The following is a 72,089-nucleotide window of genomic DNA, read 5'->3' as shown; positions in this document are numbered from 1 at the left end:
GTTCGATATAGGAACAAATACGAAACCATGACATGAAAAATTTTAAAATTACATGGTACAAGTAGAATAAGATTATAATAAATATAAATAAATTTTAAAATTTATAATTACTACAAAACCACGTATTAGACTTATATTCAATTTTATGTTTATAATGTCTTCACCAAAATAGACATATTTTGAGTTTTTAACGTCTAATTGAAGTCTTTTAAGATGAGTTAAAAAGATAACTGAAAACGATTTATAAAAAAAACCATCTCAACTCATAAATATCGAATCTCATCCAAAAATTCGTTGAAGTGAGTTGACATTTCAGATTCCAAAATCATCTTTAAATTTTTATTCTTTAGGTTAAATCAAGAAAATAATTTTGGGTACCGTGTAAATATCATCTTTAATACGTCTCAAAAATTTCTGTGACGTATCCAATTAAATTTAATTGTACTAGTGGGAATTCCCAATACATGCCAAAACGAAACTATATCCGTACTCATGTTAGGATACATTAGATACTTAAAACGATAATGGTTGCCGTTCCTGTGCAACATAGCTATTTTGAATATTATAAATATTTCACACATTTAACATATTTTGTTTTATTAAACTAATCTATTGTTGGAAGGAAAAAATAGCAGTTCTTAACCATTACTTGACTTGGCTACTAATGCATTAGAAACATCAGAAGTTTTCATTGCCGTGAACAAATATAAAATTATAACTTAACAAAAGGAACGACAGTTTCCAAGCATTTTGTAGACACCCGTTTTGTCTGGGTCTACAAAATTATTATTATTATTATTATTATTATTAATATTACATTTTACATTTTACAGGTCTAATCCTGAAGCTCATTACAACAAGTCAACCCAGCATCCCACTACAAGCCCAATCAGTGACCCAGCAGCCCAACACTAATACAAGACCCGACCCAGCATCAGACTCGAATCCGACCCAGTTGGCCACCAAATGCCTGACATGCCCACGTGAAACTGCCATCAGCACCATGCTCCTACGCCAGGCAGCCATACTATCTACCATGCCACATCACTCCCTGCCACCAAGCACATCAATAGAAATCAACAAAAGATTTTTTTGGTTTTTAATTTCCTCTGTAAGGGTATATAACCTATATTAAGCAACAATGTAAAAAAAATTACCAACAATAAAAAATCAAGAAAAAAAACAGTTTGGAAATTTTTTTCCTTTACTTTCTTACGCAACAAAGAACCAAATCAAAAATAAAAACAAACGAAAGAGGAAAAAGAGTTACTTTTGTTCGGTCGGAGCTTCGTCAGCGGCTGGTACCTCTGTTCGAAGATTCGAATGGTCAAAGTGGAGTCGTAGAACAACATACTCAAATTTGGTATCGATCAGACGGCAGATGACAGAGATATGAGCTCGGGAAGTCTGAGTGGTTTTTAGCCCTTTTGTGGCGAACAGAGTCGAGTATCGTGAAATGGAGGTCAGATCGGCGACGAGGAGGTCAAGGCAAACCTAGTGCTGAAATTTGATTATCAGCGACCACCAGCGGCGCGACGGTGAGGTAACGGACGACGGTGACCGGCACGACGGTCGGCTGAGGTAACCACCGGTGATTGGATGATTTTCTAGAGAGAGGGGAGACCCTCTCTCTAAAAATAATTTGAAAAAAATGAATGAAACGAAAATAAAAGAAAAATGTTGGTATTTATAGAAAACTAAAGGGGAAAATTACACTTAAGTCCCCCTAAGTTAAGTGTATTTTGCAAAAGGGTCACCTGAAGGGATTGTTTTTGTAGTTTACCCATTTTTTATGCATGTTATATATCTTTGGTTTAATTTTTGTTTAGTCCCTTTACTTTTAGGCTTTTTGCATTTTGGTCAATGTATCTCCCTTTTCTAATTTATTGCATTTTTATCATTCTACTTTATTTTATTCTAATTTAACTATTGTTTTATTTTTCTATTTATTCGAAATTGATCACTAATTCTTGTTTTGTTTTATTTTAGTCACTTTATGTATTCTGTTTTATTATTTATTCATGAATTTTGCGTTGTATTTTTAATTTAAGCATTTCAATCACTGCTTATTTCTGATTTAGCTATTGTTCTTTTATTTTATGCATTTAGTCATTATGTATTTCTGATTTGGGCTAATGTCCTTTCAATTTACACGTTTTGGTCATTAATTATTTCTGATTTGGGGTACTATTTTTTATTACATTTTAGTCTCTTATTTTTCAGCAATTTAATTCCAATCCTTCAATTATTTCACTCTAGTTTCTGTTTATTTTATTTTAGTCTCATATATATATATATATATATATATATATATGCATATTTCATAATTTTACTATATTGAATGCCTTATTTTGCTATCTTGCATTGTGGTTTTTATGCTATTTATAATTTCATTTATGATTGTGTTTCATATAAGCACCTATGTTTGTGTGATGTTTATCCTTGGCCTTTGCTTTTATCGTGTTTATATTTTTGCCAGTAAAGTTTAAAATTTTTATCATTGAACATGATTAATTAATTTGTTAAATATTTCTTCACCTTGCTTAGCATATTTAGATTTTAAAATTGTTAAATGTATTTCTATGCCTATTTTGATTAATTTCACAGTAAATGGATTACAACATTTCCCTCAATTTATTAATATTTATTTTTCCTCCTTTTCCATGTCAATTTGTTTGTGCATATAGATCTAAACATTTCGAATATGTATGAAAGCCTCATGAGCATAACTCAACTGATTTCATAATTGGATTAAGGGTAGTATTTATTTATTTTAAATATTAAGAAGGAACTGGCTTAAAGTAACTAGATGTCATATTTCGATGTTTTATAATAAATAAACACCTTACTAGAAAGAACCTAAAAATTAAGTATACTAAAATTAATCAAGTTTGAAGGGAAAAGGAAATATTCACTTATTTAAACTTATCGAGACAATTCGCCTAATTTTATTACGGATTAGGTCTCGATATTTTTAAATAATTGAACATCCCTTATCTTTTCTAATCATATATAATTTGGATTAATTGACTTAATTTTTATTTGGTCAAATTACATTATTTTAATCTTGAATTCTTTGGAAAAATTATTATATTCCTTTTATTTCAGTTGGAAAGAGAAATATTCATCTTAAAGTATTTTAGGGATTATTTTCTCTTCAATTGAAAATATTGGAATATTTTCTATTCCTCCATAAAATTTTTCGTTCAATAAACATTGCATGGTTGAATCTGGAATAATATTATTGCAACTTAAATTTATATTTGAATTCCTAAATTTCCACTATTAGAGACAATTTATAATCGATGGGGTACCAATTTTGGGCATTGTGAGGGTGCTTATCATTCCTACGCGTAATCGATCCCCGAACCCCTTTTTTATTTCAAAAAAAGAATGAATATCTGGTTACATGCAGACTGATTTATCTTTTAAAATGATGTTTTCTTAACAACTCTTTTAAAAGAAAATTTTTAGGTATTCGACCTACCTAACCCAAAACGTCGATGACGACTCTAAAACATTTCAAAACATTTTCAAAACCTTTCCCCCAAGTCGTACCAAGTTTCCCCCCACTCGTGCAAAAAATGGTGTCGACAGCTTGGGGACTCTTTTGGGGACTTATATGTTTAAGCCTTAAATCGATTATATATTGTCTCTATAGTTAGAAATTGAGAATTCAGTTTTATTTAATTTATGATTCCTTTGATTCCTTTCAATTGTTGTTTAATTGTATATCTTTGTATACTAATGTGTGTATTTGATTGATTTTCAGATATTAAAGTCTTGGATTCGCTTTAGTTCGTTTTTGTGTGGTTGTTTGTCAAATGTTTGAGAATTTCTCCTTAAACACGACACTTGCATTGCATAACATAAGTTCTATATTCGAGCTCTTTCCCCTTTAAGTGGGAGTGAAAGCGATGTCTTCGTTAGAATTTATTCTCCGTGTCAGACCTAGCAAGTAGCTTCCAGGGTTCATATGCCCTATGTCTTCTTGAGGATTTATTCTCCATTTTAGGCATAGGGAAATGTGCCCTCTCGAATTAAAATCGATCCGCTTAAGCCTATAATGGGTGAAGATTGAGGGTCTGGCTCACCCAAGGGGGCACCGACAAGGACAATTCAAGTACCTTTACTCCTAGAACCAAAACTCTGCATATAGTAAATTGTAAAAACCCACCCGATTTAAGACCATGCTTAACCTCTGTCCAAGGTACCCAAATAAGTGTACACAAAGAAGAAATGAACTCTAACCTTTTTTTTTAAATTTATTCGATAGATTCTTTTTGAATAATTGTATGTGAACTAGAAATTATACGGTTAGGGTTTTAATTTCCTATGTTTTTTATTCATTGTATTTTATGGTTCGTTTACCAGTTGAATTTAATCTTTTCATATCTCACTAACATACATTTTATCTCTTTGATTATTATTTTTGCTAACATATTTTCATTGTCATGTTGCTTTATTTGTGCATAAACACGCTGTTAATACCTGAGGTAATTATCAAATTAGAAGGCTTTTAAAATGGCAATGCCATACGAAGGGGTAGATATTTTTATCTGCTTTGACATATTGGGGCGTTGTGAGTTCTTTGAAAGTTGTTCTAAGATAATTGCCTTGGAATTAACACATGTTTCATACATATCATGTCACAGAAGGTATTGATTCCCTAGTTAATAGTCATATTAGAAGGCTTTCAATATGACAATGTCACTAGAAGAGTTAGAATAGAAATGAAAAAATGCGTCGATGGTCCAAAAGGGTGCTCCAGGAAACAACTGAAGACCTATGTTAAGTTGGAATACATGAAGCTCAAATGATACAGTAAAACAAGTTTTTCAAGGGTGCTATGACGATGTTGATACAACTAGCCGAAAAGAAATAATATGTTTAAAGTCATCAAGAAACAACGATAGCCAACACGAGATAGTGGATGATTTCAGTCGTATATGGCCGCTCAACAAATGTATTTCTGGAAAAGAAGTCAAAGCATTGGAATTTTTCATCAAGCCAGGAAATAGAAAGAGGGTGTTTCCTTGCACATTCGATGAAAATGTATAAAATCGAGCAGTATGACATGATTTGTAGTTTCTATCTACCTCGGTGTATTGAGACATTGTGTGTTCTTTGGAAGTTGTTTTATGACAATTACTTTGGGGATCAATTCCTTTGTTGCATTTACATTTTGCATTTTGCATTCCCATTTCGCATATTTGTGTTTTCATGAACTTATTTTCATCTTTGCATTAGCATTTATACAGCGTACATTGCATGATATACATTGCATCTCAACATGCATTAATAATGGGTCCTGGGAGTAACTTGCGGAGGATCTTATGATAAGGGTTTTGAGGTGAGATGAAGTCACCCTATTCGTTCCTAGAAAAAATTGACTGAAAGCTATGGATGTGATGCTATCACCATCTGAAAATCAAGGCACCTCATTGAGAATTATGGGGCACTAAAGCACAAGATCCATAATTTAATCAATTAAAGGGCATGGACATTCGATGAATGAAGGGGCATTCTGATGCAAACCGAGAAAAATCATTGTAGCCACTAGAAACTTTTAATACACTCGCATATTGTCTTGTTTGAATTTCTTTTCTTTCTCTTTTCGTTAAAAAGTTTGTAAGTCACTTGACAATCGAACATTTTAAATAAGATGCTTCCTTCTTAGGAAATGAACAATGAGCAAATGTTAATCTTGAAATTCCTTGAATATTATCTTAATTAAAAGCTCTTTAATAATTGAGGTTGTAAATCTTTGACAAATGACAAGATTGAACCCATCAAAACAAGGACCCCTTGATCCTACTCCAAAAATACACCACAATATATACCCTTGTCTTGAAGGGACCGATCTAGTTTTCTTCTTGTATGCAGAGTCAATCAAGGTTTGACATTAAGGTATGTGTTAGGAGCTGACAAAATGGGGCAACTTGCACATGAGATTGCTAAGCTAATTGGTTCCTACTTCTGTTAATGACGTTCAATGACGATCATGATCTTCACAAATGGAATGGTCGAGTAGGTGAATCTAGTTTAGGTCAGTTTCTTGGAAATTGAACTCTAACGATGAGATTTTCTGACCTACAATAAACATCGTGACTATAACAGATTCTTCTTGACAAGCTTAAGAAATAAAATCCGTATACCCAGAATATATATATATATATATATATATATATATACACATACATATACAATAAAACTGAACTATTCAACTAAAGCAATTGGTTATAGAGGAAACTCGAAAGCCCTGGCTTTATGAATAGATTACATTTAAACCATTACATTGATCGGGTACTTGGTAATTCGGTGTTTTCTCCACTGTGATTTTCATGTCAAAGACTTTTTGACGACATGAATCCTTCAGCTAGCCAAACAAATGCAATTATAATATAAATACAATAAAGCTGAATTCAGCTAACCCAACCATGGCAAATTAAATCAAATTTACTAAATAAGTAGTGTCAGTGAATATGGACTAAGGGAGTTGAGGAACACTTGTTATAGTCGAACTCACACGAGCACTCAGAAATCTCATTTTAGACCGATATTTCTGCACTACCTTTGCTAGAGGAGTCTACGAAGCTTGAACAAATGGAAGATTTCAGATAACTAAAATAAAAGTGTTCTAAAAAGTTAGGCAATTGACTATGCTAGTTGTGACATTTTGTCCGCCTCCGATTAAAATGTCAAGCCAAGAAAGAGGGGCATGCCATAATCTTCACAAAGGATAAATCAATGAAACAAACCTTAAATATAGGTAGCCAACCTCAAAACCTACCTTTTGATCTTGAAATTTGTCAAAGATTTGTAGCTATCAAAGATTAAAACTGTAATTGATTCTTTTGATATCCAATGAACTCATGTTTTATGATTTGTTTCAATTGTGAAACATAGAAGGAGATACTATTTTCTTTCAAAATTCTTTTCTATATTTTTCAAAATTCTGAAAATAAAAAAGAAGAAGAAAAACATTTTCAAACAATATAATCTCTCTGGAAGCATATCTTTGAATTCAACGAATATCCCTCCGAAGCTCAAGATCGAAGCTGGGGCAAGGGAAGTCAAATTTTTAGGGCAAAATTTGATGGGGTAAGGAAAATAAATTGTCTCGGGTTGAAGTTTGCAAGAGTACACCATGGTGGAAATAAAGATAAACTGAGCCAGGGATAGAATGAAGACTGCTCTCGCAACAATTCTCCGTCCCACCGAGAAATCATACATACATGACACATGAAATTTGCACTTTTGCATCAAATATTCATCATCATGTGCATTAAAGGCATTTATTTTCTCTCTCGAAGATAAATTCAATAATTCATCAAATAAAACACAAACTTCATCATGATGCCCATAAACATACAAGATAGATAGTCATAAATACATCATTTCGATCTTTCAGGAAATAAAAGCTCATAAATGACCAGATGTCTTCAACCTGAAAGAAAAATGTCATCCACAGATTTGACTTCCTGAAGTCAACAATTAGATCTTCTGAAGACATTTCCTCAACGTGAAGGAACAAATAGACTCTCTGTCTCCTTGGGTATTGTTTCTCTCAAAATAAAATATCGTCTCGCTAGAGATATTGTTTTCTTAAAAACAAAATTTGTCTCACTTGAGACATTTTTCTCTTAAAACAAATTTCATCTCACTTGAGACATTTTCCTTCGGAACACAAATTTCAAAGTTTTTTCTTAAAAACAAATTTTGTTTCATTTGAGACATTTTTCTCTTAAATCAAATTTCGTCTCACTTGAGACATTTTCCTTCAGAACACAAATTTCAAAGTTATTTTTCTTAGAAACAAATTTTGTTTCATTTGAGACATTTTTCTCTTAAAACAAATTTTGTCTCACTTGATATATTTTCCTTCGGAACACAAATTTCAAAGTTGTTTTTCTTAAAAAAAAAATTCTCACTTGAGATATTTTTCTTTCAAAACGAATTTCGTCTCACTGGAGATATTTTCCTTCGGAACACAAATTTCAAAGTTGTTTTACTTGAACCAAATTTTGTCTCGCTTGAGATAATTTCTCTCAAAACAAACATCGTATCACTTGAGACATTCTCCAAAAATTTTGAAATATGTAAAAGGAACAAATAAATCTTCTGAAGCTAACAATTAGATCTTCTGAAAACATTTCCTCAACGTTAAGGAACAAATAGACTCTTTGTCTCCTTGTGTGTTGTTTCTCTCAAAATAAAATATCGTCTCGCTAGAGATATTGTTTTCTTAAAAACAAATTTTGTCTCACTTGAGACATTTTTCTCTTAAAATAAATTTCGTCTCACTTGAGACATTTTCCTTCGGAACACAAATTTTAAAGTTTTTTCTTAAAAACAAATTTTGTCTCATTTGAGACATTTTTCTCTTAGAACATATTTCGTCTCACTTGAGACATTTTCCTTCGGAACAAAAATTTCAAAGTTGTTTTTCTTAGAAACAAATTTTGTCTCATTTGAGACATTTTTCTCTTAAACAATTTCATCTCACTTGAGATATTTTTCTCTCAAAACGAATTTCGTCTCACTGGAGATATTTTCCTTCAGACCAAAAATTTCAAAGTTGTTTTACTTGAACCAAATTTTGTCTCGATTGAGACAATTTCTCTCAAAACAAAAATTGTCTCGCTTGAGACATTTTTCCAAAATTTTGAAATATGTAAAACAAAATTGATCTCACATGAGATAGTTTTCCAAAAAAACAAATTTTGTCTCTCTTGAGACAGTTCCTCTTGAAACAAAATCTTTGAATATGTTTCCCTTGAAACAAATTTTGTCTCCCTTGAGAGAGTTTCTCTTGAAACACAAAATCTTTAAATATGTTTCCCTTAAAACAAGATTTGTCTCATTTGAGACAATTTTTACTCGAAAGAATACATTTCATTTCACTCAATATTGTTTTTCTTAAAATAAGATTTGTCTCACTTGAGACAGTTTTTGCTCAAAAAAATACATTTCATTTCACTTAAGATTGTTTTTTTTAAAACATACTTTGTCTCGCTTGAAACATTTTTTTTCTCAAAACAAGACATTTCGTTTCACTACAGATTATTTTTCTTAAAACAAACTTTGTCTCGCTTGAGACATTTTTTTACTCAAAACAAGAATATTCATTTCACTCCATATTGTTTTTCTTAAAACCAAAATTTATCTCGCTTGAGCTAATTTCCCTCAAAACAGAAGATTTTATCTCGTTGGAGATAGTTTCGCTCGAAAAAAAAATATTTTTAGAAACTATGCCTGCTTTTCAGGGGTTTCTCAATGTTTTCAAATGAATTTGAAAGAAGCTAAGCCTAATTTTAGGGATTTCTTAATGTTTTCAAATGAATTTTAAATAAATTAAGCCTAATTTTTAGGGATTTCGTGATATTTTCAAATGAGTTTTTAGAAACTAAGCCTGATTTCCAGGGGTTTCTTGATGATGATTTTCAATGAGTTTTTAAAATGAAACTAAGCCTAATTTTTAAGGGTTCCTTGAAAACTAAGAAACTAAGCTTGATTTTCAAGGGTTTCTTGATGAGTAAGTCCTTCAGGCCATCAATAAGTCTTTCGAACGTGATGCTGAAATCCTTTGGGTCATCTATAAGTCTTTCGAACAAGATGATAAGTCCTTCGGGCCATCCATAAGACCTTTGGGTAGGATGTTTTCAACATTTCATTTACTCGATTCACAACACTTCGAATCAGCAACGCCCCACCAGAGGGGTTAACATTTCCTTTGCTCGATTCACAACACTTCGAATCAGCAACGCCCTACCAGAGGGGTTAACATTTCATATTGCTCAATTCATAACACTTCGAATTAGCTTAAGTACTTCGGGCCATCAATAAGTCTTTCGAGCATGATGAGTATGTCCTTCGGGCATTCAGTAAGTCTTTCGAGCATGATGTGTAAGTCCTTCAGGCCATCTATAAGGCTTTCGAACAAGATGATAAGTCCTTCGAACCATCCATAAGACCTTCGGGCAGGATGTTTTCAACATTTCCTTTGCTTGATTCACGTCATTTCGAATCAGCGATGCCTCACTTGAGGGATCTTCGTCTCGCTTGAGATAGTTTTAATCGAAACAAAATTTTATATCACTCGAGATTGTTTTTCTTAAAATGAATCTTAAAATGAATTTTGTATCACTTGAAACAATTTCTACTCAAAACAAAGTTTTGTCTCTCGTGAGACAGTTTCCCTTGAAACACCAACTTTTGAGATTATTTCCCTTAAAACATGTTTTGTCTCTCTTGAGATGGTTTCTCTTGAAACCATCATACCCTTAGACGACCATAACTCTTCATCACGAATGAGCAGTGTCGTCCCCAACAACAAACACTATCAAATTTCAAAATCAAAAAGAGAATCAGACAAAAATTCTTTGTCTTTTTTGTCTTTGCCCTATTCTTGTTAACACAAGAATGTGCAAAGTGGGGCAGCTGTAGACACTCATTTTTGTCCGGGTCTACAAAAATATTATTATTATTATTATTATTATTATTACATTTTGCAGGCCTAATCCCGAAGCCAATTACAACAAGTCAACCCATCAGCCCACTACAAGCCCTATCAGTGACCCAACAGCCCAACACCAATACAAGACCCGACCCAGCATCAGACCCAGATCCGACCCAGTTAACTGACTGACCCGGTTGGCCACCAAATGCCTGACATGCCCACGTGAAGCTACCAGCAACACCATGCCCCTATGCCAGGCAGACATACCATCTACCATGCCATACCACTTCTTGCCACCAAACACATCAATGGAAATCAACAAAAGATTTTTTCTGGTTTTTTGATTTCCTCTATAAGGGTATATAACCCACATCAAACAAAAATGTAAAAAAACAATTATCAGCAATAAAAAACCAGAAAAAAATAGTTTGGAAATTCTTTTTTTTCCTTTATGCAACAAAGAACCAAATAAAAAATAAAAATAAACGAAAGAGGAAAAAGAGTTTCTTACGTTCGTTCGGAGCTTCGTCAGCGGCCAGGACATCCGTTCGAAGATTCGAACAGTCAAAGTGGAGTCGTAGAACAAAATACTCAAATTTGGGGTCGATTGAACGGCGGAAAGCGATGATCAGAAATCGGGAAGGCCGAGTCGTTTTCGGCCTTTTTGCAAGGAACGAAATCGAGTCTTGTGAAACAGAGGTCAGATCGACGACGAGGAGGTCAATGTGAACCTCCTAGTGAAATTTGATGACCATCGACGACAGCGGCACAACGACGAGGCGACGAACGACGAACGACGGGGGCCGATACGACGGCCGGCGGAGGTAATCATCGGCAATCGGATAATTTTCTAGAGAGGGGAGACCCTCTCTCTCTCTAAAAATAATTTTAAAAATGAATGAAATGAAAATAAAAAAAGAAAAGAAAAATGTTGGTATTTATAGAAAACTAAATGGGGAAATTGCACTTAGGTCCCCCTAATTTAAGTGTGTGTTTTGCAAAAGGGTCACCTGAATGGATTATTTTTGTAGTTTACCCATTTCGGATGCCTGTTATATATCTTTGGTTTAATTTCTGTTTAGTCCCTTTACTCTTAGGCATTTTTTGCATTTTGGTCATTGTACCTCCCTTTTCTAATTTATTGCATTTTTATCATTCTGCTTTATTTTATTTTAATTTAGTTATTGTTTTATTTTTCTATTTATTTGAAATTGATCACTAATTCTTGTTTTATTTTATTTTAGTCACTTTATGTATTATGTTTTATTATTTATTCATGAATTTTTTGTTGCATTTTTAATTTATGCATTTCAATCACTCCTTATTTCTGATTTAGCTACTGTTCTTTTATTTTATGCATTTTAGTCATTATGTATTTCTGATTTGGGCTATTGTCCTTTCAATTTACACATTTTGGTCACTAATTATTTCTGATTTGGGCTACTATTTTTTGTTTTATTACATTTTGGTCTCTTATTTTTTTTTCAGCAATTTAATTCCAGTCCTTTAATTATTGCACACTAGTTTATGTTTATTTTATTTTAGTCCCATATATATATATATATATATATATGAATATTTCATATTTTTACTATATTGAATGCCTTATTTTGCTATCTTGCATTGTGATCCTTATGTTATTTATGATTTCATTTATAATTGTGTTTCATATAAGCACCTATGTTTGTTTGATGTTTATCCTTGGCCTTTGCTTTTATCGTGTTTATATTTTTGCCAGTAAAGTTTAAATTTTTTATCATTGAACATGATTAATTAATTCGTTAAATATATCTTCACCTTGCTTAGCATATTTAGATTTTAAAATTGTTAAATGTATTTCTATGCCTATTTTGATTAATTTCATAGTAAATGGATTACAACATTTCCCTCAATTTATTAAGATTCATTTTTCCTCCTTTTCCATGTCAATTTGTTTGTGCATATAGATCTAAACATTTCGAATATGTATGAAAGCCTCATGATAATAACTCAACTGATTTCATAATTGAATTAAGGGTAGTATTTATTTATTTTAAAATATTAAGAAGTGATTGTCTTAAAGTAACTAGATTTCATATTCCGATGTTTTAAAATAAATAAATACCCAACTAGAAAGAACCTAAAAATTGAGTATACTAAAATTAATCAAGTTTGAAGTGAAAATGAAATATTCGCTTATTTAAACTTATCGAGGCAATTCGCCTAATTTTATTAGGGATTAGGTCTCGATATTTTTAAAGAATTGAACATCTATTATCTTTTCTAATCATATATAATTTGGATTAATTGACTTAATTTTTATTTAGCCTAATCAAATTATTTTAATCTTATGTACCAAAAAAATTTATTTTAATCTTGAATTCTTTTGAGAAATTATTATATTCCTTTTATTTCTCCCTTTTATTTCAGTTAGAAAGAGAAATATTTGTTCTAAAGTATTTTAGGATTATTTTCCCTTCAATTGGAAATATTGAAATATTTTCTATTCCTCCATAGAATTTTTCGTTCAATAAACGTTACATGGTTGAATTTGGAATAATAGGATCGTAACTTAAATTTATATTCGAATTCTTAGATTTCCACTATTAGAGACAATTTATAATCGATGGGGTACCAATTTTGGGCGTTGTGGGTGTGCTTATACTTCTCTACACGTAATCGATCTCCGAACCCCTTTTTTATTTCAAAAATAAATCAATATCTAGTTACATGCATATTGATTTATCTTTTAAAATGATGTTTTCTTAACAACTCTTTTAAAAGTAAATTTTTAGGTATTCGACCTACCTAACTCAAAAGTTCGATAACGACTCTAAAACATTTCAAAACATTTTCAAAGAAAAACTCTCCCAAGTCGTACTAAGTTTTCCCTGCCCGGGCGAAAAACCGTGTATACACCTTTATATATGAAACTTCTTCCCCAAATGCATCAATGCATTTCGATTGACAAATCTACAACAAAAGCAGAAGATCAATCTTAAAAAACTTTTTTTTCTTGCTAGTTGTTCCACTGAAAGCAACCTGTTAATCTGCTCCAACATCCAGTTTCCTCCTTCGGAAGTGGTTGGTGGCGGGGATCCTTGAAATTTGCTTTCTCGTTTTCTCGCTAAGCTCTTCGAATGCATTGACAAGATTTTGGAGCCTCGCAACAAACTCGATCAAGAGCGATGCGAATGTTGCTAGCGATAACGAGGTAGCGCTTTCGTATATTTTGGATCCCTGAGCTGGATGCATCAATGCTTCTGAGGTGACCTAGAGATGGGGTCATGACGGTTTCTGCACCATATTCTTCGAGGTAACTAAATTCGGAGGCTCCATCGACATATCGCTCAGGGATTTAATGACCACCTTATGCTCATCCTCTTTAGCTTCTTCTTCGAGGTCCTTGTGATGTGACGGAGTGCCCAGCTTTCTGAATTGACTAGAAGATACGATTTCTCATCTACCTTCATCTGCAAATCCTCTCCGACCTCATGAACTTCCCGCAGTATGTCTCCGGGGCTTAACTTCTCCATCTTTTCGACTTTCTTTCCGAGCTCACACAGAACTTTAGCCCCCACGGTACAAGCCCTCTGTATCTCCAGAGCAAAAACTTTTCTCTTCTCCGGTGGTGCCTGAATTTCCGAAAGCATACACCCATGCATTGCCATCACCATGAATGCACAATGCCTCAATGCACCACTCACTTTGACAAAGTTCCTCCATGGATAGTTCAATGATCTAGAAGGACCATGCGGAGGCTCCCATGATGCAAAATCTAGCAAAGTATCCTCTTGGCTTGAAGATTGCACAACTGATCTGTAGGCACCATACAATGAATCATCATACGCTTGGTATGTTAAGGATTTTGGAAGGGATCCTCCCATATTCAACACATTGCAGATATCCTTTAACACACCCTAAAGAATAATTCAATTCATCAATTTAGCTCGGTAAATTGATCTCTTGATGTGTGGCTCTGCCTAGAGTCTTGGCGGGCTCTGCCAGAAGAAGTCTGTCTCCAGAGAGCTGTTGTATGAGTTCACATAGTCGGAACATCAACATCACTAGGTATCAAGCCATGAATTCTTCCAATAGAGCCAGCTAGAGCTCTCGGACGAACCCACACATCAACAAGTACAACTTGAAAATCCCATAGGGAAAAGCAAGTAGTAGTTGAAACACAAAACAAACCTTCTAAGGAAGAAGCCACGTTCTTGAAATTTTTCACCACGGATTTATGAAAATCCTCCCCTGCCCAGATGGGGAATATATATATAATCACAGACATACCAGCACCAAAGAAGATATGCAATAATCGCCAAATAGCGGTATGGATAAAATTTCTCGAGTTGTTCCCAGACACCAGCAAGATACAGAATGTCAACAAGAACACCCGAAAAGCATATTCATATGTTTTCACTTGAGGATAAAATTTGCAGTAGCTCAGAACAAACCCTAACCACAATAAAAGATTTCACAAGTCATATAAATCATCATAAAACTCCAAACCTGCTACGAGAATGCTTATCAGAATAACATATTCTTCATACACCCCGGACATTACCGATAGCTCTACAATGCCTAAATCCACCACTCCAGCAGAAAATGTCCCTATGGATCGGTTGATACCTTTACTAAGTGTTGCTCCTACCAATATATGAATTATTAGAGAAAATCTCAATCATTTGACAATTTTACGCTCAAATATCATTGAGATTGCTTGGCTCGTACTCCAATATTAAATCGTATATATATTTACCTACGCTGAATTCGAAAATCAAAACGACAGTGAGAATTGCCTGTTAAAGTCAAGGATGCACGCACCGAATATGCATAATTTCAATGGGTTGGCACCGAATGTGCATAATTTCAATGGGCTGGCAATTTTTTATTAAAATAGAAATAGGGTTAATTACAAGATTAGTCCATAAGCTTCAACTATAAATACCCTAGCTCATTTAGCTTCAAAATCATCCCAAAACATTTCTTTCTTCCTATACTAGAGAGCTTTCTTGTGAGTAGTAAGTGTTTTGTAAACACCTGTAAATTTTCTCTCTTAGTAAAAGATCTGCAGCAGCCCGGAGACGTAAGCACAATTGGCTGAACTCCGTTATCAATTTTCGGGTATTATTTTTCCGCTTTTATTTCGCATTCTCACTAATCTGGTTATAAGGAAATTACTTGTACTCGGTTTATTTCCTTACAACTGGTATCAGAGCTTTTGGTTGTGACATCTGTCAATTTTTTGCGAGGTTACTATTTGGGTTACTATTCACGTGAATAGTGAAATTTGGTCGGCGATACGAGTTTGTCGACGGAGGTGTTCTAATACACGGCGGTTCGCAGAAATTGTCAGAAACGATCCAAACGAAGCCATATTCGAGTAGGAGCAATGGCTGCAGACGAACAGAAGGTGAAAATTAAAAAGTTCGATGGTGCGGACTTTGGATTTTGGAAGATGCAAATTGAAGATTTTCTATACCAGAAAAATCTATATCAACCCCTCTCAGGAAAACAACCAGAGGGGATGAAGAATGAAGACTGGGCTCTTCTCGACAGACAAGCCCTCGGAGTTATCCGACTGACGTTATCCCGCAATGTTGCTTTCAATATAGCAAAGGAAAAGACCACGGCGGGTCTTATGGTGGCTCTCTCCAGTATGTATGAGAAGCCATCAGCCTCAAACAAAGTTCACTTGATGAGGCGATTATTTAATTTGCGGATGGCGGAAGGGGCATCAATGGCTCAACACCTAAATGAACTCAACACTATCACAACCCAGTTGAGTTCCGTGGAAATTGAATTCGATGATGAAGTTCGAGCTTTAATTCTCTTATCATCTCTACCAGACAGTTGGAATGCTACTGTTACAACAGTCAGCAGCTCGTCGGGAAACAGCAAATTAAAATTCGACGATGTTCGAGATCTGGTATTGAGTGAAGAAATTCGACGAAGAGAATCGGGTGAAGCATCAACCTCCTCAGCCTTGCACACGGAGTCTAGAGGGAGAACTTCAGAAAGAAATTCAAATCGTGGCAGATCAAAATCCAGAAGGGGAAAATCAATAACGGGAAAAAAAGATTTTACCTGTTATAACTACGGCAAGAATGGTCACTTTAAAAGAGATTGTCGAGCACTGAAGAAAAATACCGGCGCACAGGATTCTGCCAACGTGACAGAGGAGACAGGTGATGCCATGATTCTAAGCGTCAACAGTCTGATTGAATCCTGGATCTTGGATTCAGGGGCATCTTTCCACTCCACCCCATGCCGAGAAATCATGGACAACTATGTCAGTGGTATTTTGGGAAGGTTCATCTAGCCGATGATGAAACCTTGAAGATCGTCGGAAAAGGAGACATCCGATTAAAGTTGCCAAACCAGACCACCTGGACGCTGAAAGGAGTGAGATATATTCCTGGCCTCAAAAGAAATTTGATTTCTGTAGGACAGCTTGATGGTGAAGGATTTAGCACAACCTTTTCAGGCTGTGAATGGAAGATTACTAAAGGATCACTCGTCATTGCTCGTGGTAAGAAAATTGGTACTCTCTATATAACCTCAAATTTAGAGAATATCATTGCAGTAGCAGATGCTGATGGAAAATCAAACCTATGGCACCAAAGGCTTGGCCATATGAGCGAGAAAGGGATGGAGACACTTTTTTCAAAGGGGAAGTTGTCGGATCTAAAGAATGTAGATGTCGGACTATGCGAGGATTGCATCTTTGGAAAACAAAAGAAAGTCAGCTTTGCAAAGATTGGTAAGACACCCAAGGCTGAAAAGTTAGAGTTGGTTCATACTGATGTATGGGGACCATCTCCAGTTCCATCTCTTGTAGGTTCACTATATTATGTCACCTTCATCGATGATTCTACAAGGAAGGTGTGGGTTTATTTTCTGAAGAAGAAATCAGAAGTCTTTGATACCTTCAAAAAATGGAAGGCCATGGTGGAAAATGAGACTGGTCTGAAAGTCAAGCGGTTGAGGTCTGACAATAGAGGAGAGTACAGAAATAGGAGATTCAAAGACTTCTGCGCAAACAATGGGATCAAGATGGAGACAACAGTTCCCATGACACCGCAGCAGAATGACATAGCAGAGCGCATGAACAGAACTCTGAATGAACGTGCCAGAAGCATGAGGATACATGTCGGATTGCCCAAATATCTATGGGCTGAACCTATCAACACTGCAGCTTACCTGATCAACCGTGGGCCCTCAGTTCCTTTGGATGGCAGAATACCAGAGGAAGTTTGGAGCAAGAAAGAAATAAACCTTTCACACTTAAGAGTGTTTGGTTGTATTTCTTATGTACACATAGACTCTGCTGAAAGAAGTAAACCTGATGCTAAGTCCAACAAATGTGCCTTTGTTGGTTACGGCGGTGATGAGTTCGGTTACCGGTTTTGGGACTATGAAAATCGGAAGATCATCAGAAGCAGAGATGTCATTTTCAATGAGAATGTGATGTACAAAGACAGGTCAATTGTAGAATCAAGCAGCTCCAATACCAAAGCTGAAACAAAGGAATTTGCTGAGTTCGAGGAGATTTCTGGAAATGATGTTCAGATTAGTCCTGAAGCAGTTCAAGAAGAACCAGGCACACCAGAACTAAGACGCTCCTCCAGAATTCCTAAACCAACTCAACGGTATTCTCCTTCTTTGCACTACTTGTTGCTGACTGATAATGGTGAACCAGAGTGCTATGATGAAGCAATGCAAGTGGAGGATTCAGTCAAGTGGGAGTCTTCCATGAAAGATGACATGGACTCGCTTATGTCAAATCAGACGTGGGAATTAGTTGAATTACCACCAGGCAAGAAAGCGCTTCACAACAAGTGGATTTACAGGATCAAAGAAGAACACGATGGGAGCAAACGTTACAAAGCGAGATTGGTTGCCAAAGGTTTTCAGCAAAAAGAAGGTATTGACTACAATGAAATTTTCTCTCCAATCGTGAAACTGTCTACTATCAGACTTGTGTTGAAAATTGTAGCTGCAGAAAATCTACATCTTGAGAAGTTAGATGTAAAGACAGCTTTCCTTCATGGTGATTTGGAGGAAGAAATCTATATGAGGCATCCAGAAGGCTTCATAGTGGCAGGTAAGAAAAACCTGGTATGCAGGTTGAAGAAGAGCTTGTATGGTCTAAAACAAGCTCCTAGACAGTGGTACAAAAAGTTCGATAGTTTCATGGGTAGCAGTGGTTTTACCAGATGCCAAGCAGATCATTGTTGCTACATCAAGAGGTTCGATAATAGCTTCATTATTTTATTGTTGTACGTTGATGACATGCTCGTTGCAGGCTCAAACATGCAAGAGATCATAAACTTGAAGCAAAAATTATCGAAGCAATTTGCAATGAAAGATATGGGCGCTGCAAAGCAGATTCTTGGGATGAGGATCAAGAGAGACACAAAGTCGGGGACTTTGATGTTATCACAGGCTGAGTACATCAACAAAGTACTCTCCAGGTTCAACATGCAAGATGTTAAACCAGTAAGTACACCTTTAGATGTTCATTTCAGACTCTCCAAAGACCAATCACCAAAGACGGAGAAAGAACGTGCACACATGGTGAAGGTACCGTATGCCTCAGCAATTGGAAGTCTGATGTATGCCTTGGTTTGTACCAGACCAGATATTGCTCATGCAGTGGGAGTTGTTAGCAGGTACATGAATAATCCGGGCAAGGTACACTGGGAAGCAGTCAAATGGATCCTCAGATATCTACGGGGTACCACAAACAAAGCACTTTGTTTCAAAGGTGGAGATACGACACTGACAGGCTATGTAGATGCTGACTTAGCCAGAAATGTCGACATCAGAAGAAGCACTACAGGGTATGTCTATACTCTAGGAGTAACTGCAGTGAGTTGGGTTTCTCAACTACAGAAGATAGTTGCTCTCTCCACAACTGAAGCAGAATATGTCGCTGTTACGGAAGCCAGCAAAGAGATGGTTTGGCTCCAAAGTTTCTTGGAAGAGTTAGGCAAGAAACAAGAAAACAATATCTTGTATTGCGACAGTCAAAGTGCTATCCATCTAGCGAAGAATCTGTCTTTTCATTCCAGGACAAAGCATATACAATTGAGATATCATTTTATACGGTCTCTTATGGAATATGGGATTTTGAAACTTGAACAGATTAGTGGAGCTCAAAATCCGGCAGACATGTTAACAAAGACGGTGACTATAGACAAACTGAAGTTGTGTTCAGCTTCAGTTGGCATGCTAGAGTAACAAGACTAGAAAAACTGCTGCATTGATTGAGGAGTGAAGACATATTAAAATCAGTCTTCAAGTGGGAAATTGTTAAAGTCAAGGATGCACGCACCAAATATGCATAATTTCAATGGGTTGGCACCGAATGTGCATAATTTCAATGGGCTGGCAATTGTTTATTAAAATAAAATAGGGTTAATTACAAGATTAGTCCCTAAGCTTCAACTATAAATACCCTACCTCATTTAGCTTCAAAATCATCCCAAAACATTTCTTTCTTCCTATACTAGAGAGCTTTCTTGTGAGTAGTAAGTGTTTTGTAAACACCTGTAATTTTTCTCTCTTAGTAAAAGATCTGCAGCAGCCCGGAGACGTAAGCACAATTGGCTGAACTCCGTTATCAATTTTCAGGTATTATTTTTTCGCTTTTATTTCGCATTCTCACTAATCTAGTTATAAGGAAATTACTTGTACTCGATTTATTTCCTAACATTGCCCAGATAGAATATTTACTGGCATCCCTTAGGGGCCCTTTGACAAGCATAATCAAGGAGACAGACGTTAGCGTGAGGCTTGTTTTTATGGCGAAAAATACTTCACGAGGATCCGATCGACCCATTCAATATAAATTGACAGCGAGTTCTTGAAGGCCATTCCAGCAGTACTCGATGGAATCACAGCATGATCGGAAACAGCGGCCTTTAACACCATCGTCGGCGGTCGAGTCATATGAGCCTAATCCCGAATATCCTTTCCTCGAAAGCAACCTTTCTTTACTATCGGCAGCATTCAGAAAAGACCTCCCTGCCATTGTTTTCTGCACCAAACAGATCAAGAAGAGAAACTGTGATTTATAATATAACCAAGAACAAACATCTGGGTTCAATCGGTACGCAAAAAGTAAAAGAAAAGTGGGTATGTGTTTGATTTGATCTACACGTAATGATTGAAGATGTAAAAACAACTAATCCAAAATAGAAAATTATGAAAGTCGAAAGAGACAAATAGCAATGTCACCTGGTTCCACGCGTCACCAGCTACTTGATCGTTTCTTAAATTAAATAACAATTTTGCTTGGATGATTCAGTTGACTTTAAGTGGAAAGTGAAAACCATCCATCAAAATCCTCAGATATCCTTTGTCCCCTGGTTTATGTTGATCATTTGGTATCTTGGAACTGGGTTTCTTTCTGAAAGCTCTGTAAATCAAGAATGGATATATTTTGGCTTTGAATCTTTCTTAACTTGAGAATCATTACCATATCAACTTGATTTTTTTGTGCTTTGCGAGTTATGTTTGGTGATTAGGCATGTGAGATTTGGCAATCTTTGTTAATTTTATATTCCATAATTCGATCTAAATCAGATTAGGGATGGCAACGAGCGGTTAAATATATAAATATTATATATTTTTTTAATTTAAATTAAATTTATTAATATTATATATATATATATATAAAATAATTATTTTTAATATTTATCGGGTCGGATATTTTGGTAATTGGGGTGGGGATTACCAAATTCGTCCCCGTCCGTTTAAAACATTCGGTTTTTCTATCGTCCTTTTTCCGTTTATCATCCTTGAACCCGATCCGTTTAATTCGATTTTTTCCGACGAGTTCGATTTTTTTTTGACATCCCTAAATCAGATGCTTCATATATTTTTCATGTTTATAATTATAATCATTTGTAGGGATCATGCATCGTCTGTAAGTGGAGTTTCAATTATTACTATTATTATTGAATGGAAAAGAAAGGTAGATGCCAATTACAATTAAAGAGCATCGTAAATAACCACTTGGTTCTTGGACTTCGGCCGCCTGAAATATGATTGAAGCACACTTGCCGTCCACAATTGCATAGAGCAGCCATCAATCAGGGTAGGACAGTAGCCTACTGTCGGAGCTTCATGTACTTCCTTTGCATATTATCTGCGTCTCCAAATCTCCATTCAAATCTTTTTTCAGTTAAGATTTCAGGACAGCCCTTCTAACAAAGAATTTCAAATACTCCACTCCCAATTAAAAATTATAGACACAAATTTATGTGATACATCAAAATCAAATTTATCATCAACAGGTTATATCGACTTAATTGTAACGACCATACAAATAATGCTAATTAAAAAGTATCAATAACCAGTTGATCTAGTAAAACAAGACTTTAAATTACTTTAGTAATGTCATGAGTTTAAATATTGACACTTCAATTACTTTGGAAATGTCAAATAAACATTAGAGATAGTTTGCGTATTTTTCGAATTGTGTAATAAGAGATTTTGATTGGTTAATTTTAAAATTAATAAATATTATTATTTTATTTGAGAAAAATACGGTGTCCTTACATTAGACATATTTTAAGGAGAGTGTCGGAAATGATATCATTTAGGATTGTTAAAGGTGATTTTGAGTTTGAAACCCCAATAAGGCAACAACCCTTGAAGCTAGCAACCATCGATTTAGCCATCAGTTTATTGGAACGGTAATTCAAGAAAACCAAATCGTCAGACCAACAAAGTGCAGTTCACTCAATCGACGACTCCAAGTAGAACTCATAGCTACTACAGCCAGCAGCCAAGCTCCATTTCGATCATGAGAGCCCCCAACAACAACCCCGGCGACAACAATAACATCTTCGATCCACCACGATAACGATCGTAATCAGGGCCGGCCCTGGGCCAGGGTAGGAGGGGCTCCCGCCCAGGGCCCACAAAATAAAAAAAATTAATATAATATTTTTTTATTTTTTTATAATAAATTAAAAAATTGTAAAACACAATACAGTAATCTATGTATTTAGTACTTAAACTATCAGTTTTGATTCGTTTTAGTACCTAAACTTTTAATTTTTTTCAAAATCATATCAAGTGTTTAGTTTTTATTTCATTTTAGTATCTGTCGTTAAAAACTTAATGCATTTAGTACTTAACTATCAGTTTTTGTTTGTTTTAGTACATAAAATTTTTAAAAATAAAAAATATAAAACTTAACGTTAAATTTTGAATTGGTACTAAAATGAAATATAAAAAAAACTAAAGTTTTTAACGGCGGGTACTGAAATGAAACAAAAATTAAACTTTACTTATGGTTTTGAAAAAAATTAAAAGTTTAGGTAGACCAAAATTGATAATTTAGGTACTAAACACGTAATGTACACAATAAAATAATGGGGCCCATGAATTTATTAATGTGTCAATTATCTTTATTAAATTTTATACTAAAGTTAATAAATTGTTCTTCCATAAGATTATAATTTAATATTTCTTTCTCAAAATTAAAAAAAATCAATTGAACTCTTTAATTTTAGTTTTTCCAAATTCCCACTATCAATTCACCAAATCTCTTTCTCGATTCTTCATATCAATGAAAAAAATTATTAACATTATTTTTTTTCAAAACTTAATGAGAGGAAAAAAATTAAGTATAATTAATATGTTTCTTTTCTCTTTCATATTTCACAATTCATCTGAAAATTATTTTTCTCATTTTTTAATTTATCATATTTCTCTCACACGTAAAGTCACAATACCAATATGGTGCTTGAATCATATTGAAGATTGTTCTTAAAATTCTAGTTAGATCACGTTTTCAAATTCTTTCTTTTAATTTTATATATTTTCAAATTCTAGATAGGATCGTTCTTTCATTTTCAAATGTTATGTTATGTGTTGAGAAAAATATGTTGGAAAGCATTGATGTTGACACTATCATCAATGGTTTTGCATAAAAAATGACCGAATGTAATATTTTTTTATAAGTATCTGTATTCTTAAATATATTGTTGTTTTGCTGAGGGAGTTTATGACTCAGCCTATATCGTACGATCAAATTTAACATATTACAATAAAATATTTATAAAATATTTTCAACACTTTAAAAATCAATCTCTTTTAAAATATATTACATCAGAAAAACCCAAAACAAGTAATATAAAACATGAAATATCACCACCGAAACAAAGTACCCATAACCAAGAACAAAATTAATCCATACATCAGAGGTGATAGGAAGTATGCCATAAAACTAGTGTATCAAAACAACAAGCATATGTCACTAAAACAAAGACAATTTGAAAGATTAAAACATTACAAGAAAATGTATTATTCATAATATGTTGATCCTCCAAGTACCGATCTGGGTGCCTATTCAAAATATCTAAAAATGGGAAAGATGGGGAGTGAACTAGAGAGTTCAGTGTGTTCCAATAGTGCAAAGTAAAACATAATGATAATTGCAAAAAATAATTTAGCAAAGTGTCATAAAAATATCAGTGGGGTTTTTTCTTCAAAAATAAAGAATTACCCTCCAACCGAACACTAAATGCAGTTCCCCATAACTGCACTCATAAGGACTTACCCTAGTCCCATAGGATCTAGGAGTCAACTTAAGAGAGTACCTTGGATTCATAATGAATTACTAGCTTGATCAGAGCTAAACTAACAGAGATTCCAGAGTACATCCCAGAACCCTAGAGAAAATAGTTTCATACTGTAGACACTCATTTTCGTCTGGGGCTTATTTAGCAAATATATTAATATTATATTTTATCTTTGTATTTTAGTTTAAATATATGTTAGTATTTCAATTAGGATTTATGATATTATTTTAAATATTATTTTATTTTATCTTTGTTTTAGGTATTTTAGTTTAAATAGTTTTAAGTGTTTTAATTAGGATAAAATATATTATTTTAGGAATTATCTTTAGCTTGTTTTAGGAATTTGAAGGCTATAAATATCCTCTCAGGGTAAGCTAGAAACACAAATCACATCTGAGAATAAAATCTCATTTTTCTTTCTAGCTTTCCTCTCTATTTTTCACACACTTCTTTATTTTCTTTTGAATTTCGTTTTCAACAATTATGCTAAGTATGATTGTGGTCATGCTTAGCTAATTTTCTTTTAAGTCGAAGGCTAAAGAGAATGCTCAATCCCAAACGTGAAAATTGTAAGACACCTAAATCGCTTCAGAATTTTTCTCTCTGTTTTCTGAGCTTATTTTTCAAATCAAAACGATTTCGACATTTGTCTGGATGCTGTTATGGTTAACGTTTGAAGAAAGATTTGTTTATTGAAGCAAATTCGACTTTCCGAGAACACACTTAGCAAAATTGTTTGCTAAGAGGAAACTGAAATCGGAACCAGTTATTGTTGAAACAACAAAATCCAAGTCGGCAACGAATAATTGTCCTTGTAAGCCGACGTGAATTTTGAAGTAAAGATCTGTTTCAATGATCCGAGGAATTTGAGACAAAGCTGAAGTCTAAGGATGCTTTCACTATAAGTTTCTCTTTATCTCAATCTCATTAGATTATTTATTTAATTATATTCTTTTATTTAATTTTTATCTTTTATGTTAAAAACAACTTTTAAAAACCATCTTTTTATCTTTACTACTATTATTTATTATTTTATTATATTTCTCTTTTATTTATTATTTATTATTATTTTGTTTTATTTTTATTTTCCCATTTCTTTTTTTTTGTTTTGTTTTACTTTTATTTTCTCTTTTAACATTTTTTATATTTTATTTTTTTTCCTTTTCTGAAATTTAATATTTTCTTCATTTATTTTATTTTTCTTTTAACATTTTTTATATAACATTTTTTTTAAAATTTAATATTTCAGTCTTTGATTTTTTAAAATTTAATTTTTATTTGATATTTATTTTATTTTATAATCTAACATTTTCAACTTTTTAGAGATGATTTCAATCGATCAAAGGTAAGTAATTCGAATCGAATCTTTAAATTTTAATTTTCACAATTAAGACAACCGACAAATTAAAATGGTACTAAAAGGGCAGTTCAAGGGTGTTAATCCTTCATTGACTGTAACGGACTCCTGAATCTGACATATTTCTGGTAAAACGCATATCAGGTAAGATGTAGTCTGATCAACCTAAATATTTTTTGAATGATCGGTGGCGACTCTAATCCATTTATTCAAGTCAAAGCCAAATTTCGGACCCACCCGAAAGATGGCCGCGGCAGCTTGGCGACTCCACTGAGAATAGGTAAATGAGTCAGATCATAATTAATTTTCAGTTGTCTTTTTAAGCGAGAATAACAAATTTTTATTTTTATTTATTTATTTGATTCTAATTATTTACCTTTGATTATTTTACAAATAAATATTTGTACTGACGTTTTTTCAATGATTTCAGATTTTTTGAATTTATTCTCCGCATAGGCCTAGCAAGTAACTTTCGGGATTCATATACCTTATGTCTTCGTGTGAATTTATTCTCCGTATAAACATAAGGAAATGTACCCTCTCGAGTTTAACTTGGTTCATATAAGCTTGTAATGGGCTTAGGACTGAGGGACTAGCAAGCCCAAAAGGGCACCAGCGAGGAGAACTCGGGTACCCTTCTTTAGAACTTAAACCGGGAGACTGCAGGGAATTAGAACCCACCCCGAAACTCCATTTCAAAACCTAGACTATCTTGAATTATTTCTTGTTTTACTTTCTGTTTAAAGCATACAAACTAAAAAATATGTGGTTAGGACTTGTCCAAAATTAACATGCGGGATAGAGATCATGTCCTGGTAGGAATAATAAGCATGTGGGGTAGATATCATGTGGAGTATGACTTTTATTTTCATTATTATTTTGTTTATTATCTTTATCTCACAAAAATTTTTTTCTTCTCCTTTCATTTTTGTTTTCTTTTACTTTGTTTTTTACATCATTCAAAAGATGTGTTGATCCACAAAAAGTGTGTTCGTTAAATTAAATAGTTTGCATTAATAGACAAAGGGGTTGTAATACAAGAGATGAAAAATGCCGAGGTACGACTATAGTCCGAAAAGACTCAGAAAAAAAGGGAGTCAGTCTACAAGGAAACTATGTGTCAGATCTAGTTGACTATGCTTCTGTTAGCCTAAAGCAGAATAATTCAAGAATTACGGAGTATTTGGGACAGCTGGAAAAGCAACTAGAAAAGGAAGTTCTGCCAGCGGTATGGTGATATTGCACTTCTACTCTATGTCAAAACAGATGAGCCCCTAATCAGAGCCCTAGTACAATTCTGGAATCTGAGTTACAGTTCTTCACATTTAACCAAGAAAACATGGTACCCACAATCGAAGAATACACTGCTTTGCTTTTTTGCGAAGGAATTGCTTGGACCCATATCAAGTTACTAATGAAGAATCACCTCGATGAATGGAAGGCAATAGACCTTTTTGCACTGGGCATTCATGGTTTGGTTATTTTTCCAAAGACTTTGGGGTACATTGAGGCAAATGTGGTGGAACTGTTCAAACAGCTCCTGAAGCGAGTAAATCTAGTACCGTCAATTTTAGCTGAAACTTTTCGCTCCCTCAACCATTGTAGAAAGACTGGTGGAAGAAGATTTATAGAGTGTGCACAACTTCTTCAAGTTTGGATCCATAGTCACTTCTGGAAGACTAATGGGATTTCTTACTATCGATTCAGCACCACTTATTCTCCTTTAGGGGAATTCCTCACCTTGAAATGGCAAGAAGGTGTCCCAAAAGAAAAATGGATGAATGTGTTCACTCATATTCAGGATAGGGATATTGTCTGGAGAGCCCCCTGGTTAACTTATAGTGACATTTTTTTTCCGATGTGGAGACTCAGAAACTATGACATTACTCAAATTATGAGGAGGAGTCGGATACTCTCCACTTTTTCAGTATAGGGCACGTCAGTTTGTCCCAACAACACATGGAATATCTAGATCAGAATTTGCATATCATATGGACAACTACAAGAAAAAGGTCAAAGAAGTAACTGAGTCATGGAAGAAAATGTTCCGTATGGATGTCATGGCCGCTAAGGACATGCTCACTCCAGACTATTTAGAATTTGAAGTAAAGACCTGTTTCGATGATCCGAAGAATTTGAGGTAAAGTTGAAGTCTAAGACTGCTTTCACTATAAGTTTCTATTTATCTCAAACTCTTTAGATTATTTATTTAATTATTTTCTTTTATTTAATTCTTATCTTTTATTTTAAAAACAACTTTTAAAAACTCTTTTTTATCTTTACTACTATTATTTATTATTTTATTATATTTCTTTTTTATTTATTATTCTTATTTTATTTTTATTTTCCCACTTTTTTATTTTATTTTGTTTTATTTTTATTTTCTCTTTTAACATTATTTTATATTTTATTATTTTCCTTTTCTGAAATTTAATATTTTCTTCATTTATTTAATTTTTTCTTTTAACATTTTTTATATAACATTTTTTTAAAAATTTAATATTTCCTTCTTTGATTTATTTTTTAAAATTTAATTTTTATTTGACATTTTTTAAATTTTATAATCTAACGTTTTTCAACTTTTTAGAGATAATTTCTATCGATCAAAAGTAATTTGAATCGAGTCTTTAAATTTTAATTTTTGCAATTAAGACAACCGACAAATTAAAATGGTACCGAAAGGGCAATTCAAGGGTGCTAATCCTTCATTGACTGTAACCGACTCCCGAATCCGACATATTTCTGGTAAAACGCAGATCAGGTAAGATGGTGTCCGATCAACCTAAATATTTTTTAAATGATCGGTGGCGACTCTAACCAACTTATTGAAGTCGAAGCCTAATTCTGAACCCACCTGAAAGACGGTCGCGACATAGGAAATACTAGTAAATCAGGAAAATTAGAGACCATACATTTTTCAGTAACAATAACCAGAGAACATGTATCAGTCAAACAAGAATTTAAACTCAGTAAAACAAATATCAGGGATCCAGGAAAACAATAAACTAGAATTAGGCTTTTCAATAATTTAAATCGGTCATGTTTCAACTCAGATAAAACATTTATGTGCACATGGTAATTCAGACATATATGTAAAAAAAATATATATGTAGGCACATAAGGAACACACCTCGTAAAATAGGTTGGTTTGAGAGATCTACTGAACATTGGTCTCGCTACGATCAAAAGCAGTACACAACCCTAAATCAGACCAGGTCAGTGTTGCTATCAGAATAATATACTAAACAAAGTATTTAACAGAGTTACGGAATTACACGAGTAATCACGGCTCATGCTGTAAGATGGAATGAGAGGAGATGGGTCGAGTAGTCGACGGATCGGGAGAAAGGCAGGTACTTACCATAACCAAAGTCGTAATCAGTTCTTGTACTTTCCTTATTTTTCCTTAAACAATTTAACTAAAATAATTATGCAAGTTCGGGTTTGGAGGTCAATTTGAAGGATTTCATGTTAGAATTTGATGAAACGGACCTTGGATTCGGAATCAGGATGTCAAAAACCATCAAATAGGGTTTTTTGTTGAAAATTTTAACTTTTTTGTCAACGGTTAACGGTCAACAGGTCAAAGTCAACGACTCAGGTCAACGGTTCAGGTCAACGATCAACGATCGGGTCAACGAGTTGACTCGGTTTCTAGAAAATTCGACAGAGACGAAGGCCACCCGCGACGACGGCGTGTGGTGGTGCGTACGGCGGGCGACGAGGACAAGGACGATGGTTGAACACTCGAAAAACAGCTAAACACAAAAATATGTTTACATTAACACCAAAAACCAACCAAAAGTTGACGAAAATTACAAATAAAACAACTGAAGCTTACCCTAACGGCGGTCAGAGGAAATGATGACAGGAGGGGGCAAAATTGACTGGGTTTTGGTCAAAATTGAGTGGGGAACATGATGGCAGTGGCGGTGAGACGAACAGAGCTCAAAATCGACACAAAAATTATGAAAACCACGGTGGGTTTAGGGTTTTTTTATGAAACTTTGACAGTTGATTCACGGCGAATGATGGCCCTAAACGAGGTAAGGTTGGTCGGGTTTTGATGATTGGTATCGGAGACACGACCTACGGTGGCCAAAATCGCAAAGAGAAATAGTAGTGGGTTTTAGGTTTTTCGATGAAACTTTACCGAGTTCTTCACGTCGATCGACAATGATGTTCTGAAAATAACCAGAGGGATTTTGAACGAGGGACGACGAAGAACGAGGTGGTAATGAAACACACACCACTGCTGGCCGGAGATTAGTGAACGACGACGAGTTAGAGTGTTGGGTTAAAGAAATCGGGAAAATGGGCTAAGGGTTATAAATTTTAATCGGTTTAACATATATTTTTACCCAATCTTATTGGCTGCAGCAGCCTAGCCTAAATGGCTAAGGCTTAGGTTGGGTCATTAGCAGGACACGAATTCAACCCAAAAACCATACATTTTATTTTATTTTTCAGAATTAAGGAAAAAAGGCTAACTCATGGGTCAAGCCACTGAGCAAAAAGGAATTTTGCAGAACAGATCTCAAGTTTCTAAAATCGTTCAAAATGATCCCTTCATTAATATTTAATAATTAATGAAGTTAAAAAATTTTCGGGTGTGACACTAGTATTCTTGTTTCGTGTGAGGGGGATTACTGAGCTTAGCTATGGTATCAGAAGGGACGTTATCCTGTCGAGGAATCCAGTGGAGAGTCGTTGCCCAAGCTTGCTATCGTAACCTGACGATAGCACGAACAAGAGGGAAGGAGCTGGAGGCCGCGTCTTGAGTATTTATGAGCTTGGCAGCTTCAATAGAGTCTGTCTGTATCATCAGGAGCTCGAACACCATAACCTCATGCTATGTGAAGGCCAATGAAAATTGCCTAGAGTTCTGCTTGGAGTGGTTTAGTGATACCGATTACCTTGTTGAAACGAAGTATCCAAGATCCTTTTTGGTCTCGAAAGATACCACCAACTGCACCTTGCCCTGTAAGAGTAGAGACCGCACCGTCGACATGGAGGCATATCCAGCCAGGAAGAGGAATCAGACGGCTGGGTGTCGGTTGAGCTGTGATGCTGGGTGGGAATTCTGGAATTTGCTATCAGCGTAATAACGGGACCAAGTGATGCTTGGTGAATTTTTATCAAACTTGAGGAGTTAGATTATTTTTATCAAACCTGGGTATTTTTTTTTTAAATCATTAGATACTTGGTGAATTTTTTTTATCGAACTTCGTGGAGATTTGAATATATTAATTTTATATTATATTTCCAAGTGTCTTGATTCCAAATCTAAACTACAAATCTATATTATATTATATTATATTATATTATATTAAGTGTCCTTGATTTCGAATCTAAACAGTAAGATAGCGTTTGGTTCGCTAGAATCCCTTAGAATTAGGGGGAATTGGAATCCAATTCCACAACTTTCCCATGTTTGGTTTAAGTTTTAATTGGAATCCAATTCTATCAAGGGAGGGAAAATAAATTCTATCTATAACATGATAGAATTGAAATCTTTTAGAGGAGTGAATGTGAAATTTGACCATATTACCCTCATCAATCTTTTGGTATTCGGGTCGGTTTTTTTAAAAAAATCGGGATCGGGTCGGAATTTTTTAAAAATTTTGGGTTCGGATTGGGTTTTTTTAAGTTTGATATTCGGGTCGGGTTTTTTTAAGTGTGATATTCGGGTCGGGTTCGGGTTTAGGGTGAAAAATACCCGACCCGAAAAAATATATAATTTTACCTTATATATTTAAGAATAATTACAATAATACCCATCTATATATAATTTTTTTCAATTAAGTCACTGTTTTTATTGAATAAAAATATTTTTTTTATTATTTCGGGTCGGGTCGGGTTTCTAATTCATATATTTGGGTCGGGTTGAGTGAAACTTTATTTTGGTCGGGTCGGATCTCGGGTGGAGGTTCCCTTGTTCTCGGGTCGTGTCGGGTGGACCAAAAACCCGACCCAACCCGACCCATGGCCATCCCTAATTGGGATGATTTTAACTTATGATTTTTATTAGTATGATTTTTATAATTTATTGAAATGAATAATCAATCAATAAAATGAAATTTTAATATTTTAAATTTTTATAATATATTGGTACATGTAAGTTATAAAACAAACTAAAATTAAGTAAAAAAAACAAGAACAATTATGTCATTTTACATTACTTAAATCAAATTCATCTGACATGTCTGCGAACCAAACAAAATATGAAATTAGATTCCAATTCAATTTCTTGCCAACCAATCAGGTTTCAAATTCAGATTCTAATTCCTATAGATTCTAATTCATTCACCGATTTCAATTCCTTCACAGATTCCAATTCTCTCAGAAACATTCCAGCGAACCAAACGCTACCTAAGTGTTTATTATATTATATTATTGTTGAAGGCAAGAATGGAAACAGTACGAGGATTGATTACTGACATAAATTGCTGCATTGGCTAACATAATCACTATTAAATATTTAAATTATTTAGTCTGTCGTTGTTGACTTATCCTATTAGCTTTAAAATATGGTACTTTAATTTAGTTTTATTTTAAATTTTAGTTTTTATTTAATTAATTATTTAAATTATTTTTCAAATCAATATTTAAATTTATTTTTTAATTCAAATAGATACTTATAATTTTTAATCAATAAAAGCAATAAATTAAATTTAAATATATATTTATATCATAAGACCATATTCATATATCAATTCAAACTAAAAAAATAAAATTTGAATATTTAACTGGGTTATAAAAATTTAGGTACCTAATTAAACTTTAAAACTAAAATCAAACACCCAATTAGATAAAAAATTTAAAATCAAATCAAACCTTCAAACCAAAATAACTTTCAAAATATATCCATTTTCACATCAAACGAGACTGTGTGGATATAATTGATCAGAAATATAGTCATTTTCACATCAAACGAGACTCTGTGTATATACAGTTGAAATAAACACATCATTCGAACTGACAACTCTGCATGAACAAATACATAATAAAAGACCCCCATAACCTAAATTTACTAAATTTGAACCAAATACTATGACTCAAATCGATTTTTGATAAAATATTTTTTATCAGAATCTAAATTTATTGATTATAATGTGAGCCTCTTGTTTCAGCAGAACCTTTAAAACCATAGTCCTTTCCTGCTTCATTGCACTAACAGTAATTCCTTTTTCAAATTTCAATGATATTCTAGGGTCATTTTCCTCCCTTAAACATGATCATTAACTGCAAAAGTTTCACCCACATTGTCATCTCACCGTTGCCAATGATGACCGATTATCATCACCAATTATCATTAACGAATGTTAGACCTATTTTTACCCCTTGAACGTGAATCTGATATCGTTTCATTTATGAAAACTCTATTTCAAGAAATAATATTATATTACAAAAATCTTATTTCTAAAAGTAATTTTACATTCTGTTAATCGAATGTATCCTTAAATATCAATAAAAAAAATATTGTTCTACACATGGAAATTGTGAAAATAATGAGGTGGTCTGAATTAGATTCAAGTCAAGTACTTGATTATAGAAGGTATGATCTAATTGAAAATGTAGTTATTTTAGGGATGTGAGTGAAAGATTTGAGTAATTCTTAGGTTGCACGCAAATATCATGTACGAAAACATGTTGAGATATGTTCAATTTTTAAGTTTTCCCAATTGGAGGGCATAAAGTATTGGTTCATCCATTATTTACCTTTTCTATATATATATTGTTATTCGATTGTATCAAGTAAACTAATCACAGAATTGTCAAGAAAACTTGCATATGTTAAAAGTTTTCTTAATGTCATTAAAGGGATCATCAACCATCCAAATTTCTCTAATGTCAGTTGAGAAGATACATACCGTAAAGCTGCTTTATATGTAGAAACCTTTAGCTATGGGGTTCAAACACATGCATAAGAATATCCTTGACCTTTTCACCAATGTCCTCTTCTTTGTATGATGTTGCAAACTTCACTGCAAGCAAACAGGACAAAGAAAAAGAAATTTATTAAAAAATACATTTCTTACTGCTAACTGCATAATGCTAATTCAAAACTCGAATGCCTTCGATGAATCAGACCTAACGGAGGAGGGTTGGAGTAATATTCAAAACACTACATTAATGCAAATATTAGTAGGACGAATAAGCTTTAACTGCGATTAAGAACTCTTACTCTCATGTAAGACGAATTGTTTTAGTTTACTGAATCTAGAAAAGCAGTTGTCACAGTTTATGCAAAATTTGACATCTAATCTTAGTTATCCTGAAAAAAAATAAAAGGAAATCTAATTCTTGACCAATCGCTTTTCCACTTAATGATATGTGGTATTTCACATTTGAACCTAGCTTATATTTAAGGGCAGGATCCCCTATCAAATCCCCCTCCACCCCAAGAATACCCGAGCTCAAAAGACATATTTGGATAAACATTGAAACTGAATGATTTAAGTACATGGGGATTGAGAAGAAATAATTTATGCAGTGCACAAGAGAAAACTGAAAATTTACCCCAGGGTAGAACAGGAAACTCCCACTGTTGTTTAGGCACTGTGATCACATATGAAGTAACCTACAAAAGGACAAAAAAAAAAAGCATAAATGAAAAGTTTTAATATATTTTAATCAAATTTGAGTGAATGTCAGATATGAGCATGTATCCAAGGCAGTCATTGTTTCTTAAGTTTTTCCATATACACTTAAATGAAAATGTCTTACACCATTGTTTAAATATATGATCATATATGAGTTCTTAGAAAATGAAGAGTTCTAGTTACATAGAATTTAGCTTTTGTTTAATCATATAATTTAAGAATAAAAGACATTTATTGGAGATATTTTACTAGAACGAAAACATGCCAATATTGCAGCAGCCAGAGAATACGGAGAACTAAACAGAAGTGATGTCTCCTCATTTTCATAAAGAAAATCCATCACATCCATACATGCTTCAAAGCTCACCAATTCCCCAACCTTTGCCACTCCACTGTAAGAAAAATCCAAAAAAAATGATACTAAGATGAATAGATGATAGAACTTTTCAAATGATTCAATTCAAATGGATTGGATATTGGAGTGGGGCCAGAACATTACTTGAACTGAACAAAAAGCTCTTCAAGGAATATGAAAGCCACATTTGATGTCCCGATTTCAAAATTCAAGACCTTGACATTTCAAAGAAGGGAAAAGACCATGTTATTACTTGAGAGTTTGATCAGACCAAAGAACCTTATATTAAAGCCATGAGATTTACCTTAAGGAAGACCACCTCCTGCAAAATGTACTCATCAATCACCATGCCATATGATTAAATGAGGTACTAAACTCCCTAAAATAAAGTAGTTTTACAAATATGACATTGTATTAAATCAATACAAATTTCAATAGATATAATTCAAAGTTTTCAATAGTAAGGTTATTTCGAATTTTGATTATAATATATATTTTGAGTTTGATCATCAAATGAAAACTGCAAATATCAAACGAAGTATTGAGGAAAACGTAAAATTAACCGTAAAAGTAAATAACTTACAGCTTCCACGAAATCTCTAGTAGTAAAATGCTGATCCTTAATGAATTCGTCTCTCAGTGATTTGAAACATTTTACAGAGAGCGCAAGAGAATCGTGTTTCTACAATAACAAACGAAAAGCATATCTTCTGAGAGGAGGGAAAAAGAAAAGAAAAGAAAAGAAAGATAAGCTTGAAATCTGAAAACTCAACTTTACTTGAAATCCATATTGAAATGAGTGCAAATAACTGCAGATTGCTCTCTTCAACGGATCGTAAAAGCCAGCTTCCGATCTGATTCCTCTGATTTATTAAACTGCAATAAGAATCAAACGAAACTTCATCTACATTAAAATTCAATATTCAAAAAGAGATTCATGGAATTAAAGGGGGAGAAAAAGCAGATTTACGTGGTGAGAGAAGGGAGAAATCGATCGGCGAAGAGAAACAGACCTGTGTATTTCACAATGAGTGGAGCTCGGAGTAGCTTTAAAATTACAACCGAAAAATGAAATTTACGAAGAAAATGGAACTTTGTTTTTGTGAATTAAATTATGTGATATAGTTGGATTCCTTACATGAGAAGATCGAATGAGAAACTCCACCGACTTCTTTCTCATCCGCTTCATTTCATGCAGGGAATCAACGTCGCTCGAGCCTTTCATTTCAAAGAAAATCAATAAACAGTTGGCTCCGCAGCAATTTGTTTTTATTTTTTTAAATCAAATTTCATTTGGATATCTATATTTAATCTTATTTTTAAATTCAATCATTATATATATAATAAAAATGGAAAATATTTAATTTAATTTAATAATATAAAAATATCATATTGAATTTAAATATATTTTTAACAATCATAAAGTAAATATTTAATTTTATAGTTGAGTGTTTGGATCACATAAAAGAATATTACATGTAGAAATATTTTTCCCCTAAAATCACGCCCCGCATTTGGTACGAAATAATTCACTCATGATTAACAAAAAATTATTCACCTTTTTAGTTGTTTTTTTATATTTTTAATTAATAATTGATATCTGATCTATGAACCGACTAATCCAGATCGGGTACTGCAAAGGTGAGGGTGACCCTCCCAACCCAGTTTACTCCATTCACAAATACCAAGATTTGAACCCCTGACCTTGCTTAAAAGACCTAGTACATCATCCTACTAGACCAACTGGTTGTTATTTAGGGGGGAAATATTCTTAAAATTATAGTTTTGGATTATTTAGGATGAAAATATTCTTAAAATTATAACTTTGGAGCTGGTTTTAAATATTTACCCAATGTAACTGCCTCGACTAGGTTTCTTAGGGTATGTTTGGTTCACATAATGTAAGATTACCAGTGGGAATAAAAAATTACCAGGGAATAAGATTACTGGGAATGTTACATTACTGTGTTTGGTTGGTTTGGCGGAAATGTAGGATTACAGTGTTTGGTTGAAGGAATAAAAGATTACTGGAATGTATATTTTATCAAATTGTCATTGTTCTATATTTTTTAACAAGTGAAATTCTAAATATTTAAATAAAAGTTATTTATATAAAAATTCTATTTATTGATAATATATTACTTGAGTATTTAAATATATCATGTATTATTTTAATTTAAATTAATATTAAATTTTACATAATTTATGTAAAAATATATTAAAATTTGACATCAACATTTAACTAAATGTTTACATTGTAAAAATTCTTCATAGATATTCATAATAATAAAAAGATGTAAATTGTTTTTGTTATCTAAGATATAATATTTATTATATCTTCTATATACAATAATTTATTTATTTATTTATCTTTTATATTTCTATTTAGTTGCATACTTTATCATTATATTTATGTCATGAATTTATATTACAAAAGCATAATTCAAATAAGTAAGAAAATATAACACTAAAAATCATATTGTCTAAAATTTTATATTTCATCGTCATTCATCATTATCTTTTCTAATATTTTAAAAAAATTATTAATTCTCAGTTCTAATCTGATTTGTACTTAACTCTTGATTACGAAAAGCAAGCAACCTAATAATTCATGTTTCCCAACAGGTAATTTCTCTCCGAACATACAAAAACCGACAGAGGTCAAACTTTGAACATACTAGACCGTTAATTTCTTTCTAATCATACACAAAGGACAAGTGAAATAGCTTACCTGTATCAAAAGAGAATTCTAAAACAATTTTAAGTGGCTGGTAATTTGGCCATGTCCGAATTATTCTAAGATATCGGTCATGGGATTGCTAATTCGACTATGTCTGAATTATTGTAAGCCTGTCTGAAATTTGACTTATTTCCGAATTATTTGGACTATTTGTAGGGTAAAAATGATGTCCTATTTAACAATAGAAGCTGTAGCGAAAACCAAAATTTTGAACTGATACTGTTGAGGATTAATTTTTGGAGTAAAAGTCTAGATTTTTAAGCGAAAATAGTAAAAACGAAGATGATGTACAAAAATTTTGATACATAATTATTGGGGTAAATAAATTAAGTTTGAATGAATATGATTTTATTTGTATTTGTTTATTTATTTTTATAAGTATTTATGTTTAATTTGTATTCATTTAATTTTTAGTGTTGTATTTGTGTCCGTTTATTTATTTTTGAAGGTATTTAAGTTCATTTATTTTTTTAATGTGTTAGTGTTCGTTCGTATAGTGCTTACGAATATATTCATTTAATGTTCGTTTATATGTTCACGAACGTATTCATTTGGTAAAATTATGTTACTAGTAAGAACTTTTCGAGCTTCATATTTTAACCTCTAAATTTCATCATGTGTTCAATTTAATTCCTACATCATGGTCAATTTGAATGGCACAGAAGCATCAATGCGGTCCGGCAAAATATCACAGTAGGAACACAATGGAAACTGGAATGACTGTTGTTTTCAGATCCATATAGGAGATGTAGAGTCTGAAAAGTTGCAAGTTGCAAGATTCTTTTAAACCTCAAATCATATTTCGGGCATGCTTGGTGAAAGAAAAAAAGGAAAGACTACCAGATGTGTTCTTGTTTAAGTATGGTGTTGCATATTACCTTATTCCTTTCTGAAAAGTACAACAGTTATTCTAATAAATGGTTATGGAAGTCAGAGAAAACATAGAAGAATCAATCATTAAATATAGGACAAATGCCATAAGAATTGTTTGTTAGCATTGTTCCGTAAGTACAAACAAATTAAGAAATGGGTTCGACCAAACAGTACTAATAACTTACCTTAAGATCGAGGTATTAATAACTTACCTACAGTTCAAGGTAAAAGTCACTTAGCGCAAGGATAAAACTCAAAATAATATAAAACCAAGAAGTATTAATAACTTACCTTACGCTGAACAGAAGCCACTTTGCAAAGTATTTTAGATGGTAGATTGAATGAAGATATTTGGTGTTGTGACCCCTGATGCATTGATGCCTTAAGCTGTACACAAAGAATAAAAAAATACTCGAGATTAATAAACCAAACATTGTGTCAAGTTATAAAACCTACACCTAAAACTTAATATCATAAGGGACATAAGTCTTCAATAGATACTATAGAGTATAGAGTTTTATTAGCAAAACTAAATAAAAAAATTCCTTTTAAATAATCTTCGAAATATTTAACAAACACTACCTTGACAGTAAATATTCAGACACGGAGATGTATATAAATATTCTTGTAAATACATACATGAAGGAAATTATATATTGCCATAAACATTTTGTAATTCATTGTATCAGTGAATTGATACTAATACTCAAATATATATGACAATATAAGTTAATAAGGTTTCATGACACATCATACAACCTTCAAATTATTGATTGCCTAAAGTGACTCACCAAGATGAATCGTACCCATTTTGTTTTAAAGAAAACATGACCCAATATAAATACCAGATGATTTCTTCTGCATAAAAAACCAAAAAGGAAAGAACCAAGTGCTTGCAGGAACCATAACCGTATTAACCAATATAGAACCATTATTACTCAAAATAAGAACACTATGGCAAAGGTTCACAAACCAATTCAACCAACACTTGTTAAATTATGAAATATGATCAATACAAAGAAGTTATCAGATTAAAGTTCATGTAGACATACTTGTTCCATGTGACCTTGTGGGAAATAATAAACACGCTCCCCTACGCGAGGAAGCGTGACAAGAGGTCCAGCACAGGCATGCCATAGTTCACGATACAAAGGATCATCTGCAGTCACATAAAATGTAAGACAGAGAAGACAATAATGATAAACGATAAACCACCGCCGTGCGGAAACAAACCAGTACATTTGAGAAACAAGAATTCAACTTGCATATTAAAACACAGTAAAATTTGAATACCATATAAAATTCACAAACCTGGTTGTCGTTCGGCAGATGGAATATTCGGTGCCGCAAAAGCCATAGAAGCACCCCCCCAAAAGAGACCAGCAGAAAGCAATCAATCAATGGAAACCCTACAACACTGGATTTATGGAAGCAAACAAGCAAATATAAATTTCCCCATTACAACAAATAGCACAACCATTAATTAAGATTGCATTTATTATTACTTTATTGTTTGTTTTGATTATCCTACAAAGGCAAAGCTGACTGATGGAATCCCTTCGTTACCAGCTAATTGCTACCTCTGTGTCAATCTACTCTGCTCTGTGCTATGAACCCAAATGTTTAATAATTCTGCAACAACGAAATGGAAGATTTATAATGAAAAATGAAAAGAAGCACAATAATTCTACAACTCTGAAGAAAATCAAGACTGATATGAAAATGGGATTGACACCCAACGAGTTTGCAATTACGTATAGTATATGACACACGGATATAATTGAATGAAAATTAGAAACTAAAATGAGTTGAGATCTGATAAAATGGTCTATTTTTTCCGATAAAAAGAAGAGTGAATAGAACTAATTGTTTACCAGTAAGAAAAATCATCAGTCAACAAGTGTAGCTAAAACTACCTAGATTTTCCGAAATTCAAACACAAACACTATAAACAGTGGACTTCAACTGCTAATAGGAAAATCATTTTATGAGCAAACCTTGTATGACGAAAGCACCTAACAACTACCCTACCCTACCCACTAATGCAGATTTCAATCTAAGAGTTGGAAATTTCAATACTAAAACTTAAGATTAGTTTGCAACAAAAAAAAACAGATTAATTGGAAATTTCAATTCTATTAACTGTTATTTAAAGCCCAAAAATCAAATTAAAAAAACATGCATTCAACAAGAATCCAAAAAAACACAAACACCCAAACCAAAAAGAAATAAAAATAAGCAAAGGTTGAAGGAAAAGGAGTAACCTGAAAGCAGATGAAGTGAGTAAGAAGAGCAAAGGGTAAATTTTTGATCGAGAATCGGATACTCCTCCAATCTGTGCCGTGGAGTTCAAGAACAAAGAACGCTTGGGAGAAGAAGATATGGTAGAGGCAAACGGGAAAAGAGGGTATTTTAGCCCTTAGCACACGGGAATAAAAGAATACCTAATAAAAGCAAGGGATTATCCTTCCTGGTAAAAAGAGAATTTTTTTTTATTGTTTGGAATATATTATTACTCCTTATTGAGAATTTTTTCCATCCAAACATGAGAATTTGAATTTGAAAAAAAAAAATTCTACTAGGAATCTTGAATTTCATGATCCAATCACCCCTTATTATCATGTTTCACTTATTTATTTTATAGAAATAAACATGTTTAATAAAAATAAGGGTAAACTAAGGAGTTAATCATCCAACTATTATTTTTTTAAAGTTATATTTAAAATTACGTTATAATGATCCGTCATTTATAAAATATAATAATACTTCGTAAGATAATCTCACATCATCATTAAAAAAATGAAAAGAAACTCGCACATCAATTGTTCTGCTTATTTTTAAATAACGGATAAATAAAATAAAATCAAAATGATGTTAAATATTATTTTAAACAAAAATAATTGGCTGATTAAAGTGAAACTAAAATGATGACTGGACATCTAAATACGGAGTTTATCCTAAAATTTATATAACTTAAAAAAATGGTTGATGATCATGGTAAATCTCAACTAATATTTGAAATCGAATCGGATGAAATTCCTAAATCGAAGGTGCATCCAACTCGGCGGTGACTAGGAAGTCCGTTGGTTGCCATGTACATATGACGCATCTGTTAAACAAAATCTACAAACTTGAATTTTTCTGAGCAGATTCTCCGAGGAAGACTGAAACTCAACACCATTTTGCTCTAATCTCCCTTGAGAAGAAAAATGGCAGCTAATGTTATAACCCAATCAACTCTGCTTCAACCAAAACTTGTACTTTCTGATAAAACCCTTCAAAACCCCTCTCTCTCTCGCTTAACCAGGCGCTCTCCTCCATCAAGTCTCTCTCTCTCTCTTCCTGATTTTTTGTTGCAGTAACGAGTAATGAGTGGTTCTGTTTTTTTTTTGGTTCTGCAGGGATTGGTTTTTTGCAGAAAAAGAGAACTGGGATCGTTGTAAAAGCATCATTAGCATCGACTGTATTGGACTAAACTCTTCAGTTTTGGAGAATAAGAAAAGCTGCAAGAATCCCATTGTTGTCATTGACAATTACGATAGTTTCACTTACAATCTTTGCCAGGTTTAATCAATTGCAATTTTAGAATCTGTTTCCTTCTTCTTTGGCCAATCGTTTGCCTCCTCTTATTTGTCTTTATGGTTTAAGGCTTGCTTTGAATTGATGTTTGATTGCTTGCAAATCTATTGGAAAAATGATGGGAAATATAATCACTCGATATGATTGTTTCATCGGGAAGCTTATCGTATTTGATTGTGATAGTGTGTACATTGATCGTTAGGGAAGACTGGATAATTTAGTTTTAGTCTAAGAAACCCAACTAAGCCAAGTGTAAAAGGGGAAAAATGTGCTGGTTACGTTTGTTTCCTTTAATAAGAAATGAGATAAGATACATACATAGATACATGCATATATACATATATGTTTATGTATGATGTACATAGTCTACAGAAAATTTATTGTTTTTTGTTATAGTTCTCTAGTTCTTTCCTTGCAAGGGAAGGATTCACATTCAGAAGAGGTGCTTCATCATAAATATTTGCCTCAATAAAAATGATGTATTTTTTTAATGGCTATGGCTGCCAAAAGAAAGTTAATATAGTTTGAGGGTTTCAGTTAGAAACATGATATATCAAAAGTGATTCCTGCTGAATCGGTTAATCATATTTGGCATCTTTGATCCTGGCTATCAGTGAGCATGGTGATTTATGAAAGTCAATAGAATGCGACAGTTTCTTAGATTTATGGTACCAATAATTCTTTGGTTGGAGATTATCACCACTTCGATAAGAAATGTATTTTTCTACCCTGCCAATAACCACCGAGAAACCGACTATCAGGGAATAGAGTGACATCTGGAATCCAATGTAGGGATTTCACCTTCACTTCTCTCTTATCTTTCTCCTTTTAAACAGCTGACGGGGAACATTTGATTGTTGCCTTTTGAAAGGAGCCATAAGAGTTAATTAAAGAATTTCCTTCGCTTCAAATATTTTATGCTTCTTTGTTCTAAACATTTTAGTTTAATTGTTCTCTTACTCTTTTCCAAGTTGTATTCATGACTAAGAACAAAATATCCTCAGACTTGACATGTAATTTTGTAGTATATGGGAGAGCTTGGATGTTACTTTGAGGTTTACCGAAACGATGAGCTAACCGTAGAAGAGTTGAAAAGGTAAGAATTAAGCTTTTGAGTTGTGTAATATGGTTTATTAATTTAGTTGTGTTTCATGACAGATAGTAGGTGGTGAATGTTTATTTGTTAACAAATCTCTAAAGATTTGATTCAATAAATGACAATTTTTTCTTGTTACTTTTGTAGGAAAAACCCTAGGGGAGTGCTCATCTCCCCTGGTCCAGGTAATAGTTTGTTAGATATTTTAAACTAAAATAAATAAGAATCTGTCATATTAAGCATGAAATATACTTTGTAACCTTTGTATAGGAACACCCCAAGATTCTGGAATTTCAGTGCAAACAGTTTGGGAACTTGGGCCTATTGTACCTTTGTTTGGTGTTTGTATGGGTCTGCAGTGCATTGGTGAGGCTTTTGGTGGTATGTGTCTTAGGATGTCCGACAAGTTAGATAAGAGATTACTTCATATTTGTATATGTTGATTACTGATGCAAAGCTACTAGATGGTGGGATTTTAACATATTCTCTTGGACTTCATTTAAAACTGCAGGAAAGATTGTGCGTTGCCCCTTTGGCGTTATGCATGGCAAAAGTTCTCTTGTATATTATGATGACAGGGAACAAGATGGGTTGTTCTGCGGATTGTCAAAGTATATATTACTTCTTCATACCTGATTTTCCTTTAAAATCCTTGGTGTGCTTAAGCTATGCCCCATATTTTAGATTTTATTGATCTCTCTTTTTACCTTTCGGATATCAAGATTTCTAAGCAGCATTTTTCTCCAATCAAGTTTCAACTTTCAGGGAATTTTATATTCTTTATAACAAAAGAGTGGACAGGGTAAAATCGAACAAATTCCTGTTTACTTTACGCTTGAATTTGGCATCACATTCCATCCTCTCTACTTTATCTTCTTTCTTTTTCATCCCCATCAGCCATTTGAGTTCTAATAACCTAACATTTTCTATGCCTTGATTCCTCTACCGTTGCATTTTTCTTTCTAAATGTATCAAGATTCATCCTCAATTAGGAAGAAGGGGGAGTAAGAGATAAAAGATTAGAGAGTTTAATGTGTAGGATAATCTGTCTGCTTTTTTCTAGACACATGTGAAACATCTGTTAGTTTACTCTTTAAGTTAAATAATTTCCATTTTGTTTTCATTATTTACACCTCATGTTATCTGCAATTCTTAATATTATTGCTCCTTTCCAGCCCTTTCCATGTTGGTCGATATCACAGCCTCGTGATTGAAAAAGACAGTTTCCCTGGGGAACTACTTGAGGCTACTGCTTGGACAGAAGATGGACTGATAATGGCTGCTAGGCACAAAGTATATAAGCATCTACAGGTAAGACTGCCGTCTCATTTACTTGTAACGTATTAGTACAATGATTTACTGATCTAGAATATATGCCTACTTCAAAATGGTTACAAGCTGATTTGTCTTGTTGGAAATGTATTTGCTGCGATCTTAACTTAAATTAGTTGCCCTCCTAACTGCCAAAATATCTGCGGGTATATTTCTCTTACCGTCTCTAGAATAATTGGAAATGTTAACCTAGGAATAAATTATCGGTGAGCTATGTTGCTCCAACTATTCATTTTTCTTGAAATACCCGAGTCCGACATATAGGTATGATCTCCAAGGATCCTCCAAATACATGGAAAAACTTAGAGAAATCTAACCATACTCGTGTCACATATAGTATCTGTGAACATTGTCTGAGTCAGATTTACATAGTCTGTGAACATAATTTTAGCTGTGGAGGATCATATTACTTGATTTAGAATGTTTGAATGAGGGTCTTGAATTCTTCTTCTTTCTGCAATGTGTTCTAATCTCCTACACTTTTTAGTTCATCAAATGATATTTGATTAGATCAATCCAACATTTTCATGTCATTGTTATCGATTTTATAATAATGTCATAATCACACATGAACACCTTGAGTCTACTTAGCTTTTAACTTTCACGCTCCATCTTGTTATGCTTATTTTCCACTTACTTTCGTTTACTAATTGATTGGAAACTGTAGGGTGTTCAATTCCATCCAGAGAGCATCATAACTTCCGAAGGAAAAACAATTGTTCGCAATTTCATCAAACTAATCGAGAGAAAGGGGGCTGAATCCCATAACTAGAGGTGATGCTCTGCTGCTGTGCAGATAAATACTTGAGTCATAAACATCAGCATCGGCCATGAAACCACCAAGGCATAATCTGATATTCTTTCTTAATTTCCTTTTCGTTCTGAATCATATAAGTTCTCGTGTAGAACTCAAAAGTTAGTGAAATTCCTGAATGCAACTCCTTTTCTTGTTCAAACCATCTTACTGATATCAGTGCTTTTAGACTATCATTTATTTCCCTAATCAGTTCGCTTCAAAACGAATCTTGATAATTATTTGAACACGATATTTTGTTACTAGTTGGGATATGCAATGTTGCTTTAATTTTTTTTTGTAAACTTCAACAATAAATCAGAAAAACTTAAAACTGTTTCAGATTACAGAGATAAATAATGGGAGAAACAATCTGCTCTGGCTAAAATATAGCAGAAGAGCAAATCTTACAGTGAGAAATGAACAGACCAAACATCTTAGAACAAACAATCAAAGCCAGAACCTGTGTTTTACTTTTCATTGTTTTCATCGAGCATCAGCTGATCTAAACGAATCTGCAAACCCAGATGGGAGGCGAGGTATACTGGTCTGTGTAGTGTCTGTACTGGCCAGAAATGATGAAGAATCATTCAAATTGCTGTTCTCTAATGCTTGCCATTTTTTGAGTGCTTGTGGTAGAGTCAATTCGAGGTCAATGCCATATATGTCACCGGAATCAGGTTGTTCTGGTTTCCAGAGCTCGACCAGTGATGACAACAGATTGACCACATGGTTCATATCTGGCCTCCGGTTGGGCTCCCTTGCACAGCAGTGGCAAGCCAGTTCCGACACTGTTCTAATACTGGCAAGTTTTTCTTCATCGAGATGAATGGTTTTGTCAATGACCTTAAGGAATGTGTCCTTATTTACGTACATCCTTCGGAACCATGTCACGAGGTGCAGGCTCTCTTCGGACTGTGTTTCGTCGAGTGCCTTACGGCCTGAGATCAACTCCATGAGGATTACACCAAAGCTAAATACATCCACCTTTGTGGTCACTCGGCCGGTAACTGCCGAAATGCGAGTGATGTCAGTCTAATGCTTTCATCCTGTAAACCAAAAGCCTCGGTGGAAGCAAACAAACCAGAGGCATGTCGTAGAAGAAAAGAGGGGAAAAAAGGCATAATGTGCATGCATTTCTGATCAGAAAATGAAAAAAACGAAATCGATTACCTGCATACTCTGGTGCCATATACCCAAATGTTCCTGCAAGTTTTGTTTCGACTGAATGTTTACCATCCGCTGGAGCTAGTCGAACCAAGCCAAAATCTGCAACTTTAGCACGCATATCATCTCCGAGAAGAATATTCGATGGCTTAAGATCTCGATGAATGAAACTCTGCTGCGCCAGTCCATGTAGATACTCAACACCTCGAGCCACGTCTAAGGCAATTGTAAGTCGCCTCGTCCAGTCGAGTGGTTTCAACCCTTCTTCCTTCCAGTTGAATAGGTGCCTGCTGAGGGTCCCCTGAGGCATGTATTCATAAACAAGAAGCCTCTCGTTTCCATCCAAGCAATATCCAAGATTTGCAACCAAATGGCGGTGACGAACCTTAGTAAAAACCGCAATCTCCGACTTAAACTCGGCCAAACCTTTTGCACTCACGGCACCAGATTCCATCCTTTTCACTGCAATCTTCGTCCCATCGTGCAATTCCCCTTTGTAAACTGTCCCAAAACCACCTTTTCCCAATATATTTTGCTCACTGAAATTATCTGTGACATTCCTCAAAACTTGAATTGAGATAGCCATGCAACTGGACTCAACCATGTGAACAGCAGTAGGTCCACTGTTCATGTTGCGGAAGGTTTCACTTTGACCAGTAATGCACGGTCCAGAAACGGTTATCTTGACTCCTTGGTCACCGGAATGATGATGATGTACAAGCGAAGTAGACGGACTCTGTATCTTACTAGTACGCTTTTGTTTTCCGGCACACAAACAGATGACCGAAACAAGAAGACTCAAGCCACCAACAACACCAATGGTACAACCCAAAACTGTGCCTTTATTAGATTTCTTTTCACCATTTCCAGAAGGATTAGCAGCATTGTCACCACCAGGAGATCTGCCTCCAGATGTACTAGGAACCGTCTCTTTTCCAATTTCTCTGTTTCCAGCAGTAATTACATCAACATCATGCCTAAAAGACGGTATCTTTCCATAAAGCCTATTGTTCGAAACATCTAATCGAGCAAGCTTAGGCAATGTAGTGAGCTCTGCTGGTATGAGCCCGGTAAGATTGTTATCCGAAAGATCCAACGTTCTCAACGATGTAAGCATCGAAAAGTTGCTTGAAATTGAACCGGTAAGCCCCTTCTTTGCGAAAAGAACGGAAATAATCTCTCCTCGATCACATACGATACCGAGCCAATCGTCACAAGGATCATTACCTTTCCATTCAACAGAAAAACTATCCGGATAGCCAACAGATTCTGATATAGATAACAATATATTAATGCGACCGTCGCAAGCAACACCGGGATTATCTAAGCAAAATCTATTACTACCGGCATTCATATCAGCAATCACATGATCAGCAAATCGAGGGGTCGGACCTTGAAGTTCATTATTAGTCAAGTTCACAATATAAAGTGACTTCAAGTTAACCAAAGACAAAGGGACAATACCAGTGAAGTGATTATCTCTTAAACTCAAGTTCCTCAACTGAGTTAACATTGAAAAATCAGGTAAAGGACCTGAAAACTTGCTCTCATGAAGCCATACCTCAGTCAAAGAAGACATGTTTCGAATCACTTGGATTGTGCCATTCAGACTCTGCCCGTTAACCCACAAGGACTGAATCATTGAACCAGAGAACTCAACAGGCAATTCTCCTTCAAGATTGTTTGAAGCCAAATGAAGTTCTGTCAAAGATGGGAAAGTTTCCGGGTCAAAAAAACCCGGGATTTTGCCTTTGATGTTAGCATTGTTGGCCGAGAAAGTTTTCAGATAAGTTGCTTCCTTTAAGCTCTTCGGGATCTCCCATGGCTCTAAAGGGTTGTTGTCAAGGTGAATGGCAGTCAGTGAAGTTAAACCAGTGAAGAAATCTGGCGGGAAAGATGAAAAGTTGTTGTTGTGGAAGTTAGCTTCTTGCAGCTGAGTTAAACCAGCAAGACTCGGGATTGGGCCATTGATTTTGTTGTTCATTACTTCAAAGATGGTGAGCTGAGTCAAGTTCTTGAGCTCGGGTGGAAGTGTTCCACCAATGTTTTTGCTTGGTATTTGGATTCTGGTGATTCTATTCTCTTGACAGTCCACTTTAGCCCATTGACAAGGGTCAGGGTCAGACCAGTCGAGTGAAGATGGGATTTTTACGCTTGTTTTTAGCTTTTCCATGGCTGGTGAGTCAGGGCTGAATTGAGAAGAGACTTGTGAAGTGAAAAAGTAAATGGCTGCAAGAAACTGAAAAGCAAGACATCCCAGAAAATGGGGTTTCTTCATTGTTGTTCTCCTTTTTTTTTTTCCTTGAGAAAATTGATAGAGAAAGTGAGGAAATTTGGAAGGAAAGTTTGGGTTTATGGTGGCATTGATGATATGATCAACTAAATTAGAGGAGGAAAGGTGATTGAAAGAGAAACGGCGGGGACAAAGGAACAGAGTAAAAATGGGAGTGTTTAAAAGTTTTTTACGTTTTACAAGACGTCAACTTTTTCTAAAAACATCTCGGAAGTAAAGAGTGAAAAATAGTTGGATGTGTTTGGTTCTCGAGAAAGGGAGAGAAAAATGGTTTGCACATGCCAATGGTCCTACTTTAACTACCCTAAAGTCGTAAATCCCTCTCCATTCTCTCTTTTTTTCTCTCAAAAGGATCGTTGGACATTTTTTCCTTGTACAATTGAAAACATATTTATTTTGCCTAGGACTTACTTTTATTGATATGTATCATTTCGTATTTAAATTAATATCAACTTCTAATACTCGGTTTTTTTAGAGGAATAATACATATAAAAATAAGAAAAGTTTATTCTGACAAAACTTTTTATAATCTAACACTACTGCCATATTGTAGGGCAAATTTGTCCTTCCAATAAAATTTAGGGTTAACTATACGAATTATAATTTATTTTTGTGTTTTGTTCACTTTTGATCACTGTTTTCAAAAATCATAAAATATAGTCATTTTCGTTTTTATTTAATTAAGTCTCCGAGTTAACTGTTGCTAACCGCAGTTAAATATTTTGATATAATCACATATTTGATCCTTTTTCTTTATATATTCTTACAAGTTAGTCATACTTTTAATAAAAAAATATTATTTAAGGGAATTTGTCGTTCTAGCAAGACAAGTTTTAGATTTTTTTTTACTGAAATTTGTTGTATGTAAACGGCGAGTTTTTTAAAATAATATATTTTATTAAAATTCATCATGTTGAAATAACAAGTTTATCCTCTATTGTAACAATCGTCTTAAATTAAAAATTATTTTTTCCTAACAAATGCATTCCATTTTTTAGATCTCGCATGAATTATTTGACTAAAAAAAATATTTAAATTTGTTTTGGTTAATATTAGTTTATAATAAATTATAATCATTTTATATTAAATGGTACAGAGTATAACATGTTAAATTGATTTTTAATTTTTTGTCTCAATAATTTATTATTAATAATTATATTTAAAAATAAAACATAATAATTAATAATTTATGCAAATATATTTATATGTATACAATTTAGGAATAGAAAAGTTATAAGCGAAAGGAATAAGAAAAATATGGAAGGAAAATTGGGAATTGGGTTATCTTATAAAGGTATTACCATATAATTAAAAGAGGAAACATTATGATTAAAGAAAAAAAAGGGACAACATTAAGATTAAAATGAATTAGACAATTAATAAATCGGATATTAATGATTATAAAAAATAAGAATCATAATATATCTTTATATTAAAACCAATCATGTTATTTACAAAAAAATTAATTAGATATAGGTAGGCCTTAAATACTTTTAAATTTGTTAGTTACATTATTATATATGATGAGACAAAAGAAAGGTTGGTTCAACTTTTAAATTAAATTTGTTGGCCCCAAGAAAATAAATTTAGATAAGGCTCTTCTAATCCTTTCAACTTTTGTATTTTCTCATTAAATCTAATTCTAACCCAAAATTAAATTTAATTACTAATATTATTTTTTTAAAACATTAGTTAATGTTTGATCGATTAATTATTATTATTAATTAAAGAATAAAAAACAAGATGTGAAATCCAAAAAGTAGTCCATAGACGGCTTACTTGTAGAATGTATTATCGGTTCAGCTGCCTAAATTTTTTTAATTATCCATTTTCAGCGCTTTCTCATTAAATCTAATTCTAACCCAAAATTAAATTTAATTACTAATATTTTTTTAAAACATTAGTTAATGTTTGATCGATTATTATTATTAATTAAAGAATAAAAAACAAGATGTGAAATCCAAAAAGTAGTCCATAGACGGCTTACTTGTAGAATGTATTATCGGTTCAGCTGCCTAAATTTTTTTAATTATCCATTTTCAGCGCTTTTAACAATGAAATATCAACAGGATAAAAATTAAAATGATATTTATTTATAATTAAATCAAATGATTGAATTGATTATTAAATTTCACTATTTTTAAATTAAAATTTCACCGTTTAAAGGGTGTTTTGCATATTAAACTTGAATTATTGCAATTTAAATTAATTAGATTTTTGCTTAATAAACTGTATTTAATAAGTTGGAAAAATAGTAAGTTGCTCATTCATGTATGGTCACATGGGCTCATCAACTTTCATTTTTAATACGTAATTTAAATCCTCTGCCAATTAATTATGAACAATTTTAATTTAATTATTATTTTTTAATTTAGATTATTAAAATTTTAATTGAAATCTTCATAATTAAATAATTATAGTTATAATTTATCTTTTTTAATATTATAAATTAATCGAATAACGTTGAATCTAAAAATATAAAACCATAAATAAATATATAAGTTGGACTAGTAACATACCTCTTTTTGATATTTGAAAACTAAAGAACAAAGCTTTTACAACAAAATTCATTAAAAAAAATCAGAACTCCATTTCCGAAAAGTTCTCAAAGTCTCGAGAGAAAATCAAAGCATCCCCTTTGTAAACACCTATACAAACAGATGAGGATGTAGTTTCCTGTCGTAGTATACAAATACTCGAATTCTAATCAAGTCGAAAATCGATGTTCGGGTTAGAAATAATTGCCCCAACATGCATATGCATGCTTTTGAGCGGACTTTTTTTTTTTTGCTGGAAAAGTTTACCTGGCTCGTGTTTCTCGGTTTTGGTTTTGTCGACTTTTCCGGTGTAGGTGCAAGGTGTTTCGTCATGAGTCCGAGATCGGTTTGACTTGGAAGAACTTGGCAACTTCCTGGTAGAGATTTTCTTCCTCAAATGGCTTCGAGACGTATCCATCCATCCCACATTCAAGACACTTTTCATAGGTGGCATGAATTACATCGGCCGTCATGGCTAATATCGGGACATGCCACTCACCTTTCCGGGCCAAACCTTCATCTGTGCCGTCTCCATTCGTCAGCTCATTGGCTTGACTCTCCATCATTCGAATCCGATGGGTTGCCTCGAACCTGAAATAACATGATATTATGACATTGCAATAGATAAGACTTCCTTTTCCCTTCTTTTACTGTATTTTGATCGTCGATTGCTCATTGAGAAAAATATTAATATACATAATTACATACCCGTCCATTTCTGGCATCTGAATGTCCATGAAGCATGCATCGTAAGAGTGCGGAATTTGAAGCAGTTTTAGCGCGGCTTTTCCACTTTCGGCACATTCTACAGCAGCTCCGAACTTCTTCAATGCACCTGCGGCAACTCTTCGATTTACCATATTGTCATCGACTACTAGTATTTTCTTTCCAACAAATAAACTCCGAAGAGATCCATTTTGCGTGTCTTTTCCCGCCTGCCGCTTCTTCCTGATCCCGAGCACCTGTTGAAGACATGCAGCCACCATACTTGCCCTCATAGGTTTCATAATTATAGTGTCTGCAAAACCGGCTGCCTTAGCTTTCTCAAGTTCAGCGTTCGTAATATTTGTCGCGAGAAGAATCATTTTAGGAAACTTAAACACATGTCCGTTCTGTTTCCAGTCCAACATCCGTAAGCTCAAACCACCATCCGCACCGGAAAGCCATGAATCTTTCTCAACAAGAATTATATCCGGCTGGATTTTACTTCTGCAATATTCAACGAAGTTAAACATTATATCAGTTTTTTCCCCCAACGATACCACATGGTATTTGGCCTTTTATAGCAGTTCAATGGTTGGTTTCGATATATAAAACCATCTGTTACCCACATGAAGCCCGAAATATAAAACATAATTTTACAGAATTTACGAATAATCTTCAAAAATAATTCTAAACAGGAATTCGACTTACCCACATGAAGAGCCATTTTTCCCACATGCAGAAACTGCTCCCTTTACACTACTTGCAACTTCAGCCAGTATACCAAGTCTCTTCAAGTGGTAAAGGGTCACAGCAGCTCTAACCGGTTTTCCGTCAACTACCATTGCTTTCAACAGTCGGAAACTAGAAGGAAGATCTTCGGTATTGGGTTTTTTCGTATCACTAAAAGAAGCTTTTTTACATCTCCCAAAATCTGCGGTGAACGAGAATGTGCTTCCATCTTGAGGCCGGCTAACGAAGCTTATGTGACCACCCATTAGCTCCACCAAACACTTGGTAATGCTCAAGCCTATACCTGTCCCACCGTAATTTCTCGAAGTTGAACTATCTGCCTGCATAAATGGCATGAAAATTCTATCCTGGGCAATTAAAGGGATCCCAATGCCGGTATCTTCTACAGATACCACCAAAGTGACACTCTGAGAAGTTTCACCGGCAACTGTCATGTTTATTGAGGCATCATATGGCGATTCTTCATTGGAAACTAAATGCTTGAAGGAATCCCAACTGTTCCGCTCATCGGCTGCTTCATAACCAGTCAAGGTTTTAAACTGGCGTGCACCTGAGAGCGGCACACTATCATCTGACCCTCCGTTCAAACAATTTTTGGCTATTGCGTCGTCTACGGGCTTTGTGTTTTCCGCTAGATGGACTTTAACAATAACGTGTCCCCGTTCTGTAAACTGTCAGACACAATTTAAACGACCACCAACTTGTTAAAAAGATTTGATACACAATTCAGTAGAAAACGGCACAAGAAAAAGGGCATGGTGAAAATTATTGTATATTTGGTGCCCGTGGACTCGGGATAGGGTGAGGGTATTGGATAGCGGTACAAGACAGGTACAGTCAATTTTTTCAAGTATATTTTATGTATTTTGAGGGTCCTTGAAGGGTCATATCTCATGCTCATGTTCGGATATGAGTCGGACATGAGTACCTCAAGAAAAATGAAAAGTCGGAGCACTATAGATACATACCACCTACTTTGTGCCAAAAAGAATGAAGATTAAGCAACCCACTTACTTTGACAGAGTTCCCAACAAGATTCGTAACAATCTGTCGGAATCTTCCTGGATCCCCCATAACCATATCCGGAACTTTATCAGAAACAAAGACCGCCAACTTCAGTTTCCAAACAATTACACCGTATTCAAGTTATTGTATGAATCAGGAACATCATCATTTGTCGATTTAAGCGATCCAACAAAGTGAAGGAAATTAGAAAAAAGAAGACACCGAGTTAGTTCAAGTATTATGAACCCTGAGGTTTTTCCTGTTAGACATGCCCTGCCTATAGGAGCTAAATAAACTGCAAATGAAGAATTAGATTTTCTATTAATTTCATCTAGACTTACCTCGACACCTTTGTTCCTAGACTTCTCGGAAAATAAAGAGAGCACATCATCTAGGATAGATCGAAGGTCGAAAGGGACCGTTTCCATCTCCAACTTTCCAGCTTCGATTTTTGCCCGATCAAGCACCTCGTTTATCAATGTAATCAATGCCTTTCCGCAGACTTGAGCAGTCTGAGCATAATCCCTTTGAGTTGAACTTAAATCCGTGTCTAAAAGCAAAGCAAGCATCCCTGGAACCATTCAAAACGTCATCAAAACATTGCAGATTAAAATCGAAAAATGCCCTCAAATGCCATATTTCACAGAGAAGAACTTGAGATATCTAGAACATACCGAGGATGCCATTCATGGGAGTCCTGATTTCATGAGAAACTGTTGCTAAAAACTGCAACAAGAACACATTGCTATTAGTTTTAGCTCAGAAATCGGTAATCAACAATGTGTTTAAAGATATATCTTTAAAAACATACTTGTGATTTGGCAACATCAGCAGCTTCGGCTCGAACCTTCAGTTCTTGCATTTCATGGAAATCGTCTTCAACTTTAACGATGTGTATAGCTGCACCATATAAGATATAGCCAACTAATAAGCAGATCACAAAGAATAAGAATGCGGTGGTCAGCGCTGTCCACGAAGTCGGTGCCTTCTGATGATATCTGCTCGAAAAAGCCAACGACTAAGAACTTATAAAATCAACAGCTTTCATTCAGTAAACCGTGTGGATAAGTAACCAGTTTTGCACTCACCTACATATCATTGTATGCTTCCTGAACGGATCTCCGAAATCGAGCTTGCTTTCATACAACAGAGCCAAGTCACCATCTTGATCTTGGTGACCATACATGATCAGGTGATCAGAAGAGTTAGTAATGTCATATACATGCACTAGAATAGCTTGATTTCCAGCAAGTTGCCCGAGCAGATTCTCCACAAGAGACTCCACATCAAAGGCTCCACCAAGGTATCTGTTTTATAACTTATTTTTTATGCGTAAGGAAATCAAAATTTTCTAACAAAGAAATGAACTAACAGAAGCCATTAGCCCCATTTTTTAGTGCATAAGGTATATGTGTTCGCCAAGACTATACTTTCGGATTACTTATGTACCTTCAAATTACTAACATCATCGGCATTGATCACATTAACAAAAGTCTAAACCTTTTTTCCCATTTGAAGTGTCCATTCTAATACAACTGCATTTGCCATAGACCACAAACTTTTCTCATATTCACTCTCAAACTCTAGTATGCAAAAGCTTATGACTTACCCTGCAGTTGCTTCAATGCGCTCTTCCAAAGTCGGCCTTGTTGGGAGCTTGGGTTTGTAAACGGGGAATGTCAACACAACACCAAGATGATGAGAACCAAGAAGCCTGAAGGGGCTAGTTAGGACGGCTTTCCCTGTAGCCCTAGCCCTTAAGATGTTTTCTCGATCTTCCTGCGCAAAGTAACACGGACAATTTAAATTGAATCTAACAACAAATTTAAATATCAACCGATAAGGTAAAAGCTTTGAACTTATAAGCAGAGTGTATATAGCAAACCGCATACTTCCCCTGACATCATATCGAGTGATTCGATATAGGAAACGGTTTCTTGTGAGAGTATCACTGGAGCATATTCGTCTCGAACAGGAGAAGGTTCCCTCTGCATCGTCTTTATCGTCCAACCATGCTGTCTCTCGAATTCCTCCCTCTCCGAATGAACAACCCTTTCTGCATAGGCCACCCCACTAAGCAGTGGCCTCTCGAATGCAGTTCTTGCCGTGTACTCAGCAAAAGTCTCCTGCATTTCTTGCCAAAAAAAGGAAAACACCCCAAAGTGCACAATCAGACAGAAACAATCCAAGATGCCATTTTTGGACAACAATACAACAAATATAGAACTTCAACTCAAATAGAAATTCCCAAATCTATATGAACAATTATGGTCAACCTGATCAATAGCAGATGGATTCTTGTAGTAATGAAAAGTGGAAATAAGGATGGCCAAGGCATGAACATGGTTAACACTAACGCTGAATTGATCTTGCAACATCCTTGCCCTCTCATCACACATGCTGCTCAATACCTCTTTCCTCCTAACTTTGTTATCAGCATCCATTTTTTTGTAGATCCAAGTGCTCAAAAAGGCCATCACCATTACCCAAAGCAAAAGAAATTTGGGCAACCAAGCCCTGTTAGATTGAATAAATGTGTACCCTCTTTTGGTCCCCATTTGTTCATTCACTTTAACAGCCACCACCGAGTGATGGTGGTGGTGGTGGTGGCTCTGTTGCAGCTTTAGACCCATCAGCAAAAAGCTCAAAACTTCTAATCTCAACTTGTTTTTTCTTCTTCTTCTTCTTCCTTTGACACCCACTTCATATCTGAGTTTGAAGAAGGAAAAAAATACAAACTTGAACAAAAAGACGAGGGACTCGGAACTCTAAAAAGGGAAAACACTTTTTAATTCTCGGCAATTTACCGAAATAACACCCTAACAACGAAATATACCTGTCATGTACATTTTCTTCAAATATTATCGATCAAGTACCCTTTCTTACAAAGTGTAGATCATGATGCGCGCCTTTATAGGGTTTTGTCCGAGTTAAAATCACGGTGAAAAAGCGTGGATCATGAGGCACATCTTCGTGGGTTTCTGTCCGAGTTAACGCCACGTAACAAAGGAACAGATCATGAAGCGTGTTTTCTCTGAAAATCTGACACGTATAGAGAAAGTGCAGATCATGAGACACGTCTTCCATTATTCACTTTGAATTATTGCGTATTCCATTGTTACCTAAGTCTGAGCTCTCTCAGTTATTCACCCATCCCCTTCCACTATAAATATTCCAAATACAAACATCAAATCATACAAAAATTACTTTCAAATTCTTTCTTCTATCAAACTAAATAGATTTTGTTATAGTTTTTAGAATATAAAATTATTTTTTATTCTATTATATTTATTTTATATTTAATTATTTGACTAAAATTTATTGTACTAATTATTTTGTATTATTTTTTTAGGTTGTAAAATGGAAGACGGGATCATATATCGAGATATTTTACCAATACGGTAACAATATTAAATTATGTTATTTAAATTATTGTGAATTTTTTATTTTTATCATTAGTTTATATTTTAATTCGTATACAATTTATTTAATTAAGTGTATTTCAACTATTGTTTTTGCAAATATATGACTCGCAATCTTTCAAACTCTTAAACTCTAAAAATGATTCGTATTTAAGCTATCGTTTAATAAGATGTAGAAATTCGGGAAGATGAAACCGGCGTTGTCTTCGCATCAAATCATTCAGTCAGAATATCCTTCAACAACCAGTTAACTTATGTTTTGCCCCGTCTATCGATGTTATGCATATTATCGAGATTCCTAGGTGCTTTAGGAATAGATTGTACGAAACCAAATTAGCGGAGCACGCAATTAATAAGATGTCACTCAACAATAGCATAACATATTAGAGGGACTACCACCATCTATACATCTAATGGGTCACTCAAGTGAGATGTTATGCAACGCCTCATTTCTTCAGTAGAATAAGGAACCCATTGGAACTAAAACAAATATATATAATTCTTATCAAAATAAAATTCTACTTATATAAAGATAATTAAAGGTAAATAATAAAATTTAAATACATACCTCTATACCAACCTTTTGATCAATGAGCAACCGAATTTCTTCCAATTCGTCTGGTATATCATGGTGATCTTTCCTTATAGATGATCACCTATTTAGTATAAAAAAATCATTATATACTTAAAAAAATTATTTATATAAAAACTCAGTATTGAAATTACTTCAACAATAACAGGAAGCCTAACGTGTTTTGTCATGATCGAACATAAAAAAAGGCATGCGATACCACGCTCATGATTGCAAAAGAAAGAGTCATATGCCGATAGTATTTTTTCGATAATCAGTTGCTCGACACATTTATCTATACAGAGATGCCAAAACCACGAAGTCTCAACTGAATGAGCCGACAACTCAAAAATCTTAGAGATGACACAATTGCATACAATAAACTTGGTTGCGAAATTTATCGGGCATCAAGATCCCTCATATGAGTTGCAATATGCAAGCCCGGACAAATATTTAAGCCTATTCCTCAGAGCAGTCGTCGCTCAACCGTAAAAAATTTCTAGTCAACCATGATAACGATATTCAATCACCGTTGAAATTAGGCGGGATACCTCCAAGATACTCCTCGCACAAGGAATGAAAATCACCATCCGCCACACAAAAAATAACATTCTCATCTGCCGAAAGCCCCAAATGTAAAGAAACATCTTCCAGCGTAATAGTGCACTCCCCACATGAAAGATGAAATGTGTGTGTCTCTAGTCTCCACCTCTCAATCAGTGTAGAAATAAGGTTGAATTCAAGGTTATAGTGCCCTTCATATTTCCCTATATAATTGAATCCAATCTCAGTTAAATACGACCAGACTTGACTCAGAATCTCTAATTTAGCATTGCGAATAAATGTATATAATATGTTGTCATTCACCTAATTAAATAAATAGTATACAAACTTAAATATAAACTAATACTAAAAAAATAAATGAATAAAACGTTCTAAATAAATAAAATAACAGAGTTTAAAAATATTACTGCATCGATAAAATGACTTAATATATGATTCTCATCTAAACACAACAACTCGCCTGCCATTTTATAAAGTAATAAAAAATTAGTATAATAAAATAATAAACAATTAAATGATTATAATATAATAAAAAATTTAACTTCTAAAAACGATAATTATACTTACTTAAAACTTGATAAAATTATATATAGAAAGAAGAAATATAATTTTTTTTGTGTGGTATAAGGGTTGGATAAGAGGGTATTATAGGGGAGGGGGAGGTGGGTTGAACGATATTTAAGGTAAGACGGCTGTGATTTAAAGTAAAGATACGCTTCATGATCCGCACTTTATCATTGTGGCACCAACTCAGACAAAATTCTACGAAGACACGTCTCATGTTGTCGGATATTCAATCAACAATATTTTAAAAAAATGTACCAAGAAAATAATATTTATCTGTTAAGGTGATTTTTGAATAAATTGCCTGAATTTTCATAAACAAGCCTACTCTCAAAAGATGTAAACAAAAGCAGCTCAAATTTCAAAGATTTCTCATTATTCTCTCTCTACCAACAAAAAAAAATGGGTTCTTTCTTTCTTTCTTTTCTCTGGTGGCAATAAAAAAATAGGAATTATTTTTACAGAGAAACAAGACTAATCATGTATCTTCCAAGTGTGAAAGGTATTTGTCGTAGTTTGAGGACGACAAAGACAAAGAAGAGCACGTTCACAGTTCACTGTGTTTTCTTCTATAATCTGCATTGAGCAGCTCTCACGGGCCACAGCAAAGCACAACAAAGCAACGACCCCCAGGAAAAAGGAACAAAAGATAAAATATAAAGATTGTTAAAAATCTTTGGAGGGAGAAATGGGGTCATTTGAAATGGAATTATAGATGCAGTACATTGCATAAATATTTTATATATAGTACCGAGTTATTTTTTTGGCAATTTTTTATAATGTATTGGAAAAAATTTATAGGTTTATTATGTTCGATTAATCTTTTAATAAGTAATGTGACAATCATACTAAATCACACAATAGTTTACTCTCTAAATATCTGACAATTCGAGTTTTTTTCTCTTTGGTCGTCCTTTGCTACTTGGAGATACGTTGTTGTGTGGCTAAATTAGGAAAAATGGTGGGAAAAATTGATTGGAAAAATTAAGTAATTTTCAAGATTAATTAGACAAACAGAGTGATTTATACATTAACCAATATATTTATCAGTAGATGAAGATAAATTAAATTAGAACTGCGAGAAGGTGTATATAAATTTACCTTTTTTACATAGTTTTAGGATTAAAATAAAATTTTCAAAAATTGACCCATTAAAGTGAGACGATGACTATAAAAAAGAAATTAAATTATATTTATGTAAAAGATAGAATTTATATCTGACAGATTAAAAAATAATATTTAATATTACCGATGAAAAATTAAAAATTAATTATCAAAATATTTGTTTTTGCAAAAATGATGACAAAATGTCATCAACTCTTTACCAATGTATAAATATTGAAAATTTAAATAAATTTAAAAAAATTATCTCAATTAAAAATCTAAAAATAAAATTATAACATTAATGTTTTAAATTATATTTCTAACCTAAACATTAAAATTTATTTTTCTTTATTAAACTCGCCAAAATTTAAACACCCTTACTCTCTTCAAACTTCGACTCTTTTTATGTTTTCCTTGTTTCGTACATGCAAATTTTAAGCTATATTCGGTGTCTCTTAAAAATTAATGGGTAAATTACGCAAATGGTTCCCCGACTACAAGGCATTGCTTTGTTAAATTCTCAGACTATTAAAAGTTATAAAATAGTCATATGACTATTCATATGTACTAAACTCGTCGTTTTCCATTAAAAATTGACATTCGTCTAAGCTGGACGTTAATAAATGAACTGAGATATGATAAAAATATGATCTCAGAACCGTTTGAAATGTATTTTGTATGTTGTCTCTCTATTTACATTATGACATCGAGCAAGTGCATGAAATATTATGTCGTCGAGCTAGTGCTTGAAAGTAATTCCCATGGTGTAGACATCATTAAAATATGATTATGTTATATCTCATTCAATAGGTTAACATATAGCTTAGATGACCGTCAATTTTTTTAACAAAAAATGACGAGTTTAGAACATATTGACAACCGGGTAACCATTTTATAACTTTTAATAGTTAGGGAACTCAAAAAATAACACACTCTAGTCAAGGGACTAATTAGTTAAGAAATTATTTTGTAATTTTTAATAATCGGGGACTCAATAAAACAACGTCTTATAATTTGACGATCATTTATATACTTTACCCAAAAAATTATTTAATACATTAGTGGTTGTTTTTTTAAATTTAAATATTAATTATATATAATAATAATAAATTCAATATATTTGTGAAGAGAAAATGTTATTATCATATTAAAAAATTATGAAAAAAAATCTCTTAAAGATAAAGCTTGTATCTAAATTTATTATATTCCATATATTTTATATATTATTAGCTTATAGAACCATATGAATTATGTAAAGTTACATGTTAAAACATTTAATTAATTTATAAATGTTTAATTATTTGTATTTGTTTTATTTAAAAAAAAGATTATAGTGATGTTTTAGCGTCAACTTCACTGTTAGTGAATATTTACATTCCATACATTTAAATCTCCTATGCTTTTTAGTCGAGTATTATCCGCAAAGATAAGTCAAACGAGAGCATATGAGGTAATTATCTCTTGAAAATTTTAAAATTTTATATATTAAACACTTTTTATATTTTTTTATTAATAATTTATTTTATTTTTTAAATTTTATAAAATTTTTATCTTAAAATTTTATAAATTTATCACTTATCATAAAGTTATGGGTCCATCTGATACTGTTAATTGTTTTTATTCAATTCAAATATCAACTAAATTCATATGGAATCATTTTAATTTTATTTGTAATTTGAAAAATTTAAGGGTGCATGCATCAAATGATATAAAATATTAGATGAAGAAATGATGAAGTGGGGATTGACTTGGGAAAGGGTTTACATTCAACATGTGATTTGATTGTGTTTTTGATTTCTTTGAAATATAAAATTATAGGTTTTATTTTTAATTTCTTTCTCTCTCTAATGTGTTTTGAGGAAAAAGGTTCAATATATAAATAAATAATATAATAATAAAATATTAATTATTTGATATATTGATAATGAATAAAAAAATTAAAAGGATTTAGAAGGGGTTAAGTTAACTAGACGTTGGGAGGGGTTTTAGTCTAAAAAGCTTCTAGGTTTTTATTAGTTTAAATTTAAATTTTTTATTTTTTATTTTTTTAAATTTTAATATTTTATATAGGTTTTATTTATAATAAGATAAATTAATTAATTTTTAATGTATGATCTGATTTTATCTCAAAATTCAAAATATAATTATGTAGCCTTATATAAATAAAAAGATAAAAAAATGCCACATAAAAACAATAAATGATTAGAAAATTATTATTGTTGTTTATTAAGCTATATGATTACAAAGTAACATTTGTTCTAAATACTTTCAACTATTTGATAATAAACATTCAATAAATCATGTTGCAGTTAAGGATATTCCAAACTGGGTACCTGATTCTCCGGCTAATATATTTGTCGGCTCGTGACCCGACCCATTAAGTTCGATTACCCGGTAGTCGTGTATCATAAAATCTGGGTACCCACTTTTGGGTCACAAGTTCAAGTTCATATAAATTTTTTTATTTAATTTAAAAAAATCATATATGTAATATATAAAAATTTAAAAGTTCATAATACATTATCCACACACAAAATAATTTAAAATTACTTTTAAGGATATATATATATATATTAAAGTTTATTTCCAAAAGAAAACATTTAAAATATTAGAATCAATTGTGATTTTTTCCGATTCATATTGACAAATTAATAATTTTTTTTGAAAATTTAAAAATACATAATACAAATTTAAGAAAAATTAAGGATTTGATTTTAATTTTAAGGTAAAAATATTAAGGAAACTAAAATAAAAATATAATTTAAACTAATATATATATATATCAAAATTATCGGGTCAGGTCGGGTACCCGATTATAAAAAATTTCAGTTCAGACCCGGCCCAACTACCCAAAAAAATTCACAGGTCGGGTAAATTTTTTAAAAAAGTCATATGTTTTTTTAGGTTCAAGTCAGTGGGTCGGATATTTTTGAACACCCTTAACTGCATTGGCTGGTGCTTGAACCCGAGATCACTGGAATAACAACTATTCCTTTAATTAGAGAGGTATTGATTTGTACATTAGTAAAATTATTAAAAATATATATAATAATAAGTGAAATAAAATGAGATAAAGTGTAAAAAATATTAAATTATATTGAAAAGATTTTTTTGAACAATAAACTTTTAAAAGATACAAAACAATTATTGATTTTTTTTGATACATCAAAAAGTTTATGTCAGGGGTGGCTCCCCCAGTTTAGGGCCAAAGTATACCTAAGACTCAATTGGGATTTAAATAAGAATTTATAGATTGCCCACCAAGAGCAACTTTGGTAAGATTCAAACTTGACCTTACAAACTTAAATTCTTGAATCTCAACTACTTTGCATTCAACATTCATTGGCAAACAATGATCAAACTTTTGATTTTATTAAAAATTAGATATCCTATCATAAATTATAGTTAAATGTTGTTAAATGTATGACCTAACATATTAAATTAATAGATAATATTTCATTTAACCTATCAATTATAACTACAATTTTATTGTGATATTTTTCTAATATTTCCAAACCATATATATATATTCATAATTTATTTTTAAAATTATAATTTAGAGAATATTTTATAAATCATAAATTCTAATAAAATTCTTCATGTTTATTGTTACTTGTACTCAAATCCTCTCTCGAACATATAACAAAGTTTAATGAATACTATTTTACATTATTGTCATCATAGTAAAGATGTTTCTATATTATTTAACATAGAATGATTTTAAAATAGATATTCTGTGTAATCTTGTAATTACATGTAAAAATTAATATATTAAATTATATTTAATAATTCTGAAAATTGAATCAATGAGTTGTACTAGATTTTTCAAAAGATTTAACATGGGAAAATAAATATTTAACGTGGGAAAGTCGAATGGCAACCTAATTTAATGTTAAGGAATTGTATGGAATGAACGCAATCGAAAATGTGATAAAAGCATAACATTTTTTATTAGACATAACTTAAAATGTTAACATTTTCTTAATATTTTCGGTTGAACTGAAAATGTTACATTATTCATAACATTTTAAGTTACGTTCAACCGAAAATGTTATTTTTTTATTATATTTTTTAGTGCGCTCATTCTCTTAGTCTTAAATTAGGATGTCGTACTGTAGAATACTTGATTTAACATGTTTATAATAACATGCCAATAATGAATGGAGGTTTACAATGACAACGACTGCATGCTGGCTGCATAAAGGTGAATGCAGACAGGGCTGTGAATAATGTTGATGAAGTTGTTGATATTGGGTAGTGATGGATGTATAAATAATTTTTACGGTTGATACATATATTAAAAATACATTTTTTAAAATAAAATTTTAGAACGAAAACAATCAATAAAATAAATAATAATAAAAAATTCATATTTCAGAGTGATCATATATCCACCTTAAATAAAACACACATCCGCTACTGCTATCGAAGTGTTTTTCGGGACGAAAATAGACATTGGATCATGGAATTCACTGGAAGCTTTGTTCCATCCTTGACACGTTGGAGTGTGTTTGGAGGTTGGGATTTAAGCAGATAGTGATGGAAATGGATTCTCAGTTATATGTGGAGCTGGCTAAGGGATTTTGAGGGGGTCGACTTGATAAAACGAATGCTACAACTGGAACGGAGGGTGAAAGTGGTTCATGTTCGTTCTGAGGTAAATGGAACAGTCAATGCTTTGCCAAAAATGGGACAAGGAGAACTGTAATACTCCAAAAATTTAGATAATGATCAAAATGTAAATTTTGAAAGTTTGATGGTCAAAGTAGAAAATTTTGGGAAAAGTTTAAGGAATTAAGTGGTAATTTTCTCTAAAAGAATTTTATTCCATAAATGGATTTATTTAGTGACCAAATTATAAATTTGGTAAAGTTTGGTGACCAAAGTATAAACTTTAAAAAATTTAGGGATCAAAATGTAATTTTAAAAAAATTACATATGGGTCACGAAAATAAGTAAATAAAAATATTATTTTCACATTTTGGAATGTTTGATTAAAGTGACTGAATTGAAATTTTTGGAAATTGCAAGGGCAAAACGGTAAAGTGAAAAATTAATTTGTTCATCTTTGACTATTGAAAGATGACAAGGCTGATATGTATCTGATTTTGAAGATGATAAGGATATGTATATTGGTTTAATGGTGATTATGAAGTTTTATTAAGGGTAAATTGGTATTTTTCAAGTTAATGAATTAAATATTATTTTAAAAGATGATAAGCATGATATCAATCTAAAATATCATGCTAAATGTTCATCTTCTCTGGCAGCAATAACGTGAGTTCTTCCAAGGTAAGGAAAAATAATTTATTTTCCATTTTTGAGTTGAGTCCTTTGGAATTCGGGTTATGTCGTGAAATAGAAAAGTGATATACGCGAAAAATGCTATCATTTGATACCAATATTTCTTTCTAATCTTGTTGGATTTCAAAGATCCCAAATCTAAGGGTTTATGTTCATGATAGGATTCATGAAATTGATGATAAATCTTGATGATTTACATGCTGTAGATTCATATTCAAGCATGTATGATGATTAGAACATGTTTAATCTTTCTAAAACTTGTTCTTTAAGTTTTGGCCATGGATTGTTTGAGTATGGAAAATTATATATGGGTTGGAAATGATGAATGAAGTAATCTACAAGCTTTAGAAAATTTGGGGACTACTTTGTAATTTTTAAAAAGTTGGGGATCAATTCGGCAACTTTGGAAATTGATGGGTTGTTGTGTAAGTGTTATATAATTGATGTACTATATTGGAATTTTTTGTATTAAAAATCTAAGTGATAAAATGGTGAAGAACCATTTTATGTAATTGGAAAAGTAGATGTCTTTGTAAAAATGAATTATTAAGTGTTAAAGATTTGGTAGAAAATAAGTTTCAAGTATATTATGGAATTGTTATGGGATACGTTTATGATAGTACAATACTAACATAAGTATTGTTATGAATTTGTGATTTTATACAGATTGTGAGTTAAGTGTGATTGAAGCAAATCAAGTATAAAAGAGTTATTGTGGACCGTAGTGAGGCATACATATTGTGGATTATATAAAGTGTCAAGGTGAGTGCAATACATGCATGATGATATGGTACATAGATGTTTTATACATCGTGTACATAGATGTTTTATACATCATCTGGAAGACTTGCGATAAGTCGACCTTGTTTTATCAACATGAGATTTGATATGGAAGTTATTTTGGGTATGAACTGCCCTAATGTTTATACATGGTTATACGTTTCCATGAATGATTTAATTGATGACTATATGTCCAAATATGTTATTGAGGTTCAGTGGTATTAATGGCATGCCATATAGTCTAGCAGCTGCAGAATTAGGTAGTACTATAGTGTCAAATAAGATACATAGTACAAGTCAGGTGGGTAAAACCCGACCACAGCAGTAAGGTGCATTATTAGGTGAGCAATGCTCGACCTCAGCACTTTGATGCACTATTTGACTCCTATACCGGGTTCCTCATAGATTGACAATTGTGGGCAATAGTGGTGGATAAAAATGATTTTATTATATTATGTTGTTTTGATTTTGACATGGAAATTCATGCATGAGTTGTATTGCACTGTCTATTGCTTTAATTGCCTCACTAAGTATATACTTAGCGTGTGATGATTTTCACACGTAGATAAAAAGCGAGTAGTGGAATAAGGAGTTCAAAGCGACATCAAGTATCGAGAAGTATATTTCAATATCAGTACGACATTCTAAAATGTAATGTTGACTTTATTAGTGGCATGTAATTATTAATGTTTTATTTGCTTTGTTGAACAAATTTAGAAATAAAATGGTAATTTTATGAGTTTTATAACTATTCAAGTTACTGTAGAAGTGCATCGATACACTGCTCACGGTATTATTCACTGTTCATTAAAAAATATTTTACCTTAAATTTGTTATAATGAATCATATTACATATGATATGATATTTTTATAATATCATTTACCATTTAAAAAGAAAATAAATTTTAAAACACTTTTGAAGTGAAAATGGTTTCAGAATGCGCGTGACATCTATAATCTGTATAAGTATAATTATACGGGTTACGGGTATTACAAGAACCATTAGGATGCTGCACTTTTGACTCTCCCCAACCAGCTCAAGGACATTGCATGGCGTAATGCATTTGGGGATGTAATGTAATCCTGGTCTAGTTATATATATATATATATATATATATATATATATATATAGCCTTGAATACTAGAAGAAAAGCACCTATACCTAGCAAAATTAAGTGAATACCCAAAATTGTGGTCATTTTATTTCTATCTTTCCATACATAACCGAAAAATGGAAAAGATTCTTCAAGAGTTTCAGGTCCCAGAAGTGCATGATAAATATCGCCAAAGCCCAATACAACAGAAGAAATTGAGTGAAGTACTCCAGATACAAAGTATGGAAAGATGTCTATAACTTCTCCACCAGGACCTACCCCAGCCTATAATAACTAGGTGGGGAAGTAAAATTAATCCTTGTTCGCACTGAACTTTTTTATTTATTTCATACATTACTTTTGTTAAATATCCAAAAATGTGTGTCAAACTTTTAATTTTTTTTTATATATTTCTGACAATTATTACTTAAACGTGTTGTGTTGTGGTTGTAATCAGTGCCGTGGCTGGGGCGGTGCAAATTGCGCGACGGCGCAGGGCTATATCTATAGTGGCATTTTCAATAAACGCCACTATAGATGGACCTATTGTGACGTTTTTCAAAAATAAAACGTCACTATTGTTGCGGTTTTATTGAAAAACGCCACTATAGATGGATCTATTGTGGCGTTTGTAAAACAACTCCACTATTATTACCCCAAAATCGAATATATCTAAAAAATAGGGGGCCCTTTATAAGAATTTGTAAAGGGCCCCCGAAAACCTAGCCAAAGCCCTGGTTATAATACTATTTTTATATTACTTGAACAAGTATATATATAAAATTATTGTTTGTAATTCATATGCAATGTATTATTTAAATTTATTCCATTAAAATGGTGGGATTACGAGGTAAAATCAATATAATAATACAAACATCGATATTATTTGACCTAATAGGACACTCAAAATTTTATTTTATAATTTACGATAATTGTTATAGTGTTGGACAAACTAGTTACCTCAAAATGGCGAGTTTACCTGAATATTAATTTTTAAAGGACCCAGACATATGAGTCTCACGTAGATAATGTTTTTTTAATATATCCAAGGTAACTCATTACTTGAACTTTACAAGTTCTTATAATATATATATTAATTTTTAATTAAAATAATATAAATATGTTGAAAACATTTTTGATATTTCGATATAACAAATTAAGTTAAATGAATTTTAAGATTTTACAAATGATTTTACAAATTTATATTCGATTCAATTAACCGAATATCAAATTATTACTCAAGTTTTCAAGATCAATTTAAAACCTTACTAAATGTGTAAAATTGTGATTTGTACTTAAACTATTTTTAAAACAATTTTCACAAAGTATTTTGAACCAAAATCAAAGCCTAAATTCAATTATTTGAGGTGATGCACCGATGAATCAACCATGTATCGATGCATTAGTGAATTAATTGAAACATCGAATGCATTTCATGCACCGATGCATTCTCCATGCATCGATTCACTCAGGCTATTTTCAAACATCGAATGCATTTCATGCATCGATGCACACTTGGTGCACCGAGCATCAAGTGTTCCAACGGTCAAAATATTTGAATTTTACACCGATGCACCGATGCATCCTCCATCATGCATCGATGCATGAGACGCTCCACCCAGAAAAATTAATTGTTTTCATACTTAAACGGCTCTATTGACTTCACTAATCATCCCCAACGTTCAGAAGTGATTCAAGGTGTATTTAAACAAGTTCTGAAGCCCTTGATCAATAAGAAATCATAGAGAAACAAGAGAGAAAGCATCAAACACCAAGTTTGTGCAAATCAAGCCAATTTTCCTTTCAATATTCATTTTGCTTTCAAGAACACCATTTGTGCTCATTTGTAATTATCTTTGAGTGTTCTTTTCTTGTTTTAGAATTGTGCAAACATCTTACCTTGTGAGGTTTTCTTGTAAGTTTGCAAATTTGTAATCTTCTCATTGGGAAAAAAGTGTTCTCAAGAATTGGGGTATATTCTTGAGGGTATTAAGGTTATCTCTTTGGCCTCAAAAGAAAGAACAAATTAGTGAATTTGTTGGAGAATCCTTAGTATTGATAGCTAAGGTAGTGGACGTAGACTTTGATTGAGAAAGTCGAACCACTCTAAATCGCTGTGCAAATATTTTCAATTTTCTGCAAAAGCTTCCACTGAATTTTTAATTGCCAATTCACCCCCCTCTTGGCTAATTTCGTCGATCGATTAACTCAACAATTGGTATCAGAGCCTAACTCATTTGAAGGTTTAATCGCCTCTTGAGTCGATTCGGGAAGAGTTATATCGATTATCAAAGTCATCAATGGCCTCCACTTCAAACTTCAACTCCGGTCTTGATTCGATGCCCGTCAATAAGCCTCCTTTCTTCAATGGAGCTAACTATGCCTATTGGAAGAATAGAATGATGTACTTCATTCAAGCAAGTGACATGGGAGCATGGAATGCTGTAGAAGAGGGATACATCAAACCTCTCACTCATCCAAGGTTGTGGAGTGAAGGAGAGACAAGAATGTTCCAGCTCAACTCCAAAGCCATCCATATCATTTTTGTGCTCTGACCAGATGAATACGGAAGAGTTTCATCGTGTACAACCGCCAAAAAATGGGACAAACTTCAAGTCACTCATGAAGGTACCGATGAGGTAAAGAAATCTAAAATTAGTATTCTAACGCATAGCTATGAAAATTTCAGGATGAAACCAAATGAAGATATCAAAGCTATGACGGATAGATTTTCAACGATTGTCAATGGTCTCAAATCATATGGAGAGATCATTTCAAATGAAAAGCTTGTGAGGAAGTTAGTCTACTCCCTCCCAAAATCATGGCAATCAAAGAAGACGACAATCATCGAGTCTAAGGACTTAACGTCCTTAACTCTTGAAGAGCTAATTGGGTCACTCCTCACTCATGAAATGCTCGAAGATGAGGTGGACCTCGACAAAATTGACGAGACACCAAAGGGAGGAGAAGAATAAAAACATTGGAGTTGCTCTCAAATCCACAAAAGATAAGAGTGATTCGAATAACGATGATGATGACGAGGAAATGGCATTTGCCAAACGGTTCAGAAAAATGATGAGACCTTACGAGGAAGAAAATTCAACGAAATGAAGGCCTCAAAATGAACCGAAAGAGAAGGACCCAATCATTTGCTACGAATGCAAAAAGCCAGGGCATGTTAAATATGATTGCCCACAATTGAAGAAAAAGGGTCAATCAAAGAATAAGCACAAGGCTCATGTGGCTACATGGAGCGATGAAGAAAGTTCCGATGAAGAGGAACAAGAAGTGGCTAACTTGTGCTTGATGGCATTTGGGGAAGATTCTAAGGTAACCTCTAACTCATCCGATTTTGATGATTTATTATGATGAGTTATTAGAGGATATAATGGGTTGCTTCGGATTATGAGAAATTATTTTTAAAATATAAAAACGATGTTTCAAAATTGAAAAATGAAAACAAACTCATATCCAAAACCAACAACGATCTTGAAAGTAAAATCAAAGATTTGCAAATCAAACTAGAAGAGTTTGAAAAGAAAAATTTAGATTTGCGAAATTTACTTTCAAAGATCAATGATGATCATCAAAAGAAAATTGATGATCTTAAAACTTCTTTTGATAAAGTGGAACAAAACATTTTGAAAAGATGGAAATTCAAAATCCAACTTTGTTAGAAAAAGTTTTAGAAACTACAATAGAGGTCCCCAAAGAACCTCTAATGGAAAAATCGTTAGAAGTATGTGGGTTCCTAAAGAACTCATTACTACTAAAGATAAAAATATCCTACACAAATGGATACCTAAGGGGACTAGGATTTTGGAAACTAATGAATATGGACCCAAAAGAATTTGGGTACCAAAAATCAAAAGTTAATCTATGTTTGTAGGGAAAGGAGCATTGCTACAAGGCACGGGAAACAAATTCAAATTCATGGTACCTTGATAGTGGATGCTCAAGACATATGATCGGAGACAAAAGCCGGTTCATTGAGCTTAACGCCAAAAATGGAGGAGAAGTGACTTTTGGAGATAATGCAAAAGGTCATATTGAAGGTATTGGTACTATAGGTAATACCTCTTCCATAAAAATTAAAAATGTTTTATATGTGAATGGATTAAAGCATAATCTCTTAAGTATTAGTCAATTGTGTGATAAAGGATTCAATGTCTTATTTGAAATTAATGGTTGTAAAGTTATTGACATTGCATCTAATCAGATTATGCTTGTTGGTCATAGAATAGGAAACATTTACATAGTGCATTTAGATTCTATTGATATGACTAATTTATGCCTAGTTGCTAAGGATGAGCATGATAGTTGGTTATGGCATAGGAGACTAGGACATGCTAGTATGAGTGTTTTGCAACGGTTAATTCAAGGAGACTTAGTAAGAGGGTTGCCTAAGCTTAAATTTGATAATGATAAAATCTGTGATGCTTGTGCTAAAGGAAAACAAAAACGAGTTTCTTTTAATCTATAATGATGTATCAACTAGTAGATTACAATTGATCCATTTAGATCTTTTTGGGCCAACTAGAACTACTAGCTTGGGAGGAAAACAATATGCATTGTCTTGGTAGATGACTATTCTAGATACACTGGGTTATTCTTAAGTACTAAAGATGAAGCATTAGAAAATTTCATCACTTTTTCAAAAATAATCCAAAATGAAAAGGTTACTCTATCACTAGTGTTAGAAGTGATCATGGAACTGAATTTGAAATCTTGGATTTATTGAATTTTGTAATTCTAATGGTATTAGTCATAATTTTTCAACACCTAGAACCCCTCAACAAAATGGAGTTGTTGAGAGGAAAAATCGAACTTTAGAAGAAATGGCTAGAACCATGCTTTGTGAAAATAATTTGCCAAAATATTTTTGGGCGGAAGCCAAAAATACCGCTTGTTATGTTGTAATCGAGTAATGATTAGGCCAATTTTAAAGAAAACTCCATACGAAATTTTCAAAATAAAGCCTAACATTAGTTATTTTCATCATTTGGATGTAAATTTTGTTTTAAACAACGATAAAGAAAGCCTTGGCAAATTTGATGCTAAAGTGATGAAGGAATTTTCTGGGTTATTCCTTAAATTATAAAGCCTATCGTGTATTAATAAAAGAACTTTAGTTGTAGAAGAGTCTATACATGTGTTTTCGATGATAATCCCCTTCCGAGGAAGGATTCTTGTGTGAATGATGATGTAGGTGTTATAAATACAAATGACGTTAGACAAGAAGTTGGAGAATCGTCATCAAAGGAAGAAACAAAGGATCAGGAAACTCATGATCCCCTCGAAAATCCAACCATTGAAGAAAGGGAAGTATCTTTTCCAAGAGAGTACAACTATGTCAAGGATGGTGAAATTATAGGTGATCTCAAAGGGGTAACTACTCGATCTTCTTAGAAATATCTGTAATTATGTTGCATTTTCATGCATAGAGCCTA

At 33.1% G+C, this 72,089-nt stretch overlaps 4 protein-coding genes and 2 pseudogenes across 5 annotated transcripts; 1 reads left to right on the top strand and 5 right to left on the bottom strand.

Annotated features, from left to right (window-relative positions):
- Positions 1-13,365: 13,365 nt before the first annotated feature.
- LOC120187564 lies at positions 13,366-20,496 on the bottom strand (annotated as a pseudogene).
- Positions 20,497-33,240: 12,744 nt separating this feature from the next.
- On the bottom strand, positions 33,241-35,555 carry LOC120187580 (cyclin-J18-like). Its single transcript, XM_039191272.1, has 9 exons — positions 35,505-35,555; positions 35,337-35,413; positions 35,140-35,242; positions 34,950-35,048; positions 34,671-34,688; positions 34,511-34,581; positions 34,277-34,403; positions 33,929-33,989; positions 33,241-33,393 (listed from the first exon to the last, which is right to left on the bottom strand). Exons 1-9 carry the CDS (start codon positions 35,553-35,555, stop codon positions 33,308-33,310), a joined length of 693 nt encoding a protein of 230 aa, XP_039047203.1. The 3' UTR covers positions 33,241-33,307.
- A 2,184-nt stretch (positions 35,556-37,739) lies between these two features.
- On the bottom strand, positions 37,740-39,589 carry LOC120187630 (auxin response factor 1-like). The gene is made up of 5 exons (XM_039191310.1): positions 39,485-39,589; positions 39,291-39,396; positions 39,032-39,138; positions 38,271-38,366; positions 37,740-37,826 (listed from the first exon to the last, which is right to left on the bottom strand). Exons 2-5 carry the CDS (start codon positions 39,334-39,336, stop codon positions 37,740-37,742), a joined length of 336 nt encoding a protein of 111 aa, XP_039047241.1. The 5' UTR covers positions 39,337-39,396; positions 39,485-39,589.
- Positions 39,590-41,059: 1,470 nt separating this feature from the next.
- Positions 41,060-44,918, top strand: LOC120187399 (annotated as a pseudogene).
- Positions 44,919-45,112: 194 nt separating this feature from the next.
- Positions 45,113-48,320, bottom strand: LOC120187560 (receptor protein kinase TMK1-like). Its single transcript, XM_039191262.1, has 2 exons — positions 45,953-48,320; positions 45,113-45,789 (listed from the first exon to the last, which is right to left on the bottom strand). The coding sequence occupies exons 1-2, from the start codon at positions 48,222-48,224 to the stop codon at positions 45,266-45,268; spliced, it is 2,796 nt and encodes a 931-aa protein (XP_039047193.1). The 5' UTR covers positions 48,225-48,320; the 3' UTR covers positions 45,113-45,265.
- A 2,464-nt stretch (positions 48,321-50,784) lies between these two features.
- Positions 50,785-56,007, bottom strand: LOC120187767 (histidine kinase 4-like). 2 transcript variants are annotated; one of them, XM_039191398.1, is made up of 11 exons: positions 55,513-56,007; positions 55,129-55,362; positions 54,846-55,015; positions 54,325-54,543; positions 54,048-54,234; positions 53,911-53,962; positions 53,578-53,807; positions 53,246-53,344; positions 52,190-52,902; positions 51,485-51,985; positions 50,785-51,367 (listed from the first exon to the last, which is right to left on the bottom strand). In XM_039191398.1, the coding sequence occupies exons 1-11, from the start codon at positions 55,867-55,869 to the stop codon at positions 51,106-51,108; spliced, it is 3,024 nt and encodes a 1,007-aa protein (XP_039047329.1). In that variant the 5' UTR covers positions 55,870-56,007; the 3' UTR covers positions 50,785-51,105. The 2 variants fall into 2 exon arrangements, with proteins under 2 accessions (XP_039047329.1, XP_039047330.1); XM_039191399.1 differs by having other exon boundaries at positions 55,129-55,370; positions 55,513-55,653.
- Positions 56,008-72,089: the final 16,082 nt, after the last annotated feature.

This window comes from Hibiscus syriacus, unplaced genomic scaffold (assembly GCF_006381635.1).
Source record: "Hibiscus syriacus cultivar Baekdansim isolate YM2019G1 unplaced genomic scaffold, ASM638163v2 tig00113725_pilon, whole genome shotgun sequence".
NCBI lineage: Eukaryota > Viridiplantae > Streptophyta > Magnoliopsida > Malvales > Malvaceae > Hibiscus > Hibiscus syriacus.
This window is presented reverse-complemented; position numbering and strand designations above follow the sequence as displayed.

Bases quoted from the DNA above. Each gene is read 5' to 3' on its own strand.
- LOC120187580 (XM_039191272.1), bottom strand. From the start codon at position 35,555: ATGAAGCGGATGAGAAAGAAGTCGGTGGAGTTTCTCATTCGATCTTCT. The intron at 35,049-35,139 runs GTTGAGTTTTCA...TTGTTATTGTAG, and splicing joins CAATATGGATTTCAAGTAAA to AAACACGATTCTCTTGCGCT. The intron at 33,990-34,276 runs GCATGTTTTCGT...GTCCTTTTGTAG, and splicing joins CTCTGGCTGCTGCAATATTG to GTTACTTCATATGTGATCAC.
- LOC120187630 (XM_039191310.1), bottom strand. From the start codon at position 39,336: ATGGCTTTTGCGGCACCGAATATTCCATCTGCCGAACGACAACCAG. The intron at 38,367-39,031 runs GTATGTCTACAT...CTTTGTGTACAG, and splicing joins CACAAGGTCACATGGAACAA to CTTAAGGCATCAATGCATCA. The intron at 37,827-38,270 runs GTAAGTTATTAA...TGAAAACAACAG, and splicing joins TGGCTTCTGTTCAGCGTAAG to TCATTCCAGTTTCCATTGTG.
- LOC120187767 (XM_039191398.1), bottom strand. From the start codon at position 55,869: ATGGGTCTAAAGCTGCAACAGAGCCACCACCACCACCACCATCACTCG. The intron at 55,363-55,512 runs GTTGACCATAAT...CAAGAAATGCAG, and splicing joins ATCCATCTGCTATTGATCAG to GAGACTTTTGCTGAGTACAC. The intron at 53,808-53,910 runs GTATGTTCTAGA...GAATGGTTCCAG, and splicing joins TCCCATGAATGGCATCCTCG to GGATGCTTGCTTTGCTTTTA.
- LOC120187560 (XM_039191262.1), bottom strand. From the start codon at position 48,224: ATGAAGAAACCCCATTTTCTGGGATGTCTTGCTTTTCAGTTTCTTGCA. The intron at 45,790-45,952 runs GTAATCGATTTC...GCATTTCGGCAG, and splicing joins TATGGCACCAGAGTATGCAG to TTACCGGCCGAGTGACCACA.